This window comes from Dermacentor silvarum, chromosome 11 (genome assembly GCF_013339745.2).
Source record: "Dermacentor silvarum isolate Dsil-2018 chromosome 11, BIME_Dsil_1.4, whole genome shotgun sequence".
In the NCBI taxonomy this organism is placed as follows: domain Eukaryota; kingdom Metazoa; phylum Arthropoda; class Arachnida; order Ixodida; family Ixodidae; genus Dermacentor; species Dermacentor silvarum.
The window spans coordinates 115,589,502-115,651,009 of record NC_051164.1 but is presented as its reverse complement, the minus strand read 5'-3'; the positions used below and the strand labels follow the sequence as shown (position 1 = coordinate 115,651,009).

General features: G+C 48.7%; 3 protein-coding genes across 3 annotated transcripts in view; 1 reads left to right on the top strand and 2 right to left on the bottom strand.

The window, feature by feature from the left end:
- Positions 1-5,133: 5,133 nt before the first annotated feature.
- Positions 5,134-25,746, bottom strand: LOC125941355 (disintegrin and metalloproteinase domain-containing protein 10-like). Its single transcript, XM_049658415.1, has 8 exons — positions 25,704-25,746; positions 23,097-23,281; positions 21,834-22,014; positions 19,934-20,081; positions 19,053-19,151; positions 15,405-15,595; positions 8,550-8,755; positions 5,134-5,316 (listed from the first exon to the last, which is right to left on the bottom strand). Exons 1-8 carry the CDS (start codon positions 25,744-25,746, stop codon positions 5,134-5,136), a joined length of 1,236 nt encoding a protein of 411 aa, XP_049514372.1.
- Positions 25,747-26,007: 261 nt separating this feature from the next.
- LOC119432845 (disintegrin and metalloproteinase domain-containing protein 10) lies at positions 26,008-46,859 on the bottom strand. Its single transcript, XM_049658414.1, has 8 exons — positions 46,838-46,859; positions 45,559-45,706; positions 41,824-41,942; positions 38,798-39,075; positions 32,532-32,755; positions 31,841-32,066; positions 30,576-30,800; positions 26,008-26,088 (listed from the first exon to the last, which is right to left on the bottom strand). The coding sequence occupies exons 1-8, from the start codon at positions 46,857-46,859 to the stop codon at positions 26,008-26,010; spliced, it is 1,323 nt and encodes a 440-aa protein (XP_049514371.1).
- Positions 46,860-55,643: 8,784 nt separating this feature from the next.
- Positions 55,644-61,508, top strand: part of LOC119432874 (adenosine deaminase) — a 27,100-nt gene continuing 21,235 nt past the window's right edge. The window contains exons 1-4 of the mRNA XM_037700027.2: positions 55,644-55,726; positions 57,064-57,125; positions 58,311-58,433; positions 60,105-60,364. Of these exons, the coding sequence (XP_037555955.1) occupies positions 55,691-55,726; positions 57,064-57,125; positions 58,311-58,433; positions 60,105-60,364 (481 nt within the window). The 5' untranslated portion in view covers positions 55,644-55,690. The remainder of the gene's footprint in view (positions 55,727-57,063; positions 57,126-58,310; positions 58,434-60,104; positions 60,365-61,508) is intronic.

Sequence of the window (61,508 nt, the reverse complement as noted above, 5' to 3'; positions counted from 1 at the left end):
TTCTAAATAGACAGTTAAAACCAGCAGCCCGCTAGTCGGGTCCCTAAGGCCCTCCCTCTAGATCCGGCAGGTGTGACAATGCAGTGGCTTGCTAGATGTATGAATGCCCGAGAGAGTATCAGTATGTATGAATGCATGCAATTTTCCGGCAGGGGGGAGGCCGCGTACTACGACGCGCACTTCCACCCGGGCGGCTGTATCTTGAAAACCATCTGCGGCGGGGGCAGAGTCCTTCCTCCCTGCGTTGTTTTCGCGGCTTAGTTCGCGTTGATGCGAGCGGCAGGGACGACGGTCAATTCGCTCGCTGCTGCTGTCGCGCTTACTCACTACAGCGTTTTGACAGCGAGTTTCCGCGGTAATCGAGCGAGATGCGTTCATGTTTTCTTGTGCGCGCGTGACACCATGCTTGTTAATTTAGTTAATATGCTTATGTTTACAAGTTTATACTACTATCCTTACTTCGTATAGCTGTCCACTAGTTTGCTATCACAATCGATGCTTCGCCTTTCGGGCGAAACTGCGACTTCTTCTTCTTTCTGGGGTTTTTTAACAGCGGAGCTGTTTAAGCTCTTGGTTGCGCCGCTTAGTGCGAACAAAAAAAAAATCACACCATCTTTCCGTAGAGGAATCATGAGTAGTATGCGAAGCAGCCATGGGGTCGACTCAAGGTAGTTTTATCAGCTGTATAAACTTGAACATGCAGCAGCACCAGCAACGCGCAGAACTGTTGTCGACGCCGTCGGCGTTTTGCCCGCGTTCGCACCGAACGCGCGCGGCGTTCGTGACTGTTGCTGGTGCCCCTGGGGCGCCTACCGTCGCGCCTCTAACGTAATGCTGCTTGGCATTATCGCGCGCGGAGCCGCAGGTGTTGCCATTCGTAGCGCAATCCGGAGAGGAGAGGAGGAATGCCGAGAGGAGGGGGAGGAGGATGCGCATGCTCAGTGCGGGTGTGGACGCCGCACGGCGGAGGGAGGGAGGGAGTGCCATAGCCCCGACCATAACATGCTTCGCATCTAAAACTGCTCCTCGCGATGACGTCACCACGCATTGCCTAGCAACCACCTCACGGAGCGGCGTGTGCTTCGCCTCCTCTCCGTGCCCTGCACATGTTGTCTTGACATGAAACTTTAAGGAGAGGGAAGGAGAGCACGCGCGCGGCGCACGCAATGCTCGGGAGAGGGAAAGAGAAAATGAGAGCGAAACAAATTGTAGCAGCACCAACGAGGCAACGCACAGAGCTGCTGCCGACGTCGTCCTCGTTTCCCCGTTTCCCCGCGTTCGCGCCGAACGCGCGCGGTGTCCGTGACTGCAGAAGGCGCCTCTGGCTGCGGCTCGGCAGGTTTCGACCAGCCACGCCCCGGCAAGTGTGGAGGCGCAGCTTGACCGTGAGGTCACCGGGGAGATAAAGCTCGGAGCCGCCGCGACGGCGGCAGAACTCTCGTTGACTCTGTGACGAGTACATGTAGCCTTGAAATGTGACGACTAAAAAAGATCCAGACACCCGAAGAAGAAGCCGCTCATCTTGAAGCGCGTCACACGGCCAAGCGAAAACCTGCGCGTCGGCGGCGAGCCGATTCTGAATGATGCCTAGCAGCACTTAGCATTTCCTAGCAAAACCTAGCCAAGCCTAGTAAATCCTGGAAGAAGCTAGGTCAATCACCATTTCCGCTGTTTACTCCAGCCTTGCACCACTAGTACAAGCTGCCCACGTTTTTTTATTTCCCCAAATATCTAGAAACACCGGACAGAGACGTGCCTGGCCGTTAGGAGCAACGCAGAAAGTTGGTAATTTAGCCAATTCACTATTTTTGATAGCCAACTCGTATCCCCCCACACAGTAATTTAGTGTCTGGTTTGTTGTTGACACGATATTTTGTTGGGATAGTTGGTGCATGTCGATTGTTACGGCCAGCATAAAGCTTGCGCGAGGAAGACGGAAAGAAAGGAACCAGAAAACCGCTGGCCGAGACCGCCGTTGTTGTCCTCTGAACGCGTGGCTCACACCAACTATGGGGGATTGCATGGCCAAGATTCCTGTGAATATAAGGATTGTTCCATATACATGGTGTCTCCCAACTATCATGCCACATAGCTGGACAGAACTAAGGTAATTTAGTTTTCTGTCGCTCGGAGGTACTCAGGTGATTTTTTTGCAGCCGCCTAATTACATAATTAGTTTTCATCATTATCCTCAGCCTATATTTATGTCCACTGCAGGACGAAGGCCTCTCCCTGTGATATCCAATTACCCACCTAGTTTTCTGCCGTCTGCGACTGCGCTTCCCTTCTCTTGATATCCATTCTGTAACTCTAATGGTCCACCGGTTATCCATCCTACGCTACATGGCCTGCCCAGCTCCATTTTTTTCTCTTAATGTCAATTAGAATATCGGCTATCCCCATTTGCTCTCTGATCCACACTGCTCTCTTCCAGTCTCTTAACGTTATGCCTAACATTTTTCATTCCATCACTCTTTGTGCGGTCCTTAACTTGTTCTCGAGCTTCTTTGTTAACCTCCAAGTTTCTGCCCCATATGTTAGCACCGGTAGAATGCAATGATTGTACACTTTTCTTTTCAACGACAGTGGTAAGTTCCGAGTCAAGATTTGGTAATGCCTGCCGTATGCGCTCCAACCCAATTTTATTCTTCTATAAAATTCCTTCTCATGATCAGGGTCCCCTGTGAGTAATTGACCTAGATAAACGTACTCCTTTACAGACTCTAGAGGCTGACTGGCGATCCTAAATTCTTGTTGTCACATTGCCAGGCTATTCAACATTGTCTTTTTCTTCCGCATATTAATATTCGACCCCACTCTTACACTTTCACAATTAAGGTCCTCAATCATTTGTTGTAATTCGTCCCCATTGTTGCTGAATAGGACAATGTCATCCGCAAACCGAAGGTTGCTGAGATATTAGCTGTTGATCCTCACTCCTAAGCCTTCCCATTCTAAGAGCTTGAATACATCTAAGCATGCAGTGAATAGCTTTGGAGGGATTGTGTCTCCTTGCTTCACCTCTTTCTTGATAGGCAACTTTCTACTTTTCTTGTGGAGAACCAAGGTAGCTGTGGAATCTTTGTAGATATTTGCCAATATATTCACGTATGCCTCCTGTATTCATTGATTACGCAATGCCTCTATGACTGCTGGCATCTTCCAGGTATTATTGGAATCTAATGGTCCGGCATATTCCACATGCATCTTGCCACATTCATTTGTAGCCTCGTCATCACGTAATATGCCAGTGCAACAGCACGAGTTACGAAATTATGAATAATGCTATATGAACTGGCAACTGTTGTACCTTTTGTTCATTCTCTACAGTTATAAGGTAGGCCGCTGTTTTATCGCACCTGAGATTGCGGAAGCTTGATAATTCGGTCATGAAGGCCTAGCTAATTGCATTGCGTTCGCGCACATCTTAGAAGCACCCAGTGACAACAATGACGTCCTATGGATATACTATGAACATCCACTACCAGGACATGGATATCCTAGGGATTTGTCGAATACGTCCTGTGGACGTCTCTGGCATGACCGTTTGGCTGCACTTTCCGTGTCCTGCGGACATCCCTTGCATGTCCGCGAGGGACATCATGGGAGCATGCTGCATAGATTTTACAGACATTTGCCAGGGCCTTTTGCAAAGTGTTCACCATAATGCTTATTACGCTGTACGAGACATGCAACGGGCTGAGCACGCACGTTACACGCGTACATACGAGCTGCAGACATGACCGCTTCGGTCTGTAATTCGAACATATGAGAAAATACGAGGACACTCATAGACAAAGCCTGAATTGGCGGCCAAATATTTACGTGTATGTCACGTATGTCCGATATTCTTGGGACATTCCTGGTAGGATATCCGATACTGTCCGTCTCGCGGATGTCCTATTTGTCTCCAAAATGATGCATGGACATCGGGACATGATTCGGATGCCCTATGGACATAGTGCCTTCACTGGGCAAGTCCTAAACACAAAGTCGGTGTTTACATGCACTGCTCTGGGCAAAAATTCGAGAATTATAAGAATGCCTCTGCAAATTCGCGGAAGACACGATCACTTCTCCGTGTATCGAAAGTGCTGCTTTCGGATCACAATGCACGGGTAGACCTCTATTTTTGCCAGACTGCGTATAATCTTCAATAGAAAGACACCTTCCAGCGCTCACTCTAGATTAACACGTACATTTCAGAGGCCACATGTGCAGGCTGCATAGGGGTAGCCTGTCAATACAGGTGGGTCATGAAACAGCTTTGCTGCAGCGCTGCAGATAGCGCCTTCCCTCGCCGTGTGCACATTTGTTGTTTGCGACTTGTTTCTGTCTATTCTCATCAGTGGTGACAAATAATGGGTAAAATAAACCCCCTGCAAACGCACATTGTGTCTCCATTTCACTTAAATGTGCTGAGTATTGCTACGCACACGACAAATTTGGTGAAGCCATGTCTGATGGGGTGTTCAACGTGGCGAATTCTGTCAGCAATGGCGACAGAATAGGGCTTTATGAAAGAACGCGAGATGTATGACTGTAGAATAAATAGATCATTATTCTGCAGATCACTCGCACACAAAGAGAGAGATAGAGAAAAATATGGCTGTTAGTAATGCCGACAGCAATGTGATATTTTCCGAAACTAGGACAATTCAGTAGTGCCGCACGACAGTTTCATCTGGTTATTTACATTTAGAAAATGGTGCGAACCGATATCGTGTACCACAACGCATAAACAGACCCTCTCGCTCTGCTCCATAATGCGAAGGTGGAATCCGTAGCGGACCTCAAGCATGGATTGTATGTTGTTGTTTTTTTCAACATAGTACGAATGCTCGTTTTATTTTGACGAATTACAGCTAAAGAGGGCGGGCTCTGACGGCGCGCCATTGAATATACGATGCTGATCAGTCGCACCGCACGTCCGCCCCTCAGTCCGGTTTGTCCATTCAGCTTGGCCTCCGATATTGAGCGACACGCGCAGCTTGATCTCAAAGGCCGTGCAGTGAGTACCTCAGCGGGCGATCGAACTTAACACAGCAGCACGGCCACCAGGCGTGGAAGCAGCGCACTGTGACGAGCTGGAAGTTGCTTGCTTGTCGCACGACAAACTGCACCTCGCTCACGTCATCGCGTGAGGAGCACGAGGTCCTTGATGAAGTCGAGCGGATGGCGCACGGTGTCGCTGAGCTTTCGCTGCGCGCACTTGCGCGGGTTGCTGCTGGGCACGTGCACCGCACAGGCTCGGATGACGGCCAGCGTCAGCACGGCACTGAGCACGAGCCCCGCCGCGGCGACGTACCAGTACTCCTGCACAGACGGCGCGCGGCCACGGGGTTTTCGCTACACGCCTTGACAGCGCCTCTTCAAGTACTGTGAGCGAGTTTAGCTATATAGGTCACGGGGTAGCCGGACACCGTAAAACTAATCTGCAAAATTAAAATCGGTAGGAATCCTTGACAAGTATATGATCACTGTATTCTTGGGAGTACTAACCTGTTATAATGGGCTCGAAAATGTGGGACTAGCGAAGAAATTTGAAAGCGAGGCAATGAGCACGCAGTGAAGAGATGAAAAAGGAAGTGATGTCCTTCACCTTAGGAGACACGACGACGGCACTGCGGATGAGGGAGCAAACTGTGGCTGATGTTCTAATAAATGCTGAAGAGTGCTATTGTCTACACGTATACGACACATGACTGGCGACCAATTGGAGCAACGTAATGCAACAAGGTTTAAATTTTAATCAGTTGTTTCACAGTTGGCGCGAAAACTCACGGGTCACATTGCTTAATGTCAATATTTATTAAATGAAGGGTGGATGGGGGACGCTGAAGCACGTGTATAGAGTTGTGCGCAAGGCCGCACGTAGCAACACTGGAAATGCAAGATTCTATTACAAGCAAGAATGACCCTTAAAAATGGTTATAAAAATTGTTTTGCGGTTCTATTGAAGGAGTGTGCTGAACTGGGCTGGTTGGTACATCGACATAATTAGGACGGGAACAAACAGCGCTTGGACGGGACGAAGTAAGGACAACAGACAAGGCGCTGAACTAATAAACACTGAACTAATGACGACGCAAGTGATGTGATGATTTCAATCCTATCCCTGCGCAGATACCGTGTATTTGTTGATCTTCAGCGCTGAGCCTGTGTTTTGTATATATTGCATTCCCCGCAATAGACCGATTGTTATTAGTTCAGCGCCTTGTCTGTCGTCCTCACTTGGTCCCGTCCAAGCGCTGTTTATTGCCGTCCTAATATATTATAGAGCTCTTGTTCCCGTCAGTAGACTTGCGGTTGAGACGCGACTGAATGTCAAGCATAATTTTTGTATGGGGAAAACGTGCTCGAGGTAACAAAACTCATTTCGCAAGGCCTGATAACTGAAAGATGCTGCAGTGCGCATCAAACGACGTGGCATTCTCGCTTGATTATCTTCTAGTCAACCCGTGAGAAACTACATATGCAGCGAACGAAGTCTTCATGTTCGGCTATTGAGTACGGAATTGCCGTAGCCCTATCGCTAACTCATTGTATCCATAGGGCCCATTTGCACTGCATACTCGCGGAATATTGAGGGAATAGCAAAACATTCGCACGAAGACGCGTTTCGCACTGCATAAATGCAGTTGAAAAGAAGTTGAAAACGCTGCCTTTTCAAGATGTACGTTGGCTTTCACGGATTGAAACTAGCACTGCAACTGCAATAACATTGCTTTAGCCGCCAGCAGTATTCGTGGATGATGATTTTGTTAACTGTGCTCCGTGTTGCTGAAGTTGACAGAGCTGAAAACGCTGCCTCACTTCCGCCTTATGTTGCAGTAAAAATTGTCACTCTGGTTGCCTTTACATACAGCAACATATTCAGGTAACTTCCGCAGAGGTTGCCTTGTTGGCCGAATATCGCCGAGTGAGTCCATTAAATTCAGACCACACGCTTGCCGACGCGGGCAAGTTCGCGTCTACGCGCCTTGCGCCTGCCGCGCGTCGCGATGGCGGTTTGCACCTACACTCTAAAGCCCCTAGATTACTGCAAAAATACCTGGGGACTTTACTACGCACGAGAGACACGTGCGCTGACTGGGCACTCACAGACTCGTACTTTGCTATTGACAGTGGCTATAGGTTAACACGAACCCGGGGCAAGCGGGTGCAGTCAGAAATCGGACTGACCGAACCCGACCTGACTGCGTTTACACGGACCACGTCTTATCTTACTCCGTGACACGGACTCGCCACTGGACAACGGCGACACGTATGGTCGAGCCTATAGACATCACCGCGTTCGAACGGGGCTTTCCGCAGCCGCCTGCAACAGTCCAATTCCATGGCTCTTCTCGTTTTAATAAGGTTGCACGGCACAGTCTCGCCTTCTCTTGATATCGTTCACGCTGCCGGCGCATAAAACGCTGACGTCTCAGTCGGCCCGCGCAAGGGCTGCCTGTAGGCCCCACCAGACCGCGTTTACATGCGCGCTATACGAACGTGTTGGGCATGAGGCGAGCGTTTACGAACTCGACAGGGTAGCCCGACTCGACCCGCTCCTGTCGGGTTCATGCAAACGTCCTGTGTGCTTCAATATATCTATAAGCATAACTGTTATATTTTTAGAGGTGTTAAATCAGAAAAAAAAACAAAGAAAGAGCACTTTCTTGCATGATATGAATCTGCCTCACTGACAGTTGATTGTAGCACGCCGTAGTTGCGTATGCAGGCGCGCCGACGCGAGACGCGTACGAGCTGTGCCGCACCGTTTGTAGTACATGCGCGTACGCGAGCTTGGGTGCGTCGGCAAGCGGACGTGTGGACTGTTTCACGTATTTGAGTGGAAGCGCTACGTACGTGAAGATCTTGGGGGATTGAAATGCGCATGCGCCGAACGTAGGAAGCCCCGTCGCGTCTCACGTGAAATCTGTGCCCTAGAGTTACTGTATATACAGTAACTCCACTGTGCCCTTGCGTCGCGCGCCCCACGTACTGTACTTGACGGGCTCTGCAAGCTACTAGGCAGATAACGCAGCACACAAACTAGCACGGACGCGTAGTCACAGCGCAGTTCGCGAGGTGCGAGGATCGCGCGTTGGCGCCGATTTCGGCTTGTCTTGAACGAATTTGACTGGAGTAGCGTTCACGTGTGCCGGCAGAGGACGCTAGTGGACACATGGAACCAACGATTGATATACCACAGACTTGCATACGCGAAACTACGTGCGGCCCACGCATGCGACGCGTATAGCACGGATGCGCAAAACTCTCACGTTTGCGTACGCAAAGCTTCTGCGTACGCGAAACTAAAACTGCCTAATAATACAGTTGGCAGCGGCACTGTCCTGGTTTGTCTTGTAAGAAATGAAAATGCGCCGTGATCTGCGCGTTCATCATTGAGAGAAATGTTCAACCAGCCGAGTTGCCATCTGTCTGAGAGGGCCCTAGGCATTGCATTTGCATTGTTACTCATAAAATTATTTTCGTCGCAGATTACACGTAACGCTCGCCAGGAAGTACAGACACGCGCAAGAGATTCCGCGTCCACTCACCAGGAGAGCGTTGGGCACGCCCTGCCTGCCAAAGACGAGCTGTCGCAGAGCGGCGAGCGGCCCCTCGGCGTCGATGAGGCGGCAGCGCTGGAAGACGTCGCAGTAGCCGCGCAGGTCGGCGCACGCGGCCCCGGGCTCCAAGTGCTTGTGGCAGAGGTCACGCATGCGCGTGAACCGACATGCCTCCATGCACTCGCTGCCTTCCACTGTGGGTTCATTCCAGAATAGAGCGACTGCGCGCGCTTCTCTGCACCGCTCGTATCGAGTCAGGCACACGCTTCAAAACTCTGACCGAGGGGACCAAATCCAAGCCGACATTCGCGTAAACCCCCGGAAAGCGCTAACAACTGGCCTGGCTTGTATTAAAATTAGGGCTACGCGAATATTCGGTATTTCCCTCACGAATCAAATAGACTTTGCTATTCGATCCGCATCGGTAAGAGGATCATAGAATTGTACCATTTTTAAATTCTCGGGTATTTGGAGGTTACGTGCACACATACAAGAGCTGAGGCATCTCTGCGAGAAATGATCCGGTACGATGCACGAGAGGAAAAAAGTATTTCCCTTGTGATCTGGTCAGCAGCTTAACGCAGAGTCGCGCAACAATGCATGCTTCTCTAGCTTAGCTGTGTGCTACCTCTAAAACGGACGCTGCGATTGCAAGGAAGTAATTTAGGCTGCTTGGTCCCTCATATACTGGGGGTCCGAGTAGCGCAAAAAGGACGGACATAAAGGGATGACAATACCGTATGTTGTTATAGCGAATGTACAGTACGTGCTTCTCCCTTTTCACGGAATACAGATGCTGCGATTGCAGGTGCACTGATATTTTTTTGCCTTGGGCGACACATGTTCTTTGATGATGCGACGCCAAGTCAAGCATCCACGCAGGTGGCTCTTTTATTTTTCCGTTTGGGTGCTCAACGTAGAGCGTGGATGCTTCGTAGTGTTCTTATATGAATGCCACACTCCCGGTCGACATACCGGGGTTTATTTTTTTAGATTATACAGAATTTTTTTTAATTGCCTGTGGCAGATAGCATACTTCTAGTCATTGAGGCGGATTACTCAGAAGCGGACATTAATTGCATTAGAAATCCAAATGAATAATAGGCTCATTACGAAAAAACGATTAGGAGCAGCTTCACACTAGTGGTGCCAAGACTGGGCAAACAGCGAAGCTGGCGACCCCACCTAGCTTTATCTCGGTTCGGATAAGTTTTTGTGAGCTTATGCTTCGAGACTCGGCCACATTTTGCGCAAGATCACTCCGGAATCATCGACAGCCCAAGGAGCAACGAACACTCGGCCATTAAAGTATCTGAAGGCTTCTGGACGCTCAAACGCTTTTGCTCGGTTTCGCTGGGCTCGTAACTCCGGAACTTCTGCGAATCACCGACGTTTCGCCACCGCTTCGGCGGCGCGATACTCGGGATCGGACCTAAGTCGTCTCACTCGCTCACGAGTAGCGGCGCGGCGGCTTACGCGCAGCGCTTCCTCTGCTTCGGGAGTGACGCTCTTCTTCGTCGCGGTGACGTCATAGTTCGGCAAAGCTGCGGCGAGGCTCGGCGCAGCTAGGGCGAAGCGTTGCTAGGCGACGCATGGTGACGTCATCGCCAGGCGGAGGTTTTGCGGCGTACACTCGACGAACCATCCTCGAAGTAGAGCTCCAAATCGGGCTAGTTGGTTGTCATGCATGGTATACTTTACCTGCGCTAACCCACACGGACAAAAACGAGGCAGACAAGACGTGCGCAGACTCGTAACTGAATGTTTAATGGGTGAAAATGACATATATACAGAGGAAAAATGAATACATCTGATTGGTCATCCAACCATGGATAAGTTGACGTCACACAGTAGCATCTAAAAACTCTATCTCGCAATCAGCTAGTGACACCGAAGGTTCGCTTACACACCCACGTGTAGTTTTTATCTTAAATGCCTCAAACAGCTCCATAGTACTACGGTCCCTATGACGGTACATCCTCGGACCATCCTCGAGCTTAAACAGCTTCGCTAGTTCACAGGGGTATGTGCCATTGCGCTTGAACCCTTTCTGCACTATCTCATGGATCGGCCCACAGTTTTTGTTCGCACTACGCGGCGCAACTAAGAGCTTAAGCAGCTCCGCTGTTACAATTCGTTAAAGAATTTTCAACTTGCATAAGGCACATATAGCAATTTACGAATTGTAGCCGGTGAGTTCGCTAGCCGTATCTACTTGGAACGAATTTTCCGGATGACAACTGCTTTGATATATTATTTCCCCTATTTCTTGCGACAAAATACATTGCGTCCCAGCTGGTTTTGTGCTTTAATGCGTGAAACGTCGTTTTCTTTAAAAAGTAAGGGGAACAACGGTGTATTTTCCCGCAAGTTTGATGGCACTTATCTCGCATCCTGAGTATTCGCTCCATGTGCCTAGCAAACCCACCGGCTATACAACTCGAGGTCATCTATACCTTCGTCCGTGCAAAGGCCTCGAAAACCGCAGCATGTAATCTTGTTATTTCATGGCATAAGGACGGCAACGTGCATGAGGCGGGATCCGTCTCAGAGACGCTGGTTAAGGAATTATGCTCCACAAAATTACAACTTCACCGGAAGAGCATAGAAAGGTTCCATGCAATTGGAACATTTCGTTCGGACAGAAACCCTCCGTTGCCTGTTGGTTCGTGTGAAGCTGTGTAAACTTAAATACAAATATGGCAAATCGGTGTCCGTTTGTTCTTTTTACCACCCTCCCGCTAGTTCAGCTGGTGTTTTATCAGATTTTGTGGCCACCACTGAAAGAATAGCATCTGACTTTATCATAGCAGGTGGTGATTTTGTTATGCCTCAATTTACTTGGAATCAGATGCCTTTATCTTACAGGGGAACTTGCGAATTAGATATCATCACGATCAATTTTATGAATTATTTCCGACCCAGACAGTGGTGATAACGCTAAATCTGAGAAATAGCGTGCGTACGCTTTACGCTATCGGTCGGATAGCGTTCTGCGCATGCGCAGTGATGACCCGCTATTTTATAGCGTACGCAATGGCACAGCGTACGCTAAACTAAAGCTGTCTTATAACAGGAGACCATATTCTCGATATTTTTCTGACAAACACACAAACTGTTCTCTCGAAATGGTCATACCAGGTATAGGTGATCACCGTGCCGTCCTATGCAAAATGAATATGACACATAAGAGAACTTACAGAACAATTAATCAGCGCGTTTATAACGACCCTAAAGCTACTTTACCTCAAATTATTTCGCGTTAAATCGTTAGTTTTGTGTTTTTGAGACTCTTGGAGAATCGTACTCGGTGGCGGATCTCTGGTCTATTTAAAAAAAAATGCTTTAAACTAAGGGACCACTTTGTTACTACTTGAATGCTAACCACTAGAAGAAATAAAGAAAAACCGTGGTTCACAAAAGACGTAGTGAGACGTACTCGGAAAAGACAAAGAACTTTCCGTTCTTATAAATCGTCGTAAACAGAAATAAATCGTAGAAAACTTGAGCCGATAACAAATGATGTAAATGCTCCTACAGAGCGCGCAAAATCAGCCTACCACAGATTCTTGGAGTCCAAAATAAAAGCAAGCCTATATATAAAGAATTCTCGACATACATAAAAAGAAACAAAAAGATAATATTTCTATTCCACCTCTTAATGATGCCAAAAAGAAAGCCAGGGATTTCAATGCTTATTTTTCTTCGGTATTTTCTCCGCGACTTAGTCTTGATAAAGTTGAAGAGCTAGAAAGTCCCGTAACAGCCACGGATGATATTGCTATCACACAGCACGCGGTATAGAAGTGCTCCTATATGCGGCTCATAGAGCCTTCAAAGGCGGCTGGACCTGATGGTTGACAGAGTTCCTTCCTGAAATCTTGTTCTCATCCGGTGTCACTCTATTTAAACCTAATTTTCGAAAAACCATTGAATGAAGGCATTGTAGATGAGTACTGGGGGGGGGGGGGGGGGGAATCTGTAAGAGTCCGCCTAATGGACTGTTCGCTTCGGCTGTCGTGCATGGGCTCCAGCCGCACGCGCGAGATGGAGCCAATCGCGGCAGCCAAATTGAATAGTCCCCCCCCCCCCCCCCCCTTGGAAGATGTCATCCGTTGTCCCAATTCTTAAATCGGGTGTTCGAAGGCTTGTTACTAACTAACGCCCAATTTGCTTAACTAGTGGATGCTGTAAGGCTTTAGGTCATATTTTGTATTCATCCATAATTCAGCACATAGTGACCCATACGTTATTCAACCCTTTTCAGCATGGCTTTCGGAAGGGACTATATTGTGTAACGCAGTTGGAGAGAGTTCACGCATGATTTGGCTATTGTTCTGCAAGAACCATGTTCAGTTGACTGCGTATTTCTAGACTTCATCAAGTCATTCGGTGTCGTGACTAACGAATTATTAGTGTAGAATTTATCAGTCTATAACATCTCGTTTCAGATATGTACGTGGATCGCCGAATACTTGCGCACAAGACGCCAGTATACGTTGTTGTAAACGGAGCTCAATAAATTATCTCAGACGTATAACACCTGCAGGAATACCGCATGGATTGCTTTTAGGTCTTTCCTTTTCTTGCTTTACATTAATGATATCAACGTAAACATAGCTTCGCAAATGAGGATCTGCCGGCGATTGTATGCTTTATAATCAAATAAGTACTGATAATGACTATTTCGCAATTCAAAATTATCTAAACATGATACAAACATGCTGGGGAAAAAACACCGCCCAAGCACTCCGTACATATGGTTAACTAGCGAAGCTGAAATGTGCGGGCCCGGTGTTTAGCAGTGGGTTAATCCCGACGCTGTATTGAAGCGTTTCTCAATTATTGGTTACATGTTTGTGTTTCTAGTGGAACGCAAGCGCCAATGGCGGGCGGATGCTGCTAACCGCAACGCCGAGCTAACTCGAGATATCGAACGCATGCGACAACGGCGAGCCGAGGAGACGGCGTTGCGGGCAGAGCAGCGTCAACGTGGCAATGGCGGGAAAGCGTTCGCTAACGACGTCACTAACGGCGCTGCCAATCGCGCGCGCGCTTGGGTGCGACGTAGAGAACGACGTAACTGACGGCGCAGCCAATGGAGACGTTTATCGAAACATGGGACGAACGGTTTTTCGTTTCGCCTAGCCATATACAGCTTTCGCTGTAAAATGGAGAATGACAATAAATTTGAACAAAACAGTATGTATTAGGTTTTCAAGAAAAAAAATCAACGGCTCTCCTATATCTAAAACCCAAATGGCGTTCCCATAGACGACGTTTCGGAAAACCAAGTATCTGCGAAACCAACCTTCTCTTTAACCTGGCTTTGACACGTCGACTATACTGTTGGTAAGGCGTGTAAATCCCTAGGTTTTCTACCTCGAAACACGCGCTCATTTTCTCAGAGTTCAAGAGAACTTCTATATAGTTTGCACGTAAGATCAATCCTGGATTACGCTTGTACCGTGCTGGACACTCCAACCGCCGCAGACAAAGATAAGCTTGAGAAAGTGCAGTCCATGGCACGATGTTAGGTTTTAGGCGTGTCTCCTTAAGACACGAGTTTCAGTGCCACTGACTCGAGGGCAGTGTTGGATAGGCGGACACTAGAGAACCGTAGAGCAGCATTTCGTTTAAAGCTATTGTACTATATATATTACTCAGCCATCGGTATGTCGGGTGGATCTTATCTATTTGTGTCCCACTAAATTTCCTCACGCGTGCAACATTGTAATAAAATACTGGAATATAAATGTAGGACTGCCGCCTTCAGTAGCACTTTCTTTCCGGAAACAATTTGTTAGTGGGATCGACTGCCTTCGACCATTGTAGCCATTGAATGCCCTGATACATTTTTCTTTCTGAATATACAGGCAACGTATCGACACAAAATATGCTGTGATGGCTAGTGTTCTGCATGCATTTATGTTGATGTAGAGCTGTAACGGCTGTCCTCCGTCCCATTGAAATATGCGATAATGTTTTCATCGTTATTATTCGGGGTTTGTATGCATGCGAGAGGGAACTTACGATTCATGTACTCGGACGAGTTTTCATCGGTTTTCTTTTTTTTTCTTTTTTAGAGCGCATCTCTTAGGCGCCCGTTCTTGCGGCGAGCGTCGACGCGAGGAGGAAAGTGGAGAGGGCGCAGCGGAACCATGGGGCGGGGGAGGGTATGACGAAAGCGTGAGAAGAAAAGCGTAGTGCGGCGACGACGCCTACGAGATGGCGCCAGAGTAGCGAGTGTCTGTCTGCGGCGGCTGCTGCGAATCGCGCCCACGCGTGACCCACGCGCTGCCTTGTTGTTTTCTTGTTGAATTCGTCACTGGACAGGAAGCGTCACGTGGCTGTTCGATGATGTATATATATATATATATATATATATATATATATATATATATAAGACGGGGCTTGTTCAATAAATATAAGTGGTTAGAGCACTGCCGTTTGTTTATCTGTGCCCCTTACTGTATCCTTGTCTTCAAAAGCGCAACCCATACCAGTAGGCCATTCCAACTCGCCACAGAAGCAGCAGCACTCCTACCATGACATGTTATATTGCTTGTGCTACTTACAACTGCATATGCTGTATATCTTGCATTCCCCCCACTGTAATGCCATGCAGGCGCTGTGGGTAACAAAATAAAGTCTGCCACTTCCAGTAATCCATGCTCAAGGACCATTACGCTATCTGCCACAGGCGATATTTAAAAATTCTGTACGGTCCAAAAAATTAAAAAAAAGCACTCCGTATGTTGGAAAAGTATTCGAGGAAACCAAATCCCGCCGGCTCGAATAAACTATAACGCATTCGTTGTTCGCGGTGCGGCGTTCACTCGCCTGGTTCCCTGCATGCGATCAGGCACTGGTCTGCAGACGTCACGAAGCGGCCCGTGAGGAAGCACGGCTCCAGGTGGTAGCGCCGGCAGACCGAGAGCCGGCACTCGCCAGAACGGCACAGCTGCGTGCCACGGTTGCACGGCGTCCCGTCGGGCTTCGGCGCGGCCAAGGGACACTCGGCCCGGCGGCCGCTGTAGTGTAACTTTGGTCAAGGTTGCACAGCACGAAATTATTGCCTAGCAAAGTACACTGCTCGTCTAAGAGGTCCGCAACTAAGTGCACAGAGCAAAGGCGACACCACCGTGAACAGGCTACTTGGCTCGTTTTTCTTTTTTTCGCACTGTTGCGACGTTTTAGTGCGTTAGCATTAGAAGTGTCAAAATGGAATAAATTCTAAATACGAGAGAAGTGCGTCCGCATTACGTAGCACCTCTTTGAAGTCCCGGATGTGAATTAAACCGCGTTCACCACATTGGAAAGTGTTGCTCAGGAGCTCACTCGACACACGTTCTGCTTCTTCGAGGAACGAAATGCCACTGACGGTGGTCCGGAGCTGGCCACCGTCAGGTGCACTGTATATATATATAGTGGGGGTGTCCCCACTATCATGCATCAAGGTTTAAAAATATGCAAATGCCATGTAGCTGGACAGAGGCAAGGTAATGTTGTGTGCCGTCGCTTGGAGATACCCAGATTACTTGTGCATTCCGCATAATTACGTAATTTTCACTAATCAACTTCTCAAATATTATAAATAAATGAAAGTGCCAATGAGAAAATTGTAGAGTAACATGAAAAATTAGGGGCAGCTGCACACTAGTGGTGCGAAGACTGGACAAACAGCGAAGCTGGCGACCCCACCTAGCATTAGCTCGGTTCCAGCAAGTTTTTGCGAGGTTATGCTTCGAGACTCGGCCACGTGTTGCGCAAAATCACCCCGGAATCATCGATAGGCCAAGGAGCAACGAACACTCGGTCATTAAAGTATCGGGACGCTTCTGGACGCTCAAACGCTTTTGCTCAGTTTCGCGGGCTCTTAACTCCGGATCCTCTGCGAATCGCCGACGTTTCGCCACCGCGACGGCGGCGTGCTGACGTCATGGCTCGGCAAAGCTAAGGCGAAGCGATGCGGCGCGCGCGATGACGTCACGGTTAACGCAGCTGTGGCGAGGCTCTGCGCGGTCGGCGCAGCTGGGGTATGGAGCCACCATAGCTGGGGGCGAAGCGTTCCTAGGCGACGCATGGTGACGCATCGCCAGGCGGAGGTTTTGCGCCGTACACTCGACGGACCATCCTCGAGCTTAAACACCTTCGCTTGTTGACAGGGGTATGTGCCATTGCACTTGGAGTCTGTCTGCACTACCGCTATTGGCCTAATGGCATCACGTGGACCATCGAGCCCCCGGGCGCTGGCTGCGTTTGTTTACGATCACGCTCCATCGCCATTTTCGCCCGAGAAGCGTCTACCGACTGGCGAGGAGCACGACGATAGCGACGAACACTGTCGGCGATCGTCGAATCTGATCAGCGGTGAAAGATAAACAAGTGCACGTGTTTCAAGCGGTGTAGGCGGCGCAACGGTCGAAAAAGGAGCGCGAAAGAGAGGAGAAACGAGGAGGAGGGAAGGCGGAGGAGGAGAGTGTCGCTACTTTTTATATATAGGGACTTTATCCCGCGTGCCTTCCAGAAAGTACTACACAATTATTGGTCTCGCGTATACGATCTGAGTACACACAGTTCGGCGAGAACATACACAACAGATTGAATCAACGATAACATTCGAGCAAGTTCCAAGTCATGCAGGCGCGTCTTGCACTGAGTGATAAGTTGTAAGCGGGTGAAATGCAGTCCCCGAGAAAAGGATAAATAAGTACACGCGTAAATACTTCCCAATGTGGTGAACACAATTTAAGTCATAGATGATGAACTTTTTCTTTCTTTATTGATACTATCAGCCCTTTTTTGGGGCCATTACAGGAGTGGAGAAAAAATAAATAAAACAAGCAAAGTCAACACATCTGATTTAGGCAGGGCGTACAATACATCTGAATAAAAGGTACAAAGAATAAATTGCAGTTCATTTACATTGTAATAAAGAAAGCAGAAAAAACCAATCAATATCCCTTGAGACATGTAAAAATAAAAACAACATACACAGATAATAACAAAATCATAAAATCAGCTGATTCACAAAGTCAGATGATTAACGCACCGCGCTCTCGGAATAAATAACGGCATGCAAATTACTCAGAAAATTATTAAAAGAGGCAGACTGAACTACGAAATCGGGAAGCATGTTCCATTCTTTTATCGTTCTGGGAAAGAAGCTACATTTAAATGTGTCATTGCGGGTTACTGGAGGGGGAATATACATGCTGTGGCGATGTCTAGAAGATTCATTTGCAGAAATTTTAAAATAGTTTGTCCTATTATTTTTATTTCATTATGGATAATAAGCAACAAGAACTTAATCCTATCATACTTAGTCCTTAATTCAAAATTGGGAAGATTTGCAAGCTGACATAGTTTTGAAGGGGAGTGATCTCGACCATATTTGTTGAATATGAATCGGGAAGCTAACCTCTGAATCCTTTCCAGTTTTTTACGGTTTTTCTCGTTGTAAGGATTCCAGACAATTTTCGCGTACTCAATGATTGGTCTGACCAGTGTTCTATAGGCCAAGTTTTTAACGTCAGAGGTTGCTCTGTGTAAATTTCGCCTTAGGCTCCAAAGCGCATTATTCGCCTTCTTACTTACTTCCTCTACAGGTCTATTCCTGCTTAAGTCACTTTACTGGATCTTAACCTAACCTAACGCATTTCTCTCGCATTTGTACCCTAAAATCATCACTGAATTTTTGTTTGCGTGTTGCATTTCTCCATATAGATTGTCAGGCACTCGAGAAGTGACTGTGCCGCATAACCGCCGAGGGATCGGGCACGCTTGAACTTTCTGGTGCATTAAAGAGAGAGAGAGAGAGAGAAGCAGGTAGTACTAGAGCACTGCACGGGCCGATTTTGTCAGCCCGGGCCCGGCCCGGGCCCGTTTTTACGTTGGGCTGCCCGCCCGAGCCTGACCAAACGTTTTATGGCAAAACCCGGGCCCGGCCCGGGCACGGAAAATAATCTACGTTACCCGCCCGGCCCGCCACCCCTTTACCTTAGGGCCGAGCCCGGCCCGAGCCCGGCTCGAAACCAGCCCGAACCCGGCCCGAGACCGAAAAAGACATGTTTTTCAGAGTCGAGATGCGCGAGGATAACTCGTTGCACGTTACATCACACCACCAGAAAGTCCGAGCCCGGCCCGGGCTCGCGTCAAAAAACCCGAGCCCGGCCCGGGCCCGGGTCAAAAAGCACATGCCGTGACCGAGCCCGGCCCGAGGCCGTGAAAAAACTGCCCTACCCGGCCCGGCCTGGCCCACGGGCCGGGCCGGGCCCGGGCTTTCGGGTAAGCCCGAGCCCGTGCAGTGCTCTAGCAGGTACCATAACAGTTAGTTGGTGGTCCCTCTAAACCCTTTGAGATTTTGTATTTTACAATTACAACATTTACCGTTGCTCACGTGAAAAACCTGGCTCACTTGTGATTCGTAAAAAGAGCTGAGGGCTATAGCCTGAGTAACAGTCGCCAGAGCAAACAAGTTAAGGATACTCGCAGTAGGCCTCGTATCGGCAGTCATCTTCTGGCCTGCAGACGACCCACGTTTTGCGTAAAGTGCAGTTCTCCGTACAGCAGGCCCCGTTGCTCGGGCTGCGAGGAACAAATGGCCACTGAACGAAATAATCCAAGTCAACTGATTTCTTCGTGAAATCTGCCTCGGTTATCGTGTTATTCAACGCTAGCATTTATTAAACGAGCGAAGTATATAAAGAAATAGTTTGCATGTTTTAATAGTTCAACAGGTGCGACAGATATTTGTATTCCTTGAATAGTTTCTCGAGTTGCAAACCTGAGGTTTCGAAGCGCGCAGCTTGGAAATTTCTGTTACCTGGAAATTCAGCTTAGAATCCAAATTATTCTTTGCATGCAACATATACCACGAAAATCACATCAGCGGTCGCGTAATGAGTGTATTCCCGAGTCAACCGGGCACACTAATAAATAAATTAGAGTTGGATTCCATGTAAGCTCGCGTCTTTGTTCTGCCGTGGCACTGAGGTACGTTGGCTATTTCTTGGAACAAACAAACAAGCCCAGGGCAGTCGAAGCCAGATCCCGATCTTGAGTCTGCAAAGCTACAACGCGGCTTGCAAAACGCTTGGGGAGAAGAGCGCCCAAAAGGCGCATGCTCGAATGTCTGTATGTTCAAAGTTGCTCCTAGAAAAAGCTGTGCCGTGCATAAATATAAAATAATGAGGAAGTTGACTTGGTCTGGTTATAGAGACGTGCGCTCACAAAGCAAAGGTCTCGGAATGACGGTCACGGATTTACAAAGTTATGGCAGGCAAACCCTGCCACTGACGACTACTGACAACGCCTGTCGTCACTGCAGCACGGATTGCGTGGCGCAAGCAAACATCTACGAGGCGCACCTGCATCGGGCGTCGGGTGCAAGAGTGCACGGCTTGGCGTGTCTGCGGGGCCTGCAGCAGCGATCCCTGCACTCCGAAGGCGTGTAGCCGCAGTCGCACTGCTCGTCCCCTTCACGAATCGTGTTGCCGCAGAAGGGACCGCGCGGCGCTGCAGCAGAGGGATTCAACTGGCTCACAGTGTTTTGTTTGCACCGGAAGAATTCGATTTTTTCGCGAGGCTATTCGTAATCGTAATAAAGGAGAGATAAGTGGTTGTTGAAAAAAAAAATGAACAGAAGAAAAAAACCCTACCGGCGGGATTTCAGCCCACAAACGCATCACGACACTTGCTAACAACGCAATGCGTCCTTCCTAACACCTTCCTTGTTATTTAAGCTCGTGTGCTGGCTAAACAAGTGCCGGTGACCAAGCAGGCGCGCAGAGAAGTACGTGTATACCAAAGATGTTTATTATACACTGTTGGTATCCATGCTCCTCTCTAGTATATGTGGTGCGATGTATAAGCTCCAATACCCGGCACTTCCAAATGTGTCGTTCAAAAGGGGAAGCTTGGCTGGTGCCCATGCGCACCATTGTATCGCGTGTGAAGCATAGTTTGGCTCTCAGCGGTGGTAGGTTGTCTGTTCTTCCACTTTCAGTACATTTCGTTTTACCACGAGCATGGCGAATAACGTAGGGTCAATACTTCTTCGCAAATGAAACCGTTTGATTCCCTTTACTTCCACTTTAGTCTCTGTTAGCTTCTGTGTTACAGACATCAGCGTGTCATTTGCTTCTGTGTTGCAGAAGTGTATTCCTGGGCACCTCCTTACATAAATTGTCTTTCCTGTGAACTTGAACCATGGACGTATGTAATGTGCCCGTGTGTTACTGTAGCTCGAACGTGATACCAACGTATGGACACTTTCCCGCCTCGCGTTACAATTGTGCTCCACACACATTAAGAAGCCTCAAATGAGTAGGAAAGCAGCGTATTTTTCTATGCGCATCTAACTCATGTTTATTTATATTCGTCAGCTTGCTCGTACATTGCAGCATTTCAAGTATCATTTTACTAAGACAAAATTCGCATTCTAAATAGAAGAAAGGGAAGTGAATGGATAGTGAGAATACGTAGCACTTTCAGCAAACAATACATTCGAAGCACAGACATCTTTATTCCTCGAAAGAGGCATACTCATTCTTACGCAAGCGACCTGGTACAAACGTGCTTAATGTTATGAATGTGCACTTTCTTCCAAGTAAAGATTTTCCCGAAATGTAGCTTTTGTATGGTTTGCTTAATTTGCACCCTCGTTGTATACTTTGCTGTTATAATTCAAATATTAATCGGAAAGATGTCGAGGACGCATGAATATACGGCTTCCTCCAGATATCCTATGTCCGATACATTCACAATTGCGAAGGGACGGAATTGCTTTAAGGGTCGCGGCTGAAAATAAAAGGACAAGAGGAACGGGCGCCCGTATATGTCATCTCACTTCGTCCTCGTCTGCTCAGCGCCGTACGTTTGTCCTGAATTCATGAACCGACTAGCTCAGCAACGAGTTTTGCTAAACTGAAGACAAAAGTTGGAACTTTTCCTGTAGCTGAGGCACTTAAACAAAAGCGAATGCAACAAAATTTTATTGAATTTATATTATGGAAGCTTTCACTGATGCTCATGGCATCACATCTTTTGAAGGACGTTTGCTGTGGTAGTTTTCGTGAGTTGTCTTTTCTGCCGCACTTGCACGGTTCCGACCATTTGCCAGTCTGTGCGGGCCAGGGGTACTTCAGGCACGGGACGGACGCAACAGATCTGATGTGAAACTTAGTCACTACTGACGCAGTAAAACAAGTCATTCGGGTCATCGTTGATCACTAGCGTTCTATGCAACGTCACACTGTGTCAGCTCACCCTGGAGGCAGTTGTCGCGCGTGCCTTCTCCTGAGAAGAGGCGCCTGAGAATGATCGTGATGTTGGCAATGCTGCAGGGCGAGAATTTGCGGTTGTTGGGATCAACGCCGGGCTGCGCGTCTGCGTACATGATGTAGTTGCCCTGGGAGCCGCCAGGTGCGCACTCGGGCTCCGGGTCGTGCTGCAAGCAGTATAGTCACACGATTCGGGTCGGAATCGAAATGCGATGGCACCGAATTAACTAATCATTTCCGTATCGCGTCCTCATCAAGGGCCTAGGGTCGGCCACCGCTAAAACACAACAATGTTTGGCTGAACGGTTCGAGCCATAGAGCATGCATGCAAGCGAGCTGGTGTGGCGCCATCGCTGCGCTGCCTTACTGCGCTGGAGTTGAACGTGCGTGGAGCTTAAAGTGAGTTAAACGTGCAGGTTAATAAACAATTCGTACTTCCTTAACTATAGTGCATGCATGTAATAGACGTGCGAAGAGTATTAATGGCGGTGACCGACCATCTGTTCCGAAAAGCAAGTGTCTGTTGAGGAAGAAATGCTGCCTGCAGGAATCTCGAACTCACAAAAGGAAGATCGGTGTACCGGTCCAAGAGCTAGTGACCACGCTTAGAGCGCCCATTTTTTGGGCGATGTGTCATCAGCTGGCTTGTCGCAGACTAGGAGAACGTGCGAGGCAGCTGCTGAGCGCGAATGAATGCTGCGCAATGAGCCATCGAAGTTAGCGTGGACATACAGATGCATGCAAGCCATTAGCGAGGAGCATGGGTGGACGCCGGTCCCTTTTGTAACCCTGCTGTGGTTTCAGTTGGATGCGTGGGACGAGCGGGTGCCTATATTCAAAATATATGCTCCAAACCTCAATATCTCGGCATTTCCGAGGAGCGAAGCGGTACGTTTACGCTTTCATGCTTAAACGGGCTGAATTGGAGGTTAAAACGGAAATTATTCGTGAACTCAATTCGTAATTTATGAATAACGACTCTAGTTCATGTCTATGAAATGCTGCACTTTTCAACTAGAGGGGTGGGCAACTGAGCGTCAGTTAACGTGACCTAAATCGTTACTGTCGTGCACCAACAATCGTAAGATAACACGAGAAGAGCAGGCATACCTCGCTCACAAGGAATTGCGTGCTATGCATAATTGAGCAGTGATCGACCGCAAACAGGCCGCATATATGGCCTTCTTTATCGATAAACATTCAATCGTTAGACCTGACGCTTCGGTGGCAGCGTTTTTCAGGAACTTACGCTAGAGCCAAAGTTGTGCCCCAGCTCGTGGGCGAAGGTGATGTGGCTGGTGCGCTGAGGCACCCGTCCGTTATGGTTTTGGAAAGTCACCACCGCCGTGTTCAGGCTCAGCGGTCCATCGTAGGCGTCCAGCTTCTTTTTAACCACCGCGTGACGATATGTCTCGCAGATGCCGCCGGAGTCACCTGCGCCGCACAAGTAAACGGAAAACCTTGCCGGACTCTCGACGCGCGCCGTTTTAAACGCGAAGCATTTCTTGGCGAACATTTTGAAGCATTTCTTGGTGAACTATTGTCACTTTGAGAGTATCTATCTATCTAGCCGCCTACGTCTTGATGCTCTCGTGGTCGTCACGTTAAGTTGGTACGTACCAAAATTGGCATTGTATGACAAGAGTGTACAACGAACATAAATGATAGGTCATGACATGCATGCCATGTAGGTCATGAAACATCCACCTACGTCTTGGTGCTCTCATGGTCGTTTCGTTAACTTGGTAGGCTCCCCGGACACTGCTTCGCATAACAAAGATTCCCACAGGCGTCGGATCTGCCGTTTTTTTTTTCTTGCACCGGCTGCGGCACTAGGACCTACGCGTACGTCAGAAACTTTCTGACAGACCGCACGACAACCGTCGGGATCTGTAACATCCGCAACGAATGCTTCCAACTTCCAAACAGAGGCACCCCGCAAGGGTCGGTCATCTCACCACTACTCTTCAACGTGGCTATGATCAAGTTACCCAAACTTCTCGAGACCATACCAGATCTGCATCACGCGATGTACGCTGATGACATCACGCTCTGGACCAGAGCTGAGAACATTGGAAGGCAAGAAAGCGCCCTACAAGAAGCCGTAAACACCATCGAAAGCTATCTCCAAAACTGTGGCCTCCACTGCGCCCCCGAGAAATCTGAGCATCTCGTCCTGAAAGCAAGAACGAGAGGCAGGCCACCCAGCTACGAAGAGCCCGACCCCTGCGTCACCCTCAATGGGACGCCAATCCCGAAAGTCGATATGTTACGAATACTGGGACTCCTTATTCACAAGGACGGATCCGGAGCGGCCAGCATACCAAGACTACAACGCACCCTTTCGCAACTCACGCACTTCGTCAAGAGGATCTCAAGCCAAAGAAGCGGCCTCAAGGAGCAAGACACGCTCAGAATAACACAAGCACTGCTCACCAGCCGCATCACATACGGCATGCCGTACCTGGTTTTTAAAGAACGCAGAGATCGAAAAGATTAACATAATGATAAGGAAGGCGATCAAAGTCGCCCTGGGACTCATGGCGTCTACTACACGTCTCCTTAAGATGGGCGTCCACAACACGTGGCAAGAGCTCACTGAAGCGCACAAGAACAGCCAACTGGAACGACTCAAGCTTACACCCACCGGGAGATGAGTACTCCGACACCTAAACTACAGTGAGACGTACGTCGCAGACACGGACAAGAAAGAACGAATCCCATCGGACGTTCGAGAGTCCCTCTGCGTTGCACCCATTCCGCGCAACATGCATCCCACATACCACAAGAGTAGAAGGCAAGCTAGAGCCAACGCGATCAAACGAAGATTCAAGCAAGACCCAGACGCCCGCTACACCGACGCGGCCAAGTATCCGCATCGAAACGCGTACGCTCTCAGCGTCGTAGACTCCCCAGGCCGCGAGTTAGCATCGGCAACCGTCAAGGCACGCAACCCGGAAACGGCGGAAGAAGCGGCAATCGCTCTCGCCACCACCACATGCACAGACGCAGCAGTCATTTTCACCGACTCTCAGGCCGCCTGTATAAATTTCTCGAGGGGCCGCATCTCGGGTGATGCACTCAGGTTACTACGACGACGTAGCACTCCGCTCCCGTACACCTGCGTAACGCGGGTACCCGGACACGAGGGACTAGAGGGGAACGAAGCGGCCCACGCCGCTGCCCGCGAGCACGTCAGCCGGGCTCCCCTCGCCCCACACGCCCTCCGACCCGCGGCAGAAGAGGTGGAAGCCGTACCCAACAACTATTCGGCGATATTGCAACACTACAGGCTCGAGCGCCGCGTGTAACCTCCACCGCACCCAAACCTCGGCAAAGAAGAAAGCGTGGTCCTCAGACGACTACAAAGTAATACTTACACTCAAGGAACAATAATGCACCGCCTCTACTCGACGCTCCACAGCTACCTCTGCCCACTCTGCAACGTTCCCGACACCCTGGCACACTTGCTCTTGGAATGCCCGTGGCATGAAGATAGCGAAATGCAGCCGGAAATGGACGCTAACCGAGCACCACAAGCAAACGAAGACCACCTATTCGAAACGTGGGAGGCCAAGCTCGCCCTCGGGGACCTGGAAGACCAACGACAACTCGTCGCCAGGGCCAAGAGGGCAGCCGAAGCCAGAGGGTTCCTGGACTAAGGATCCTTCCCACCTCAGGGTGATACCGGGCCTCGCTCGGGACACTGTTTCAAGAATAAACGTTTCTCTCTCTCTCTCTCTCTCTCTTGCGTGACATGTAGGCATATGGTAATTCTGGCAGTGTTTCAGCAGTACAATAACTAAGTCAACAAACATCGAAACATTGGCGGGCCCTTCAGCCAGTGTGGCGGTACCCTTCTCAATGGTGTCGCACGAGTAATCTTTGGGGATAATCATGGAGGCTTGTCCATACACGATGAATGTTTGCAAATAAAGGTGTCACAGTGACGCTTCGTGCCGCGGTGAGTGCTGGTAACAAAAACAGACATCGAGCACGCGCCTCTTAGTTTGCCGACGGATGCCAGCGCCACTCCTTCCCCTGGCGCAGAGAGGCGGCACCATGCATTAGGTCGCCCGCACCGTACTCGCCATGCCCGCGATCTTTACAAAATTGCTCCTCGCGTCGCCGTTGTTTGCGATAGTTCAGCAGTTATGCAGTCAAGGTGCCTGGTAGTTTTGCGTGGTGAACAGCCGCTGCAGTGACAAAAACACCCGGCGCATGAAGCGGCCTGTCACGTTCTGCAGTTTCACGAGTAAAGGGTTAAATATGATGAAAAGGAACGCAGGCAGGCATGGATAACCGCGGTCTGCAGAATCAAGTAAGCCGGAATGCGAAAGTTTGCCGTTTTACTCGATGCTTGCTATTATTCACGGCAGCATTGTTGCTTCGCCTTGTAGCTCAGTCATGACATTTTGCTCGTGACGACGAGAATATCGCAGCAGCTCTACCTCGACGCATTGAGTGTCGGCTGATTTGAGCGTGCGACGCACATTGTGCTTTTTCGTGTTTATTTGACGGCGCGCGCTTGATCGGTAGCATTTCTGTTGTAGCAAGTTGCAAGATGTTAAGCGCTTCAGGACATGCGTATGATTAGGTATGGTCTATTTCTAAAAACAATGCGGACCGTACTGTGTGGTATCTTAGTAGTGTTGGGAGAGGAGTACAACGGCGGCTTGAATCGCTTTGCCTCTCGGTCGTTTTAATATCGGTGAAACACGTACGGGAACTTTCGATCGCGATCAAGAGTAGTAGTTGTTGCATGGTCCAACAATCCGGATCGAGTTGGTTGAGCTCACTCAGCATTACGGCGCGGACTACATCCTACGACCGCGATCTACTGATCCGGATCGGAAGTGCCCGTGTAGAACCACCCGATCCGGATTGAACTCGACAGCGCTCTAAAGTGTCCCCGAGTTACAGGGGTACAAATTAATCGTGGGTTTAGACACTTCAGGAACGTCACAGTCGTTGTGTCGTGGGACACGATGGCAAAATCGCCTCTTTTGGAACTTGTGCTGCGGCTTTCCACGTGAGTTTCTTCGCGCTTTTTTAGAATTTGATGAATCTCTTTCTTGATTTTTGTTTTACCATGCAGTGATTCGCATCATCACGCCACTCGCTGCACCTGCGCTCAACGGTGGTGCCCAACCAAGGCTACGAGCGCCAGTGTAGCCTTTAATAATGGACCGCTGTTAAACACGAGGGCCCCCTCTACTGACTGCGTGACAAGGATTACAATTTTGGCGTGCGAAAGCGAACAAGCCCGACGTATGTTAATATGCTGTAAACAGCAGTGGTGCACGCTTGTCTCCTTTCTTTCTTGCACTACCTGCCCCGAAAATATGTAGAATTTCACAGGCAGGTGTCGGTCCCTTGTGTTTTCGAGGCTGTTGTGGCACTGAACGGCAGTCTTGTGCGGACAGATGCACGGGAAACACAATGTCGCAGCCGGTACTCCCGTACACAGCAACGCCTACTCGACCATACTGCCTGGCGACTTTTATTGCGATAGCAATTATATGGACACTCCAAGTGGATTTCTGCCGTCGCCGTGAGGTTCCGTATAAAGGCCAAGGGCAATCAAATCGTCGCAGCGCGCCGTATGCTGTAGTGAAAGCGCGGGACGGACGCGCGCTTTCACGGAGAGCTAACGCACGGCGGAGAGCAAACGCGACCTCTGCCGTCGTGCGAAAGGCCGTGGGGGGATGGGAGGGAGGGAGGGGAGGCGACGTTTAGCTGCGGCACCAATGCGTATCTTGCGACCGGGCGCAAGGGGAACTGGAAATCTCGCAGGCGAAATGCGGAAAGCGGGAAGGCAGCGCGGGAGGGAGGGGATGCGGCTTCTGCTCGGCGAGCATCTGCGTACTTGTACTTTGGGTGGCGGCGGGTGGTCATGCGCACCGTATCTTGAAAGCGATCTGCAACACGGCTCCTACCTTTGTATGCGCTGTGCTTGCGCCGCTCAGTTTCCGTTGAAGCGATAGACCGCACGAACCTTCGCTCGCTGCTGCTGGCGCACTTACTCAGCCCGCGTTTTAACGTGATAGCATTAAGGGCGCCGTGTCGCAGAAACTCCGGCGTCAACGTGAATGTCGGCGTCCGTGGCGAAAAAGATCATCTCCAACCACCCCGACCGCGCAGGCCTTCCACGTGGTGCAGGGTTTTGGTGAACAAAAATTGAATTTCTCACAGTGAAATCCGTCAGAAAAATGGTAGAGTACAACTTAACCACAACCTACAGACATGGTGGTGTCGGATTATAATTTGAATGTTTGAGAAAACATAATTCTGTTACGAGCAAACTCAAGCACAAACCCCTTTTCCAGCATTTCTACCATACCGACATGACGCGCTCGGGTAATTTACTTGCGAAAATGCTATCCAGATGGCGCTCGCATCCTCGACAGGTCTAATTGGGACTTCGCCTGCCTAATGCGTTTTGGACACGCGCACGCGTCGGGGAAATAGCAAACAATTAATAAAGTAATAAAGAAATGGTGCTAGAGCCTTCACATTTTAATATAGGACGAACTTATATTGCCCCTGGAAAAACGTCTTCCCAGTAATGCACTTCTGTTTAAAAGTGAAGCCGACTTTAATGGGATCGGTGTAAGCTTGGTCTTTGTAAGCTTGATTTCCCTTCTTCTTTTCTCTGGGGTTTAACGTGCCAAAACCAGTTCTGATTACAAAGCACACCGTAGTGGAGGGCACCGGAATAATTTTGACCACCTGGGATTCTTTAACGTGCACTACAACGCAAGCACACGGGCGTTCTCTGCATTTCGCCGCGGGATCGGATCCCGGCCATGGCGGCCGCATTTCGATGGGGGCGAAATGCGAAAACACCCGTGTACTTAGATTTAGGTGCACGTTAAAGAATCCCAGGTGGTCCAAATTTCCGGAGTCCCCCACTACGGCGTGCCTCATAATCAGATCGTGGTTTTGGCACGTAAAACCCCATAATTTAATTTTTTCCCATCGAAATGCTGCCGCCGTGGCCGGGCTAAACAGCTGGCTTTCCCACGTTCTGTGTTGCGGTTAAGCTTACCGAAACAAAAATGCGATGCGAACGGGGCCCGATAACGCTATCGCGTTCCACTCTCGAAGGCGAATCTTAAGCGTCCTCCAATTTTTGACAGTGGCTGTCTGCGGTCATCGAGTGTGATCTATTCATGTTTGCTTGTGCGCGCTGACATGCATGCGCTGTTAATTGGCTTAGTAAGCCAATGTGTCCAAGTTTATACAGCCGATAAAGCTACTATCCTTACTCCGTATAGCTCTCTAGTAATTTTCTATCGCAATTGATGCATCGCCTTTAGGGCGAAACTGCGTCTTTTTTTAACGCGATAGCGTTAACGGCCCTGTGTCGCAGAAAATCCGGCGTCAGCGTTGGCGCCGGCGTCCGCGACCAAGAAAATAATTCCGAACTACACCGACCACGCAGGCCCTCCGCGTGGCGCAGAGACGTTAGTGATTTAATTGAATTTCTCAAAGTAAAATGCGTCAGAAAAATCGTAAAGTACGACTTAACCACAACCTACAGACGTGATAGCGTCGGATTGTAACCCCCCCCCCCCCCCCCCCCCTTGAGTATACGAGAAAACATAATTTTCTTACGCCGAAACTCAAACACAAACCCCTTTTCCAGCATTTCTAGCATTCATACAACGGCGCGCCCCGGTCGAAGTTCCTTGCAAGAACACTATCCAGATGGTGCTCGCTTCTTCGGCAGCCGCGCGCGAAGGCGAAGTTGGAGAAAAAAAAAGCTGCAGTTGAAAGGAAGCCTGCCACGCAGTCAGGGATCTTTTAATGCTCTCGCGTTCCACTCTTAAAGACGAAGCTTAAGCGTCCTCCAAATTTTTCATTTGCTCCTGCGAGCGCCGCTGCTCAACATTGTCCGTAGCGCCGCCAGGAGCAGGTTGGGAAGTCTATCCGGTGCTCTGAACGATGATCTTAAGCGGGAAATTGCTCCCACGAGTGTTCGTATTTCTCTTCATATAGAAGCTCGGGCCACTCGATACACCGGTTACACCTTACAGGATCGTGCTCACACCTAACAGAGTGCGGACAACCGTCTCTTCTGCCCGCACTGAAATAACCTTCCCTATAAGCATAATCTAACGGCAGAGTGCCAGTGTATTTTTCTTTCGCATAAAGTTCATGCAGATGGTTTTGACACGCAAAACCCCAGAATTTAATTAACGTTCATGCAGAACGCCACATACGCGAATAAGCTGGCGCTGTACAGTCGTTAAGGGGTACAGTACATGATTTTTTTCCCCCACAATTTCGCACGGCTTGGTAAACGAAGCAGCGTCTGTGTGCTTTATGTATTACTTCAAATTTTGTTTAGTGCTAGCCTCGAAGGGTTCGTTTAGAGTAGTTAAGTGCTTTATACTCACACCAAATTCACCTTATCGGATAACTTCAAGCGAATATGTTGGAGCACTTTGAGGCACACATCAAATATATTACCGCAATGCTTTCGAGCATGCGTGTTGCTAAACTTAAGTGACATATAGAGCCGGGATACTCATCGTGGGTAACTAATTTTGATATTTATAATTTTTTGGAAACAGCCGAATAACTAATAAAAGAATCTGGATGGTGCTAGCCATCGCTATTTACAAAGAATCAGCGATGCAGCTTGAAGAAGGTCGTTGGAAGCCAGGAGGTCAAAGTTTAGACGAATACTGTCCACCAGTGTGTAGTGTAATGCAGCTACTGTAATGGCCGAGCGCAGGCGGACCCATGCAGATGCATCACCTTCGGGCTCGGCGACGAACGCGATTCCCAGCATTCCGTCTGGCAGCACGCGGTGCGTCCACAGCACCGAGGCGCAGAAGCCGTCGTGGTTGGTGCGCGAGAACACGAACAGCAGATGGGCGCCGTCCAGGTTCTCGCGGCACAACAGGTTCGTCTCGCGCAGGACGCCCTCGCAGTCGTCCAGCTGCGCAGAGAATCGCCTCTCTATTTCAGGAACATTTCACGCTGTGGGGCCCAGTAAAAAAAAGATGTCATAGATTGATGGAAACTTCAACACGCACTCGGTAATCGCGGTACACCTTTTGGTCGACACAGCGTATATAGCTATATATAAAGATACAGCGTGAAAATGGCGGGATGCATCACACACGCAACTTGGGAGCAGATGTGCATATAAGCACGGATCTGGCAAGCATACGGGATCTTATGCATAAATGTGTTTACAAATGCAGATGTTCATAGAACTTTCGAATACAATAAGCGTAGGGACATAACGCACACGTTCGAATAGAACTTTTACGAAATCGCGCGCCAGAAGAGACTAGCTAATTAAAGCACTAATACACTGCTCGACTACCTGCTTAAAAATATGAGCTTTTTTCGCCTACAAAGTGGTGCGTGCCTTATACAAATTACATGCATGGATCCTCATAAAGAACCATAGCTTTGACACAGAGTGACAATCCCTGTGTTCCAGACGCCATGTTTGTAGCTGCGGCTATGTTTATAGTTTGGTGTGTGGTGTCCTCTTTCCTCAGAAGTGATGTACAAATCTGCTTCAATAAAGCACTTCTAACACTGAGGCCATATGCTGCAATTAGAACGGTTTTGCACGGCCTCAAATATCGAAACGCGCTGTTGTTGATACGCACTCAGCGCCACAATATCTCGGAGGTCTTCGTTTTGGCCCACTGCAATTCTCATCGTCAGACAAGCGGAACACGCTGTGCATAAGCTGACATGCAGCGCAAGAACTGGCAGGTTAGGCCAACTATTGTTATTACTTTATCTGTGTTTCTTATATTTTAAACGAAAAGTGCTCATTGTGCATGCAGTGGAATCTTGCTGACAAAACGGGTATCCACGCGTACCACCGAGCCAACTTGCTGCTGAGCTTGGTGCAGCTCGATCAAATACTTTTGTTGCCACGATTGAGTCCGCGGCTGGTTAAAGACACTTCACTCGCTGCACTGCGGAAGGAAAAGATGAAAAGTTCGGCCGCACCTTGACCTTCTGCACAGCGAAGGAGATGTCGACGATGCCTCCGAAGTCGGTTTTGCCGAACATCTCCGAGGCAGCCGCCGTGTGCGTAGAGATCATGTTGGTGAGCTCGTTCCGTGCCTTGACCTCGTCGCCGCTCATGTCGGACACCAGGGCGCCGTACAGCGTGTGGTCGACATTGATTTCCAGGTTGCACACGCGCTTCAGCCGAGGCTCGTTCTGGCGGCCCCTGCACGGAACACGGATTGCGGTGGTGGCGAACTTGCGAAACGATTCCGAGTCGCTTCTTTCTCAGACTTCTTTCTTTCTCAGCTTCCCTTAGAACCACTGCGTGTGCACCAATGCGCCTTTGCTGTTCACCTTACAGACGACCCTTCCAATGACGGTGGCTCACTGCCGTTCATGCAAAGCTTAGATTTGTCAATAACGCTAAGGATTTAGGGCTCACGCTCTGACACACACACACACACACACACACACACACACACACACACACACACACACACACACACACACACACACACACACACACACACACACACACACACACACACACACACACACACACACACACACACACGCACGCACGCACGCACGCACGCAGTTTCACCGGGACATGAAAAGTTGCTGCGTGTAGCAAATAAACAAAATAAATTGCAAGAAAGTGCGGTGCCCCATCGTGTCACCGCTGTACCCAGCAACATCCACGGTGGGTTGACGGCCTCCCGGCATCAAATGTTCACCGTGAGCCCCTTTCGCCAGGAAAGGGCTGTACACGACAGCCCCAGTGTCGCCTAAAGGAATCCTGCCATTCTGCAAACGCTGGTCGTTCGAGGCCGTGTACACGTCAAACCAAGCGTTGCGGCCGTCGACGGCGCCGAGGTCGGGTGGAGACAGGGAGCGCTTCGATCGGTGCATCTGCGTAGCCCAGACACCAATAAAGAACGTGCGCCAGGCACCAATGCAGAATAAAGAATCGAATCACCTCAACAATCAACCCAACTAAATACATTGGTTCTGCGCTTCGGCCAGTAGCAAAAGGGGCGAAATTTCCAATGCTAAAGTCACATATTTTAGCATCACTGGACATATTTTTCCAACAATACCTCCTGGCAACCTTACCCATTTGCTGAAAAATTATTTGTTCGACAGTAATCAAGCGATGGTGCGGTGCGAGTGACAAAGCCGCGGGCCCTGCATGCAACAAGGAGTTTTTCCCCCATTGAGGGCCCTCACTTTCGTGGTGAGGGCCTTTAGTGCTGTTCTAAATAAATAGGCCTGAAATAAAATTCTGTGGCGAATGAGCGGTACATGCGAGAGGAATGCGTTAGCATTAAGTCGCAGCTCTGTGATGTCCCGGATCCATGAGCAACATCCACGGTTGGTTGGCGGCCTCCCGGCATTCACCGTCAGCCCCTTTCGCCAGGAGCTATTGTTGGGAAAATATGTACAGTGATGCTAAAATATGTGACGTTGGAAATTTCGCACTTTTTGTTACTGGCCGCAGCGCAGAACCACATTCACTCGTCACATGTCCGGCTTCGACATATATATATATATATATATATATATATATATATATATATATATATATATCCAGGGTGATCAAAGTTAAGTTGACAGGGTTTTTTTAGGCGCCGAGACGTACGTGAATACCACCTCTACAGTAGGGTTATGTGGCGAGGGGGACACAAAGTGAGATGATAATTGAGATGAATGACTGTCTTGCATGCGTCATCATACGAACGACAATTAAACTTTGCAGTTTGATAACTCAAAGAATAATTCTGCCAAGTAGAACTCTGTAGAAACACGACTGTCTCTAACTTTTCAATACAAACGTGCTTGTACTACAGCCACTCAAAAGTTAATTATTCATTTTTTGTTAATTGCACTGCTAACAGCGATAATCATCATATCACATTGTGTCCCTCTCGCCACATAACCCTACTGTAGAGGTGGTCTTCACGTACGTCTCAGCGCCTAATTAAAAAAAATGTCAACTTAACTTTGATCACCCTGTATACTGTTACGTGTAGCTGATGCCCACAGCTATTTACAATTTATTTACACGGAAACCAACGTAGGCCAAGATGGCCACGCTATATCAAGCGTGAACACGTCGTCCTCTTCGGTGCAGCCACACTGTGGCGGCTGTTCCGTATCATCACCCCCGGCAGTAGAAACACCGTCCCGGTGCCTAAGCTATACATCCGCGGTGAAAGGTGCGATATGGCTTTAGTCTCGCTAGGTGAACGATGACACTTGCAGCTGACGACGACGCTGAGGGGTCGGCGGCGATGATTTCATATGTGACATCGGTTATTTGTCGCACCACACGGTATGGACCAGTGTAACGCGACAGCAGATTTTCGGAAAAACCCACACGGCGGTTGGGTGACCAGAGAAGCCCCAGAGAACACGGAGAAAAGTGCACGTTGCGATGGTGGCAATTATAGAGGCGTCTCTGATGCTCCTGTGAGGCCTCTAGACAGGTGCGGGCGAGCTTCCGCCCGTGGTCGGCGCGTGCGATCGCGTCGCAGGCGTATTCAGTGGCAGAACGTGCGGGTGGGGGCAGCAAGGTGTCCAAGGGCAACGCGGGTTCTCGGTCATATAGTTGAGTTGAGTTTGAGTTTATTCAACTACATGGTACATGAGAAATGTGCATTTGTGGTTGGGTATGACGGGGAAAAGCTACATAGAAGCAGCTTGACGAGCCCCATCACCCCGAAAACAAAACAAAAACAAGCACAGCTATGCAGCAGAAAGCAATAACGGTACATAAAAGTAAATATACTAGGAGATAGAAAGGCAAATAGCCGGCGGTGTCGTGACGCGATGAATTATACGCGAACGTCACATATGGTAAATGAAGATCCCAGTCGTGGTGGTTGGTCGCAACGTACTTTGAAAGCATGTCGGTGATGGTCCGGTTGAGGCGCTCTGTGAGGCGGTTGGGCGGTGGGTGGTATGACGTGCTGAACTTGTGCTTTGTCGAGCAGGAGCGGAGGATGTCTTCGACGACTGCCGAGAGAAAGCTACGGCCATGGTCTGTTAGTACTTGGCGCGGAGCACTGTGCACTAAAATGATGTCGTAGAGTAGAAAGCCAGCGACGTCAGTAGCGCAACTTGTCTGGAGGGCTCTTGTGATTGCGTACCGCGTAGCGTAATCGGAAGCGACGGCGACTCATTTCTTTCCGGAGCCCGAGAGAGGAAACGGCCCAAGAAGGTCTAAACCAACGTGGAAAAAGGGTTCGGGCGGGACGTCGATTCGCTGGAGACATCCAGCTGGAAGCGCGGAAGGCTTCTTCTGGCGCTGACAGGGCTCACAAGCGGCATCGTAATGCCGCACGGAGCGGGCGAGACACCGCCAAAAGAAGCGACGGCGTACACGGTCGTATGTGCGCGAGACGCCCAAGTGCCCAGCCAAGGGAACGTCGTGAAGTTGGCAGATGACAGTCGAACGCAGGTGTGATGGGGTGACGAGCAGAAGGTCAGGGCCATGGGGATCAAAATTACGACGTTATAATGTCCCCGCTTGATGAGAAACATGCGGAGAGAGGCGTCACCATGCGTTGACTCCAGCCGGTCGATGAGGGCTCGTAACGAAGGATCGCGGCGTTGCTCGTTGCCGATTTGAAGCAACTGTGACACAGAGAAAACGGAAGCGATGGCGTCCGCATCAACTGGTTCGTCGACGGGGTAGCGGCACAAACAAATGGCATCCTGGTGCAAGCGTCCCGTCTTATATACCACGGAGAAGGTATATTCTCGTAGGCGTAAAGCCCAGCGAGTGAGTCGTCCCGTGGGGTCCTTGAACGAGGATAGCCAGCAGAGAGCGTGGTGATCAGTGATGACACAGAAGTGGCGTCCGTAACGGCCCACGCAAGAGCGAGGCACTCGCGCTCGGTGATTGAATAATTGCGCTCGGCGGGTGATAAAAATCGGCTGGCGTCACCGAAAGGCATCACCTTGAGCTGTTAAAGGCCGTCAGGGATAACGAATGCAGTCTTCTTCTTTTTGCCATTCTTGTCTTTGACAAGTACGACGGGAGAAGCCCAGGGACTACAGGAAAGCTCGATAATGTCCTTTTCGAGAATCTGCTGGATAACTGCTCGTTCCGACGCGGAAACACGATATGGACGTCGGTGAATAGTGTTCGCATCTCCAGTATTTATGCGATGGGTCACGAAGGACGTTTGGCATAAGGGTCAATTGTCAAAGTAAAAATCTCGCGATAGCCTTCAATAACGCGGCAGAGGGCTTCAGCTTGAGCAGGTGTAAGGTCAGAGGATACCATCTTTTCAATGTCGACGCCACTGCCGTGGGACGACGTCGCGGGATGGGCTGAGCTGCAACAATCTTCGACGGTGAAGGGCTCGACCTGATCATCCTGCAGAGCGCTAATTTCAGCGAGTGAGATCCCTTGTGGAAGGACTTGCGCGGTTAGCGCGAAATTGACAAGGGGAATGCAGGTACGGTTGCCAGTAATTGTCAGCAGAGTGTGCGGAACGGTAACACCATGTGTAAGCATAACGGCTGGAATTGGTGCGACCATGTAATTGCCGTCAGGTACAACAGCTGGTGTGGAAAACACGTCGACGTGTGTCAGAGATTAGGAGGGAGGCGAATAGAATCCATTCAGCTTAAACAGCTTTGAGGCGGGTCCACAGGGTCGGCAAGAAGAGTGAAGTGAGCCGGCCGAAAAGTCAATGAGGGCAGAATGAGTGGCGAGAAAATCCAGACCGAGAATGAGTTCATGAGGGCAATGTTCGATGACGGTGAAGAGCACGACGGTGTTTCTCTCAGCGATAGTGAGTCGGGCAGAGCACATGCCAACAATACCGACAGTCCATCCGTCGGCGACTCGTACGGCTCGGTTCGGGGCAGGCCTCAGAACTTTCTTTATCCGACGGCAAACAGAAGCATTCATAGTGGACACATGCACCCCGGTGTCAATCAGCGCGCACACAGGAACGTTGTCAACAAGAACGTCCAAAGGATTCTGGTTTGTGGGTAAGGTCAAGCGAGGATTTCGTGCTAATGTCGTCAATGCAACTCCACCTCTATAAGCTGCACTGTCGAGTTTTCCAGTCGGGGGTGCTGCGAATAGGTCGGAGAAGGAGCGCGCCGTGACGGAGGCAAACGAGATTGACGGCAGGAGGAAGAAGGTGAGCGGGAGTAGCGGGGTCTAATCAGAGGTGTCGCAGGGTCAGATGAAGGGTTGATCATAGAAGGAGCGAATGAAACGGACGAACTAGAGGGACGCGGGTAGTAGTCAGACGAATAGCGTGTCGTAGATGTCCAGCGGCTGTGGCAGTGGCGAGCGATATGCCCGATGCGTTGACAGTGAAAACATATCGGCTTGTCGTCCATGGTGCGCCATTCGGACGGGTTGCGCTGTTCATTAGAGTAGTAAGAGGAGCGAGGTGGGAACGTGGGTGAAAAAAGAGGTTCAGAGCGCACCGGACGAACGGAGTCTAATGTCCGCCTCTTCGAGTAGACCAGCTCGACGAGCTGGTCTACTCGAAGGTGCGGAGGTTAGATCAAGGCCGACGTTTGACAACTCTCGACGGACGATGGCATGTATCAAGGAGACCGTCAGCGGAGAAGGATCAGATGTCGGGACTGAAGTGGCCGCCGGTTCAGCTGCCTCGACCTCACGACGAATGATGCGGGTTAAGTTGTCACATCGATCGTGAGGGCTGGCGGAAGAGGTAGTCACAAGAAGATGTAGCAGCTGTGTTGGGAAGGAGCGTGATATGTTGGGATACCCGGCGGCTCGTGGCGTGTGTTGAGAGCTGGCGAGCCACTTCTTCACGAATGTATTGCTGAATCTGAGGCAGCAAGCCGGAATGATAAGCACCAACGCATCAGGGCTCCACGGCCGAGAGGTCTGCGGATTGCAAACTGGTACGACGGCTGGAAAGACGCTGTTTGTGGAGCTCGTCGAAGCTTTGACAGAGCTCAATTACTTGAGGAACCGTCGTTTGGTTCTTGGCCTCGAGCATATGGAAGGCATCATCGTCTATGCCTGATCTTATCTGCTTCGGTCATGGACGCATTCATGCGCTTGCAGAGGTCGATGACGTCATAAATGTAGGTCGTGAAGGTCTCACCGTTTTGTTGAGTTCGACCACGCAAACGGTGTTCAGCGCTGAGTCGGCGCAGGGTATCCGCTTCAGTGCAGCCACACTGTGGCAGCTGTTCCGTATCAATTTATATATATATATATATATATATATATATATATATATATATATATATATATATATATATATAAACGCTCTTCTAAACTATCCCATCTTTACCACGTGACCGGATACCCGCACTTGTTAACAGCGGAGCTGTTCTTAGTCGAGCGTGCGCCGTCGATGACGGCGCCGTCTCGCAGGAGCAGAGCCGGAGAGATCATGTGACCCGGGAGGGCTCCTCTCCTTCCGGTCGCCGGGAGGATGGGAGCCGACCAATCTGAGCGCGCGACGGGGAGGAGGAGGAGGAGAGGCGCCGGGGTATAATAACAGGTATTTGCGCCGCGCGCTTTTCGCACGATGGACGCCGCTCGGCGAGAGCGGCGTCCACTGACCGTTTATCACAGCGATCACAAGGCCGTGCTTGTAAAGGGCAAAAAGCACCCGACGTGACACCTGCGAAAACCGAAGCAATAGGAGGGATTAAACAGTGAATAAAAGCGTTTTTTATGCTACCTTGATGTCCATGTCTCACAAATAAAATGCAGCCAGTTCCACGAAGTGAAATCTGTCGAAACAGCGGAGATGTGGTCGTTCCTTCGGTCTAAAACGAAGACTACCACAGGGGAAAAAAGAAACATACACGACAACCGTAGAAACAGAACGACGACAGCTCCCCTGTTTCGACAGATTTCACTTAGCGGAACTGGCTGCATTTTTTCTATTTTGACACTCCTAATGCTAACGCATTAAAAAAAAGAAAGCACACCCTGGCGTGTTGAGTACCGCGTCGGTATCGGCTCCGTAGCGTGTGCATAGCTTGTTCAGCGGTGCCGTGCAGACCGCAGAGCGGGCCTCCTCCGCCAGGAGTGAGAACGTCTCGAGCGGAGTAGAGCACCGAGTGGAAAGCAGGCGAGGAGGACCCGTTGGCGGAGGGGAAGAACCGACTGGCGCGCTCCACGTGGTACTCTTCGCCCAGCACTGCAATGCGGCCCACGAACACGCCGTCCATGATGGCGCCCACCACGTGGCTTTCGTCCAGGGATCCTGGGGCACGCCGGGAGAAAGTAAACGTCGAGCAGCTGGTCTCAGTGCAGACAGCGCACATGATGCACGCTGCCAGGAATACTTGCTCCCAAAGTCAGATGGCCGCAATCAGCCACCCAGGGTTGGGGAGTAAGGACATGGAAATGGGAAACGTCGGTGTGTCGGTGAAATACGGTGTGTCGCTACATTGCTTCAATGCTCATCGCATTAACGTCGAGTGTGAGATGGGCACTGGTGGAACTTCTTCTGCTGCCGTGTGAGTACGGGAAGATGGCAGCCGACGTGGTACACAAAGGGCGTCGTAAAGTCTGGATACGTGTTTCTTTTTCAGCCCGCGAGAGGAAGTCAAAATGCGACGGAGTATGCCAATAACCTGCTCGCCTTGTTTCAGAAGGTGATTAACAGCCACCGCCATAACGCTGGATGTGGTGTTCCAAGGGCCAAATTGCGTTAGGCCCTTGTCTGCGTTTTATATATGGCGGTTGCCATCGTTGGCTGTGGACTAGCAGCCGTTCCGATTTGGCGGAGGACCCTCTCAAGATAATGTGAGTAGCAACGTAATGGGTGCCGTATAGGGCACGTTGCAGGGTATGGAATCGGCTTTCCGCATGAGTCGCACTCATAACCGACCCTACCAACTTCAAGACCGCTGTTCAGAATGCCATTTGTTAATATTTCTTGTTTGTATTTTACTGCATTATTTTTTGTTTTTGACTCCACTCCTTCTGTAACGCCTTCGGGCCTTGAAAATGTGTGAAATAAATAAATAAATAAATAAATAAATAAATAAATAAATAAATAAATAAATAAATAAATAAATAAATAAATAAATAAATAAATAAATAAATAAATAAATAAATAAATAAATAAATAAATAAATGCTTAAAGTGTCCTGCCGAGCCGCGATTCATCCACAGGGTGATATCCATTCGTGTACTTGTTTATCTTGCACCGGTGACCGCTTTTAACTAAAGTCCCTATATAAGAAAAGTACCGCCATCCTTTGATAAACGCCGCTTCTCTCTCTCCTGTATCTCCGATTGGACGATGATAGCGCGCGCTTTTCACTTCTTTATATTTTCTTTTTTTCCACCTCAGAACCATGTTGAAAGTCCTCTGCGCAGCCGCAGTCGCCGGCGGCGGCGGCGGCGCGCGCCCGGCCTGAAAGCTTCAACGTGGACTTTCTAGGTGCGCCACAGTCGACTTGGCTTTCGCAAGCAAAAAGTAAAGAAATAAGCAAGCGCTTTAGGAGAGGAGGCGGCGGAGGAAAGAGTAGATGGCAGTACTTTTCTTATATAGGGACTTTACTTTTAACCGGCTAACACATGTTAAACGTTATCGTTAGGCGCAGGACGCGCCTGCATGTACCGGAAGTTTCTCGAACGTTATCGATGCTTCTATCCGTTTTATTGCGATAGGAATTATATGGACACTCAAAAGCAGATTTCTGCCGTCGGCGTCGCCGTCGCCGTGAGGTTCCGTATGACGTCATATGGAGATGAAATCGTCGCCGCGCGCCGAACGCTGTATGTGCGAGTGAAAGGGCGCGAGGGGCGCGTCTTTCACGGGGAGTGAACGCACGGCGGAGAACAAACGCGCGTTCTGCGCCGTGCTCGCTTAAGGGCTGCAGAAGTAGGCGTCTCTTTTCTCCTTTACAATCACCATATATGTAGAGCAAACGCGCCTTCTTCCGACGCGCGAGAGGCCGTGGGGGAGGGGGAGGGAAGGGAGGCGACGTTTAGCTGCGGCACCAAGTGTCTATTTATATCAGAGGCTCCGGCAACAGTCACCAACGCCGCACTCATTTTGAGCGAACGCGGGCAAAACGCCGATGGCGTCGACAACAGTTCTGCGTGTTGCCGATGCTGCTGCATGTCCAAGTTTATACAGCTGATAAAGCTAATATCATTACTCCGTATAGCTAGCTCTCTACAAGTTTGCTATCGCAATTGATGCTTCGCCTTTCAGGTGAAACTGCGACAACTTTTTATGTTGTCCCCGACGCTTATGTATCTGATCGCATGAGCGACGCGAATTGTCTAGTACTTTTGGAAGACACGCGGGGACCAGGGATTACTTTGGAACCTTCGATTACTCATGTATAAAAGCCGACGCATTTCGCCGCTGATCAGATTTCGACGATCGCCAACTGTGTTGTGCTTCGAGTGTAGCTTCCTTTTGTGGGCACATGTTCGCCCAATAAAGAATCAGTTTCGTCATAGACAGCTTTCCGACTGTTTTCTTCACCATCACTTCTACGTGACAATACCATCGGCGTATGCATAGTTCAGTGTAAGTCTTGGTAGGAGAAATTGTCACTTGCCAATAAAAACATCAAGTTCGATTAATGCTCCAAGAACATCTAAACATTCCCTTCTGCGCTGACTGGCGAAATACACGATGCGTGGACAGTGTAGTGACACTATTCCCGAATGTCCTGTAATTCGTCGTATGCGGGATACCACTTTTGTTAGTGCCTTGCTAATTCATCACATACGTTGGAATTATAAAGAACTTGTGATCCGCGGTTTAGGCAGAGTGGACCGGAGTAATTGTAGCTGAGATGAGATCTCATCTTAGCTCACCGACTGACACGCGGTGATGTGATCGAACACGCGATATCCCTGCTATCTCATTCAACAGCAATGACAAGCGCTCTAGCTATTTCTTGCTACAAAAGGTCCACTAATAGATAATTTTACATTATCATCATGAAAAGAATAAGCGCATGCTCTTTCATGCTCTCACCGACGACGTGGCCGGAGTAGAGGTGGTCAAGGTTGACGTCAACGGGGCCATTGTTCGTTACCAGTGAAAAGTCGTCCGAGAACGAAGACCGGTCGCGCACTAGCCGCAATCTGAAATCCCTGCAGAAAGCAGAAGGGCGCCGTTATCATCTTGGACCAAGTTGCATGCTTCAAACAACCGGCGTTGTCTGCTCGGCACACGCTACAGATACGATTAAGAGGTCGTTGAACAAATGTAGATGTACATGCATCTGCGTGAGCCTAAGACTAGGCATTCAAGTCGCATTCGAGTGGACGCTATACGGCATGCTCTGAGACGACACTGCGCTCGAGACAGCAGACGGTATTGTGACACAGAGGGAAACGAGGCACAGAACACAAGAATTTGTGCATCGTACTCCCGATTAGATGTCAACTGAAGTGTCCAAGCCATTGCCGCAGTGTAGTAAAACGAGCTTGATGTCACCCACACTTTATGACAAGGACTGCTCCCCTACAATAAGTGCCTTCGAGTCTCTTTCTGCGCAGTTACCTTGAGAAGATTTCAGTCAGCTGTTCGCACACACACAAACCATGGACAGCGACGTAACAAAGATGCAGCAGCGCTAACGTTAGCAGCAGTGCGTGTCGGTGCCAGACTTAAGAGGTGTGCACTTGCCGGTGCACATATACAATGCATCTTAATGCCGCATGTGCTTGCTATGCTTCTGAGCTTCTCAAAATTGCGAGGAAACCTCGTATGATCGATTTTTACTTCCATTACGGAAGCTCTGTGAGCCCGCGAGTGTCATATCAAACAGACGTCGCATGAAACAGCCACGAAGCAGTCACTGAACATTTCAACCTGCCAGGTCACAACATCGAAGAAATAAACTTTATATTTTTTCTTTCATTCATACTGTCGTTCTTGCAGAGGCAGAAAATAAAGAGCAATGTTTTATACACAAGTTCAACACACTGCAACCAACAGGTATTAATGCTTCAAAGAGGCTGTGGAATCTATTCGCTATACTAATGACAAAACTATAAGGCTAGACGATCCTTCACCTTTACCATGATACTCCAGAGTCAGGTGGCCATGATGGGTTTTGGCGCGCATACAACAAGCTACTGAAGCGGTTTACATGGCCAAGTATGAAAGAATAGATTAGCAACTACGTACGGACATGTCACACATGTCAAGTAAACAATGTACAGACATGCAGACGACAGACATCATGATAATCCCGCAGCATTCGCGAGTCCCCTTTGAAGTCATTCACTTGGATTTTGCGGAGCTAATGAAAGCGGGTGAAGGTGTAAAGGAAACGCAAGCGTTTCTACTTTGCATAGACGAATGCACCAGAATGATTACGGCGAAGGCAGCAAAGGAAGACACCCACAGTATCATTGTTCTTCAAGACGAATGTGTTAGACATACGAAGACCATAGTGTGTGACACTGGACTTTCCTTCTGTAATGCTAAACTAGCGAAGTGGACTCGAGATAATGGCATGACTATCAAATTTTGTTCGCACTACCACCCCGCCGCAAACGGCCTTGCGGAGCATGCCATGCGAGATGTGAAGCAATTTATAAGTATGTACCCAAAGTTTGCGGGTAGGTGGAAATGCTGCCTATAGAGGCGGCTGTAAGGCACCATAACCGTTCATGCACAAGTGGCTTGGGGTGCAGCCCTCTTTTTGCCGCCTCAGGAGTCACGCCGACACTTCCTGCGGATAGCGAACCGGGTATCCTTGGCAAGTTCCAACTTACCGAAACAAATAAAAGCGCACAAAAGGAGCATATCTACAAACAACGCATGAAGAGAAACTTCGACAGAAGGCGCAAGGACGAAAAACCACACATAGAGCTTGATGACAAGGTCCTAATAAGAAAAGGCGTTGGGACTTCAAATGCGAAATTTCAAGGACCCTTTCCTGTGGTAAAGACTGCGTCACAGCACAGTATCTTTAAAACAATAGAGAGTTTTAGAATAGGGGCTCCAAAAGTTTGGGGCCCCAAAGAGCTTTGCGGGTGTTAGCGTTGGGGCATACAGGAGTGAAGTGTTTTAGAATAGGGCTTTGCGTTTGCGAATAGCGTTTTGCGCTTGCAGCGCCACTACGGTGTCAAAGAAAAACTATCATAAATATTAAAATAAACTATACAATTTTATGATAAGAAGAGTAATTTTGACTTCCGTGGTTTTGCGTTTAATTACAATTGAGAGGTTATTCTATTAGCAGCAAGCGATTTGTTGCGCTTAATTTTGAGTAACTAACTTTACGTGCCTTCACAAGCCAAGCGAATCTACGTTAGGCTAACGAGCCTTGAAATCGATAATAGAATTCGGAATCAGCGGCGTCTAACGAATGAATCTTCATTACAAACGTTAGTTGAGAGAAAGCGATAACCGCAGTCACTTCTCCTAGCTTACGAACTTCACGCGTTACCACGAATCAAGCCCAGTTTGGTACTCGGAGAGCCGTTTCTTCGATGGATGCCGCCATGTTTGTTAACGCAAAGCTTTTGGGGCAGCTTTTGGGGCTCCCGCTAAATCGGTGAAATAGCGTGCCCGACGCAAAACCCAAACGCAGTTTGCGTCTCACGCATGCGCAGTGGTGTCGACGCTATTTCTTTGGGGCCCCTATTCTAAAACTCTCTAATATGGTATCTGGAGCCTCGGGTAAAGAAGAGTGTGGCTCCGTCGGAAATGTGTTCAGTAACTACACGGAAGTGTGAACAAAGAGGGAAAGGGAGGTTGAAGTGCGCTGCACTTAAACCACGAAAGAAGAACCAAGGGGAAGCAAGAAGAGGAGGACAAGGAGGGCAGCTTTAGTTAGAATAAAATGGCGGGAACCATCCGACGGTATTAAGCTATGTTTCCTTTAGTTGCATTTACAAGGAACGCTACATATTACTGTTAATTGTTATCATTTTTATTGCCGTTGTTGCTTTTGTTTATATTATTATTCATTGTTTTATTTACTAATATTTAATTTATTGTCATCCTTTATTGAACGTTATTTTTTTCTCCATTTAATATGATTATATTTGGTTAATCTTTTTTTTTCTCTCGTAATCTTCAACAAGTCATGTATCTTTACTCACTGATTTCTTTTACCATTGGCATATTTGACTCTTAATTGGGTGATTTTTTACACAACTAATATTTTTTATGTAGTTCTCACACTGGCCCAAGGCATATCTCTGCGTACTTCTCACTTTCTTCGAAAATTATGCCCACCGGATTGACACCACCTGCTGACCCGGCAGAGTTCCTAACTTTTTTTTATTAGTCACCTCAATTTCCAAGAACCTGCTGCACACTCCCCACCCAACTCAGTATCATGACTAATCACTGCTTTTGAATACTTTCATTTTCCTAGCCCTCACCTTACTCTTTGAAAACACGTATACTCCTTGCAACCCCCCCCCCCCCCCCCCTCCTATCTCCCTATATAGGCTTGCCTGGATCACCCCTGTCTAGAGCAAGGTATGCTATGTCGATAAACACTGCCAAAGAAATCAGTTGTTGCTCTAGCAAACCCCATATCGTCCAACGATGCGCTGTAGTGGGCCAATTGATTCTTAAACATGACTGAACACCACTGCGCTGCGATGAAAAACTGGTCGTGATGAACTGAGACGCAACTGCGCTTCTTGCAGGTCTCAGTTTATCGCGTCGTTTCTTCAGTCTTGCATCGTGTACCCCCACAGAAGAAATGCTGACTCTATCTCTTGTTTGGACACCTGCCTCTCGAGAGCTCTGAAGGCAACCTCGACGCTCTGTTCCTGGACACCACGGGACGCCGAGCGCTTCCAGCGGGTTGCTCGGCCGTGCACGTCCACAGGGTCGTACGAGAGCGGCTCGTAGTGGCGCACGAAGGCGTTCAGCGCACGGCCTATACAAAAAGGGACACTTGCAAACATCATATCTTGTTGCACAACAGATCACCGCAGTAATAACTCTGGCAACACGATGCCTGTTACATATTATTAGGTTTACCGACAAGCCCGAATCGTATATAACGCTTTCGCATCTTTGAAAATCATTTTCAGTCCAGGACCGAACGGCGCTTAAAGCCTGCTAAGAGCGCTGTGAACATTGCTGCTGTGCTAAGAGCCTGCTTTCCGTTTGGCTTCGTTGCAAGGTGAAGTGGCGCACTGCTTCGAGCAGGCAAGGCCGTGTTTTGGTACTTGACAGGTGTTTACCACAATAATTTGTTCCATGGTGTTATTACACTTGTACGGTTTCCTTCGCGTCACGTGGTAAACTTTGAGATGGTGATACGTCTTCACTCTGCACGTCTGTCGATAGCGGTTCATCGAAGGAGTGCTGTTTGTTTTCCTTCCATTTTGGGTTTTCGATAACATATGTATATAAGTTCACGTGTTTTCAATAAAGCGTCAGGTGCGAGTCAGCGCTCGTCCGTGTGTTTCTTCTGTCCGTGCGTGCTCCATTCAGTGTGCTGCTTTTCTCCAAGACCTAACACGGTTCTGAGTGCGATGCGGCTTACGTCAGGTCTTGCGATAGCACGTCAGCCTAACAGTCATGTATAGGCGAATTGGTTCTGCCAGCAAAAAAGACCTGTGTCGCTATTCCACAGCGGCCGTCAAAGTAATTTCTTGCATTAGTTTTTCCAGGATCGCTTTGGCGCTCTACCATTCGCGGGGGGCACCTTGGGTGCTTCGTTTTATGCCATTACTAAAAGTTACACTCACTCTTGTCAAGTGCCCGGGAACTGCCACGCAGATTACTTTGTTATCATTTGGCCAATGTGCGCACTCCCATTTTCTTTTCCTAGCTGCCGTCTTGTGGTCTAACAGTTTCCTCAAAATGATCAGTCTAATTACATTGCATTGCACATATACCTGCTGCTTTGAGCAAGTAATCGCCACAGAACATTTCTCGAAAACTTGCTTTACTAGAAAGATATCAATGTACGCGAAATTGTTCGTGGGATATCGACGAACACCGCTGTGGGTGACAATAATATCGGAACCCACGTCAAATCGAAGCACGCAGCACTTACCAGAGCACAAGTGGAGATGCATGCACGTCAGAATAAGCAGTGCGGCGTAAAAAATGTCGAGGTTAAACATTAATAGGAATCTCTCGATGGGAAGAACCTTTTTCTACCGAGAGGCGCTTCTTCTTCGTCTCCGCAGCTGACACAAGCTTCGCGAGGATTAACCACCACCGAGCAGAAAACAACGAATCTTTCATGTTGCGTCGCGCTGCAATATGGTGCGCGTGCTTACCATATCAGCTAACTCTGGCTGGGGAATAGTCTCTTCTCATGTGTATTACGTCATGGGGCACGAAACAATCGCTTCAGCATGCCACCGGAAATTTGTATTTTATAAGAGAAGAAATCACGCAAAGTGTTCACATATGTGAATATTTTATTACGTAGCTTTAAAGCAAATCTTTCTTTGCCTTACTCTCTCGAGTTTGGCGTAGACGCCGCCGCTGCTGTTGCTGCTCGCGAGCGCTCAGGCAAACATTAACAGATCTCACTCGATGGCCACAGTCTCACTGTCGCAACGCGAGCGAACGCTGCGCACCGTGTCTCGCAAACTTGGGATTACGCGACCGCCAACACCAGACGCGCGCGAACCCAATGCGCACCAAGGCACGAACCGTTTCGGCTCGGAGTTTGCACTTGCCGCAGTGAGATTACCTCCAAGATACGGCGCGTGTCCCGCGCATGGTCGTCCGCGACGAGAAGGCAAATAGGCGCGCGTTCCTGCCCCCTCGCCTAGCGCGCGCTTGATCACGCCACCACTCGTTCACTTGCGTTCACCTTACCGCGAATCACGTTACCTCGATTTCCCCTTATGCAGAAGAAATCGTCAGCGCTGCGAGCCCCGCCTCCGCAACTTGTTTACCAACATGACAAATGGCGCAGCGGCGTTTCCCGCCTACCGCGTCCCGGAGCGCGCGCGCTTTGACGGCCTTTTTACCGCGCAACCGTTCATTCGGAAGGACGCTTGAAATAACTTTGGCCTCGGCCGACATTTTCACAGTTCTCTGCTAGATTTACTAGCCATAAAAGGCGCCAAGTACATGCTTGAAATGGTTGAAAACTTCGTTAAATCGCGAAAAAAAAATAAATACACGGTTTTCAATGGAACCAACATCGGGAGATCAAAATACTTCGTTACATCGCAAATTTCGTTAAATCGAGGTTCGTTACATCGAGGTTTGACTGTATAGGCAAGTACCAGCAAACGAGCTAATACAACCCGTGTATGTTGACCGACAAATTAGTTCCTGGCGCCATGCTCTACGTAGGCTTCTTTCCTCAGTTCTGCTCTGTGAAATGGGCAGGCCGCGTGTTGTACCGTCTGAAGAACAACATGCCTATCAAGAACGACGACGTGAACAGAAAAAATGTCGCAGTTTCGCCCGAAAGGCGAAGCATCGATTGCGATAGCAAATTAGTAGAGAGCTATTCGGAGTAGGGATAGTGGTTTCATCGGCTGCATAAACGTGGACACATTCGCTTACTAACTGAATTAACAATCGTGGTGTCAGCGCGCACAAGCAAACGTGAATAGATCACACTGACCGCAGACAACGACTGTCAAAACGCCGCAGCGGGCGAAGGCTCGCGCGGTCTATCGCTTCAACGGAAACTGAGCAGCGAATGCACAGCGCATACAAAGGCCAGAGCCATGTGGAGGTAATAGACGGTGCGGGCGACCGCCAACGCAGGGCAAAGTGCAGAGAAGTTGTTGGCAGAGGAGAAGCTGCCCCCCTCCCTCCTTCCCGCGCTGCCTACCCGCTTTCTTGCTTTCGCGTGGGAGATTGAGTGGCAAGATACGCCTTTGGTGCCGGAGCACAGCGCCGCCCCGCCTACCTCCCATACCCCCACGGCCTTTCGCGCGACGGTCGCGTTTGCTTTCCGCCGTGCGTTCGCTCTGCGTGATAGCGCGCGCCCCCCGCACGCGTTCGCTCGCGCATGCGGCGCGCGGCGATGATTTTATTGCCCTTGGAATCTATCCGGAACGTCACGGCGACGGCAGAAATCCGGTTGAAGTGTCCATATAATTGCTATCGCAATAAAAGGGAATGAGCGCGGCGGCGGCGGAAGGAGACCACTGACGATGAGCGGGCTGCGCACGCCAAGCGCAAGCGTGCTGCCCGCCAGGACCGCGAGGCGGAAAGACATGCGAACCGTCCATGTAGTCCCCGATTCCATAAACTTGGAACGTTTCACCGGAGCAAGGGTCAATCACCACATACACAGCTTCGCTGGTAATCCACCTTGTGGAATGGCACTGAATTTTTTGGCTGACGTAAAACATGTATAAATTAAATTCTGAGAATTTACGTACCCAAACCACGATATAATTAGGAGCCACGCCATAGTGGGAGACTCCGGATTATTTTATTGCGATAGCAATTATATGGACACTTCAACCGGATTTCTGCCGTCGCCGATGCCGTCGCCGTGAGGTTCCCTATAGATAAAATCTTCGCCGCGCGCCGTATGCCCGAGCGGAAGCGTGCGGGGACACGCGCTATACGGAGAGCGGACGCACTCAATCTCCCACGCGCAAGCAAGGAAGCGGGAAGCCAGCGCCGGAGGGAACGAGGGGGGGGGGGGCGGCACTTCTACTCTGCCAACAACCGCGCTCGTCACTCGTCGCTCGCGCGCACCGTCTCTTATCTCCACACGGCTCAGACCTTTATGCGCTGTGCATTCGCCGCTCAGTTTCTGTTGAAGCGATAGACCGCACGTACCTTCGCCCGCTGCAGCGTATGCGCTTGCTGCCAGCCTTTTGACAGTCGTCTGCAGTCATTCAGTGTGATCTATTCATGTTTGTTTGTGCGCGCTCACACCACGCTTGTTCATTCAGTTAGTTAATAGTCGGGCCACATTTTCCAACGCGCGCTACACATGCAATGCTGCCCGGATCGGCAGTGCAGCGCTCCAGGTGTGTCCCTTCGCACGCGCAGCCCACGGGAAGCCTTTCTCATCAACACCACCGTTTCACACGCGCCTTCTCGTGGTCATAGAGTCTCTCTTCATGTCGGTCTACTTACGCCGCAGCACACCTGCTTACTTAATCAGCTCATGTTTACTACAATTCATATTGCTACCAAAGCCGCTCACCTTACTTCGTATGACATTGCTGTGTTGCTATCGCATTCATTGCTTCGGCCTTAGGGCGAAACTGAAAATTTTTTGACCACCTGGATGTCTTTAACGTGCACACAATGCACGGTACACGGGCGTCTTGGCATTCCGCCCCCATCGAAATGCGGCCGCCGTGATTCATTGGCATCCCCTTTGAAACACAGTTAGATAAACCGATTCTTTAAGCGCACTGAAGGCTCTACACGTGAAATCCGAATGTGAACCTCTGTGGGATATTTTAAACAGGGTAACATAAGCAAGTACGGCAGATCAATTAGGTTCTGTTGGATACCAAGCCATGTTGGGATAGCGACTACTGAAGCAGCTGACAGATGCGCATCAATGGCTGCGTACACAGACATAACAAACACAACACTCCCATATAAAGATAGTACCCATGCGATTCGGTAGGCCTTGAGGTCAAAATGGGAGCACGGATGGGACCATTGTACAAGCAACAAGCTACATCTTGCAAAAACCGTAATTGGCGAGTGGAAGTCGTGCAGTCACCAGCAACGGTTCTATGAGGCGATCCTATGTCGACTCCGGATTGGTCACACACATCTTACACACAATTTTCTCCTTCGAAAAGAAAACCCGCCAACTTGCGAGAAGTGCCATGAACATCTTACAGTGATACATATTCTAATGATATGTCCACACATCGAAACACAGAGACGGAAGCTTTTACACAATTTGTATAATTTACATATACCTTTACACCCTGCCCTAATATTGGCAGATGACCCGCTAGTACCATTTACTAACTTGTTTAAATTTTTAGATAAAACTGGTTATTTCCATCAATCATAACGTAACGCAGGTCTAGCTGCGTTTTCTATTGTCTTGTGACTGGCGCAGCATGGCCGCCTTTGCGCCACTAAACCCCAATTAAATATAACTAACTAAACGGGGCGATGACAAATAGTCACCTCTTGATTTAAATAAGCATGCTGTACATGTTTTCATTCTAGCATTTTTGTATATATCTCCCTAATATTTGTTTCCTTCCACTACGGCGTGCCTCATAATCAGAACTGGTTTTGGCACGTAAAACCCCCAGAAAGAAGAAGAAGAAGAACGTTGAGATTGTTGGTGCTGTCATATTCAACATAGTTCATTTACGGAATTGCGCAGAGCGCGTTACTAAATTTATGTTTACGTAACTTCTTTCTTTTGTCAGTTTGTTCATTTTCCGATACGGTTCTCTTCTTGTTGATGCCACGCTCACTTATTGCTGCAACAGAACCATGAGAGGCGAATTAAGTAAATAAATAATCCGCTGTGCCCCTGAACAAACCGTAAGGAACCATTCGCAGTACCAGAAACGTACGCACGAACTGCGCCGTAAATTTTTTTTTTTAATGTGGAAATAATAAGTGACAAGTTGTAGAAACGAACTCGAGCGCACGGCGCTGACAAAAGCTCAGCTCGTGCCAAGAAGCCCTGCGCCGTCGGCTGTTGGGATCACATAGCTCTATTTGCAGACTGTTGAGAGCAGGTGCTGCAGCGCCTCTGCGTCTACTTTTGGCCGCACAGCGACTCTGCCTCTTTCAGGAAACGAGTGAGTGACTTTTCTTTCACACACACACACACACACACACAGAGAGAGAGAGAGAGAGAGAGAGACAAATTGTGGTTGATCCCTCTTTCATAGGAATCGGTAGAACAAGAAAGTGAAACGTGTCGTCCAAGAAGCGGTTGCATGTTTGCTTCGTGAACTCGCGGTCCGCTGCAGCGAAAGGCGCGCGATTTGCGGGTCGGCGACCGCATTGCAGGTTTGCTTGGCTGACGTAATAGTTCAGCAGAAATGCGCTAGGTGGAGATAAGTAATTAAAGAAAAACTGAGACATCCACCAAAATGTAGCAATTTGCTACAATGGAAACCCAACCGGGTTCCTCGAAAGAAAGCCTCGCAGTTGAAGAAAAATTCGTCCTGGTCCGGGACTCGAGCTTTCTTTCGAGGAACCCAGTTGAGTTTCCATTGTAGCAAATTGCTACATTTGGGTGGATGTCTCAGTTTCCCTTTAATTACTTATCTCCACCTAGCGGATTTCTGCTGAACTATTACGTCATACACTTGCCTTTGCTTCGAGTTGTCGACAAATTCGACTTCGCCCTGCCATCTGCTAGCCGCCTGGTTAGCTCAGATGGTAGAGCGGCTGCCCCGGAAAGGCGGTGGTCCCGGGTTCGAGTCCCGGACCAGGACGAATTTTTCTTCAACTGCGAGGCCTTTAGGTTTGCTTCGCGCATGGCGTTTTGCGGCCTAGTCGCTAGGTACTAGCATTTTGGTCCTGCTCCGTAGTGTCTTGGGCAGCCAGTTGAGTTGCGACGAGCTCAGCTTCAGGAATGCCGGTGGCAGAGTTTGCAGCGTGCGCTGAAAACGCGCGAAGGCGTTCGTCACGCTGGCATGTCTCTCGCAAGACCAAAGCTAAAACACCTCCAGGGGTTTAGACCAAAGCCAGATTCGACTGAAGACGTAGTTGAGGTTGTGTGCCGCTTAGCGGAGCAGTTTTCTTAGTTGGTGTCATCGCATGCGAAGCCGTAGGCACTGCTGATGCATGTTGAAGCCGCACTCCGTCGGCGACGAGGCGTCACCGACTAATCGGACGCGAAAGACAAATCATGTGCGGAAACAGCGTCGTCATCTCAGCAGGCCTACACCACTTGCAACAGGCTACACCGCTTTGAAGCCTCCACTGCGCTGAGACTGCCGACGCGCTCCCTGTCGGCGCTCGTTAGTGTCATGATGCAGTACTTCGGTTGAACGCTCCTAGATGGTGGCGCCATCCCTGTCAAGAGAGAGCATATTTTAAGCGTTCGCGCCGACGTCACATCCGTTACAGGAAGTTGCTGATGGACCCCGGCATAAAACACTTTCATGTTAAAAAAAAAAGATTTTAGCTAAAGAGACATAAAGCCAACTTGTGCTGTTACTGCGCAAGACCTATAGTTGCAGTGCCCGGAGTCCTCTGAAAACAGTTTCACGATAGTGCGGAATGGGAGCAGGTCCAGTCAAAACTGACGTCAGTTAGTATAGGGAGCTTTCATACGCACGCATAGCGCTTTAGCGTGTGAAGCCTCGCTATAAGTTGACTTACCGACAGCTCATCTGTGAACGAGAAAAGTAAGTTCTCCTGTGCATCGAGACCTGATAAATCACTGGCGTAGACAGAGCCTGTTCCGGAAACGCGCTCATATAGGAAAGGTTGTTCGCCCTTTTCTATCCGGGCGGGACTCTTACGACTGGCGCCGAATACAGACGCGCACATATCCAAACCTTTATTTGAAACATGTCATTCACTCCACACAGTACAGCGTTCGCTGTCCGTGGTGCGGAGGCCGGCCAACTCTCGCCCACATTGCGTGGAATTGCCAGAACAGGCCATCCAAATTAATACGCCGCAAATAGCCGGCGAACTTTCCGGAATGTGGCAGTGGAAGACTTGGCTTGCCAGCGAGGATCGGGAGATGCAACTAGTGCGCCTCGACCAGGCACGGCGGGCCGCTCAAGGAAGTGGAGCCCTGGCTCAAGCCACCCACTCCCTGCACCTGTTATTCTTTCATAAACGTTTATATATATATATATATATATATATATATATATTTTCTTGCCATGCCTGACTCTCGCAAAGTTTCAATACACTCGTTTTAACACGAAAGTGTTTTATGCCGGGGTCCACCAAGACTTCACTGACGTATTTCCGTCACGGAAATACGTCACAGAACATAATACAAAGAAAGAAACCAGAAGAAAAAGTTCCACAAACATGCAAAATTTGGAAATCGAACCCACGACCTCTCGGTCCGCGACGATAGATCGCCGAGCGTTTAACCCATTGCGCCACAAACGCATTTGCAGAGAGCTACACAGACGCGCCTTATATATCTAACACTCCTCCGTGTACCCGCGCTCTTGCTCGGGGTGGTGCCGCCGCCTACGAGCAGAAAAGAGAAGTACTGCATTATGACACTAGCGCGCACCGACAGTGAACGCTTCGGTGGTCTCAGCACTACGACGCCTCGATGCCAGCATTCGAAGGGACGCTGGCATCAAGAAGCACTACCAACGCCACTTAGGTGGCGTTCACCGTACTCAGCACAGCGGAGCGTGACCTCCGCAATTAGCTCTGAAAATGTTTCTGAAGTTGATCGCGGAGGCTGCAATTACGACGCGCTGTACGCGCTGATTTGACTCGGTGACGATTCAGTTACGTGCTTTGTCTTGCGCGTTGTATTAGTGTGTCAGTTACGTGCTTCGTCTTTCGCGTTGTGCTAGCGTGTGCAGCGTAGTGCAGCTTCCATATGCACGACGGTTGCTCATGGTCATCGACGTTGGTAGTCGTGATGGAGGAGACGTGCCACCAGGCGTCAGCGTGGGTGCATCAACGCCTAAGGGCGCTTTAGCCACAAAACACCAATAGACATTATATATCAATGTGCAATAAACATTACACTACTTCTGTGAAGACACGTTTCACTTTCGTGTTCTATACCGATTCCTATATAAGAGGGATCAACCACATTTTTTTCTTTGTTTCGTGCATCATCATTTGTTCATTGGTGGGTTTTAGAGACAGAGGCTCTTTAATGACTCTTGGAGAGGTTTGCCTGGCGGCACACGTTCAGCATGCTCTACTCCAGATGGGTATGATTAAAGATGAAATGATATGCACGGTGCGCGACACGGATACATCAAACACACCACAGCACTCAACAAACTAAGCTTTATCATTGAGACCAGGGATTCTGAGGAAGTTTATAAGTGTCTTCGTTGCGTGAGATGCGCACGCAGCGTTAGTCCATCGGCCAAGGATATATCCCAGCTCAAGGTTTAGCGTGCCAAAGCAAAACAGGGGCTATAGGACATGCACTGTTGTGGAGGGTACCGGATTAATTTTGGCTATCTGGTATTGTTGAACGTGTACCGAATGCTCGATGCACGAGGGATTGCTTGTTCTGTATGTGCAATATTTTTTTTTCTGAAACACATTGCTTCAATCAGCTCACACGATCCGTGTTGTCGAATAATCTCCGGTCCTTTCTCTAAAAGTCGAAAGTATATTATGTCAGCGCCGTTTTCTGCAGATACGCGAATTGTGAAGGATATAACGATGTGTTCTTACAGTCTTCATTGCACATATTAACAATATGACAGGTTTAAACCGTCGTTGGGCCTTCTCTGGCCACGTGCGGCTCTTGTGCTATTAAACGTCATCCATCAACGAAAATATATCGTTTTCAGTCTAGTCCATCAAAAACTTTAGTTTAACCACGTCACCAAAAGAAGCAACATACACACCGAGAAGAATGTCCGGCTAATTCACTGCTAGTGAAAGTGCAAGCTTTTGAGACGTTAAAATTGTAATGCAGTCGTGATAGTAACTCATTCTATAGAGGGCAACGAACAGGCGTTCTACAATTAAAATTATCCACAAAAGGATCAACATTCAGAAACAGAACGAACACCTGGAAACAACAGGGAGCGATGTCGCATGCACTACTGATACCTGAAAACGTCCAGCATGCAGGTGCTCTACTCTCTCTCCTGCGTTTTTTTTTTTTTTTTTTGTCTTTTTGTAAATATTGGAATAGAAGTCACACGTGTGCATGGGAGAGCGACTCGAATAACGGTTCGCTAGCGGAGCAGCACATGCTGCAAACAAAATCTCAGTTCCACTTCGACACAGCCCTATCGCCGCGCTGCACACGGGGCAAGCAACGCGTACCAGCCACATGCAGCAGGGGACGATGCCTCTCCAGAGTTACAAGGTGCGTGAATGTACACCTCCATTCTTGGGCGTACGAATCAATCGAGCCACAGCGAATCTGTCGCACAAGGTGCCCGAACACATAGCAAACTCAAATGGTAGCACACTTAGATAGTACAATGAAAACAAGAAAGCATGCACTTGAGATAAGCTACCGAGTAGCGTGCGAAAAAAGTAATTGAATACTGTACTAAATTGCGAATTCGGATAAGCTTTTGAGTAGAGTACAAAATACTTGAAAAAGTATTTCGTTACTTGCAGGATACTTGTCGGATAAATTTTCTTTTGAAGTTTAAAATGAATTAAATCACGGGATTTAACGTCCCAAATCCCACAGGCTATGACAGACGCTGTAGTTGGGAGCGACGGAATAATTTCTACCATGTGTTCTTTTTTTTGTATGTTTTTTTAATGTGCACACAAAGCACGAAGTTGAAAAAGAAGTGCTGAAATAATAATATAAGAAAAACGTGCTTTGCAGAGAAAGCTTTACGAGCACTCACAAGTAGTTGTCCCCTCAAAGTTGCGATCTCAGTTTGAGTTGAGATGCAGAGATTTATACAGGTTTTTAAACGACCCGCGCCGCGTTGTGCACTCCCTTCGTTTTCTTGGATTTAGATATTCATGCTTTCGCGCATGAAGAATAGTTTGGTGTTGTGCAGTCGTTAAATTTCTTTGTTTATTGCTGTTGGCGGGAAGGTTATTACGTGCGACACGATCAAATATTAAAAAGAAGCAATGCATCTCGCTTGACCGTCAACGCTAATTCAATTTCGCGCGCGTGTGTGTTTGTGTGCATTTGTGTGTGTTAGTATAAGTGTTTGGTGCGGGGTTCGCACCGTTTAGTTGTTCCGGAGCTCATTTATACTTTTATAGTTTTCTTTGTATATATAGAGATCCGAGCCCTTATATATATATATATATATATATATATCTATATATTATATATATATATATAAGGGCTCGGATCTCTATACAAAGAAACTAGAAAGTATAATGAGCTCCGGAACAACTTCTTTGTAGAGATCCGAGCCCTTATATATATATATATATATATATATTTATATAGGTGATGTTGGGAAGGTCACACACGTCGGGAAATGCACCTGGTCATATATTTTAGCAGAAAGTGTGCCAGTTTCTTGCCAGATAACAACACATACGCTGCAAAGACACAATTCTCTTTCAATATTGTTACTCTGTGGGCTCGATTATTTCCCGGGTCAATTGGTTGTTGTATTTCGCTACTACTTTTCACTTGTCCAATTCAGGCCGGTAACCATTGAAGAGCCGGCGTAACACTGGAATCATTGGCAAATGATAGGTTTCTGCTTGCAGGTTCAGCTGCACAGCCACCTGGACACGTACATGCGTCACGAGACCATCTGGGAGCTGTCCCAGTTGAGTACTGAAGCGTCGGTGGAGCGGAGGAACCTTAGTTAGGAGGAAGAAATATTAGAGCACACGTCACGATGCTTTCCGCGTGCGCCACGCGACCTGAGGGCGTTCTACCACTGTGTGATATCATTATGTGTATTTACCACTGTGTGATATCATTATGTGTATTTATCACTGTGTGATATCATTATGTGCATTTAAAGAGTCAAGATTGAATTCCGTTCCTCATTTAAAAAGCATTCTTGGTTGTTGCTGCTGCACATGGAATATGCGCGCGAAAGACGAGAGAGTGGGATCCGGGGAAAACGGCTAAAAAGAGAAGAAGGAAGCATCTGCTTGAACATTTTAAAGGAAATTATTCTAGGAGACGAGCCTGTGCAACACTACTCGGACCATGATAGGCTTAATTGTTATATCAGAGATTCGTTCTAGAGTAAGTAGCGCATTAACTCTTCCACCAAGGAAGGAGGAAGCCTCGATATGGACGCACAAGCTCCTACTTCTTTATCTCCAAAGCTGATGGGGAAGGATAGGGGCACTTACCTCAAAATTTATTGCGCGTTAACAGAAGTAAGCTCCATTCTAATAATTTAAGAAGAAGACAGACTGATGGAAATTGTGTACGACTGCTAAAAGCAGCAAGACTATATAGTATTACCACACTTGCGTTCTGCGTCAATTTCTGAGGGAGAAGCATTGGTGGAAGAGTTCATGTGCTACTCTAGAACGAATCACTGATATAACAAGCCTATCATGGGGTAGGGCAAGTGCCCCTATCCTTCCCCATCAGCTTTGGATATAGAGAAGTAGGAGACATTGCTTGGGTGTCCATATCGAGGTTTACAAAAAGTACGGGGGGTGGGGGGGGGGGGGGTGAAACCGTCGAGACCTCCAACAATGGCAGGGACGCTGAATTGTACGGTATTTTTTGCTAGTGACATGCCAGAAAACACTGCAGTGACCACGTTAAATAACGTGTGATAGTCTCCTGACATTGCAGAACACTGTCGAGCACTCTTGAATTATTAGAGAAAAAAAAGCACGATGCATCACAGTTGCATAATCAGGAAAATATCTTCCAACCCACGGTTTGCATAACTTACTGACATGATGTTTGCGATTTTGTACAATAATTGTAGACCATTTCACATTTGAATATTTGATGCTTGGATTTATCATTTCAACAGACAAAAGGACCTTGGTCTGAACTACAACACCATTGAAGATGTACGGGAACGAACGAAACCTAAGAAATGCACCAGCCTTGACACTTACCTAACTGAAGTTCCTAACTTCCTCAGGACCATCCTGTGAGTGTGGCAATGTTTTCGTGAGCGTTTCAGTGTTGTGGGGTGCAATTTCATTCGCACATTCATACTGATTATTAGCGTTGAACTGCGATGTTGAAATGGTGGCGCTCGGGAGAGCAATATAGCCAGCAAAAAAAAAAAAAAAAGTGTAAAGGCAGAGCTAAACATAGAAAAGAATAATTGGAGGACGCTTAACTTTCGCCTTTAAAAGTGAAACGTGATATCGTTATCGGGCTTCATTGGCATCGCATTTTTCTTTCAGTAAGCTTCACTGCAACACAGAACGCGGGAAAGCCAGCTTACAAAGGCCAAGCTTACACCGATCCCCTAAGAGTCGACTTCATTTTTAAACAGAAATGCATTGCTGAGAAGACGTTTTTACAGCGGCAATATAAGTCGTCTTTATTAAAACGTGAAGGCCCTAGCACCTTTTTATTATTTTCTTAATTGTTTGCTATTGCCCCGACAGGCGCGCGTGTCCAAAACGCATTAGGCAGACCTGCCGAGGAATCTAGCGCCATCTGGATAATAATTTCGCTACTAATCTATCCGAGCGCGCCGCTGTTCGTATGGTAAAAATGCTGGAAAAGGAGTTTGTGTTTTCTCGTACATTCAAAATTATTTTTTCTCGTACGTTCAAATCACAGTCTGACGCCACTATGTATGTAGGTTGTAGTTAAATCATACTTTACCATTTTTCTGACGGATTTCACTATGAGAAATTCAATTTTTGTTCACTAAAACCTTGCGCCACGCGGAGAGCCCGCGCAGTCGGGGTGGTTGGGGATGATTTTCGCCGCCACGGACGCCGACATCCACGCCGATGCCGGATTTTCTGCGATGCGGGGCCCTTAACGCTGTCACGTTAAAATTAAAGAGCCAGCGACGCATTACGTTGGGTCTCGCTCTTCCGGCCCACAGATAATTCTGTCGCAGTTAAAGAACATATAATCGGTGTAGACACTACATTGCACCCTCTTGGGACGAGTTTTCGGCTCGGGCTTGAGCACGCCAACGAACACTCCATTCTGATTCTGTTGACCGGCGCTATGCATGTTCGCTTCGTATACATCAAAATCCATGACAGAGGAAGCCTCTTGTTCGCGTCCCTGTTGCTCTAAGGCAGCATCTCTCGTCAGAGGCCCACGTGGCGCTCCCAAGTGGCTACGCATCCTCCTATCAGTTTACCTTCTCTAAGGAAATCTCTCTGCTCTGCCCTTTTAGATCACGCACCCACCGGCAGCTACGTGGGCGATATTTATCGTAGCCACCGAGAATCTTGATGCGTTACTTTTGCGAACGTGCAGCTTCGCAACAAAAACAGATATCGTAGATCCGATAACGAGGTGGTCAAGTCCACAACAAATAGCATTATTTTCTAAACAAAACTCTTGCGGAACTCGCACAGAACATTTTCATGAAGAAGTTAACGAAACCTGCCAAGATTCTTCTCTCTAAGTACACTGTTATATGTATGGGTGAATCATATATAGGGTGAAAAGTGAAGAAAGAGTAGACCCAGCCACTGCGATATTTAACCCCAACAGCATTTACATACGGATACTACCATTACGATTCTTCCCATTAAGCACAAGAAATTTCACCTAATCGGATGTGCGAGAAAATGTTTTAGCGTGCTCGAGTTCGGTGCTCTCCCGCTGTTTCCCGCAGGGGCGACCGCGATGCCCTGGAGCGCGTGGCGTACGAGGCGGGCTTGGACCAGGCAGGCGAGCGTGTTCTCTACAGCGAGATGCGGATTCCACCGCAGCTGCTGGCCGCGTCCAGCACCGTGCTTCCGCTTGACGGCTCGCCAGCCTCAGCGGTCAGCGGCAGGGATGTCGTGGACGCCGCGCTGGCGGGTCTGCGCCGCGCCGAGCGGGAAGCCGACATCAAGCTCCGGCTCATACTCACGTGCCTGCGCGGAACGCCCGGTGAGCTGCATTGTGTCGCTTTAAGTCGTCACCCAGAATTCATCTCGCAAAGCTGACGTCTTGTAGCGATGACAGCGCCGACCTTGCCTGCACAGGCGCGCATAGATTATCATTTAGGAACAAGTTTGTTGGCAATTGCTAAAATACCATACATAGCTTAGTTAATTCGAAAGAGAAAATGAACATTTACAGCAAACAGGCAGCTTCACAAATGCAGTCGAAGTACGGTATTTGCACACATGTGAGTTTTATTGTTTTATTAAATAGCAGGAAGCGTAAATGTGTACGAGTGCACGTCCTCCTGTATTCGGAAGCATGCTGCAAATATAAGTCGAGATTTTTGCTCTATGAATCGTGCTCCACAGCCAAGTCCTGGGGAAAGGAAGAAAGCCAGTCCCGCTTCTACCACTTGCTATCGAATTTCGGATTGAACGCGATTAGTATCTACTCGTTTTAGCTATATTTACTTGAATGCGAAACATCGCATCTGCTAGCGTCTCATAAGCGGAATGTACTACCGCCGTATACACAGGTCATCGTGAACTCGCCAACAACCGCTGCCTTCGCACAGCCTACTCGAAGCGAACCCGCGCATTATCGCCGATCGGTGTGGCGCGCACGCAACGACGGCCATCTCTCACGTGCACCCTGTATTCCAGCGAGGTGCATCGATTCCCTCAACTCGGCTTCTCTTGTTCGACCTAAGCCCATCTGGCACATTCGTACGAAGAACCCTGCCAGTGCATTGTCCCCGTTTTCATGGGTATACGGCGCGCTCTCCGCAAACACAGCTGCAGGAACATTTCTCCACCGAAATGAGAGCAAGCAAAACTGAAGCCAACTGCAGTCAGTCAACCTGCGAGCGCAACAGCAAAGTTTAAAAAAAGTTAAATTAATTTCAACAGCGGAGCTGTCTATTTCGAGCGTAATCTGTCTGTCGTCAACAGAAATTGTGGGCCGATCCTGGAGGCAGTGCAGAAACGGTCCAAGCGCAATGGCACATACTCCTGTGAACTATAATAATAATAATAATAATAATAATAATAATAATAATAATAATAATAATAATAATAATAATAATAATAATAATAATAATAATTTATTCTTGAAAACAAGTGGTACAAGGTGCCAAGGCATTAGGAAA

Bases quoted from the DNA above. Each gene is read 5' to 3' on its own strand.
- LOC125941355 (XM_049658415.1), bottom strand. From the start codon at position 25,746: ATGATTATCCCCAAAGATTACTCGTGCGACACCATTGAGAAGG. The intron at 20,082-21,833 runs GTGAGCTGACAC...CCTCTGCTGCAG, and splicing joins GCGCGACAACTGCCTCCAGG to CGCCGCGCGGTCCCTTCTGC. The intron at 5,317-8,549 runs GTGAGTGGACGC...CCGTCTGTGCAG, and splicing joins GCGTGCCCAACGCTCTCCTG to GAGTACTGGTACGTCGCCGC.
- LOC119432845 (XM_049658414.1), bottom strand. From the start codon at position 46,859: ATGCATCTCCACTTGTGCTCTG. The intron at 39,076-41,823 runs GTGAGAGCATGA...GGCGTGCCCCAG, and splicing joins CTACTCCGGCCACGTCGTCG to GATCCCTGGACGAAAGCCAC. The intron at 26,089-30,575 runs GTAGCTGCATTA...GTGAAACTGCAG, and splicing joins GCCTGCGCTCGGCCATTACA to AACGTGACAGGCCGCTTCAT.